The sequence below is a fragment of the Rhinopithecus roxellana genome, chromosome 8 (assembly GCF_007565055.1).
Source record: "Rhinopithecus roxellana isolate Shanxi Qingling chromosome 8, ASM756505v1, whole genome shotgun sequence".
Classification (NCBI taxonomy): Eukaryota; Metazoa; Chordata; class Mammalia; order Primates; family Cercopithecidae; genus Rhinopithecus; species Rhinopithecus roxellana.
The window spans coordinates 1712270-1775663 of NC_044556.1; the positions used below are offsets into that span (position 1 = coordinate 1712270).

A 63394-nucleotide genomic window follows, 5' to 3' on the forward strand; every position below is an offset into this window, starting at 1 on the left:
ATCCCTGTTTCCAACACAGGATCTTCTATTTCCTCTTCTGTTCTCACTAAATGCCCTCACCACCTATGTCTCTCTCTCTCTCTCTCTCTCTCTCTCTCTCTCTCTCACACACACACACACACACACACACACACAAATCCAAGTCATCATGATGACACATTGTAAACTCCATGCTCTCAATCATACAACCAAACGTGAACATCTGCCTTCCACATTCCCATATTTTGACTGAATTTCTTTTGTCCTCTCCAAAGGTAAGACTTTCACCCACACTGTGGATTCCATCATCAAGCCATGTCAGTCATCCCTCTTTCCTGCTTCTGTCATTAAATTTCCATCCTGTCTTTTTTTTTTTTCTTTTTTTTTTTTTTTTAGACAGAGTCTCACTCGCTCTGTCACCCAGGCTGGAGTACAGTGGCACCATCTGGGCTCACTGCAAACTCTGTCTCCTGGGTTCAAGCGATTCTCTTGCCTCAGCCTCCCAAGTAGCTAGGATTACAGGTGCCCGCCACTACACCCGGCTAATTTTGTATTTTTAGTAGAGACAGGGTTTCACCATGTTGGCCAGGCTTGTCTTGGACTCCTGGCCTCAAGCCATCTGCCTGCCTTGGCCTCCCAAAGTGCTGGGATTACAGATGTGAGCCACTGCGTCCCGCCCATCCCTGTCTTTGACTCTCCTACATCCTTCATACTTATAAAGACCTCAGTAATTACATTGGGTTCACCAAAACAATCCAGGACAATTTTCCTGTCTCAAGATCCTTTTCATAACCATATCTGCAAAGTCTTCTCCATGTCAGGTGGCATTTACAGGTTCTGGGGATTAGGGATGTGAACCTCTTTGGGAGGTCATTATTCTATCTATCATACCCATATAGTTTGGGTTTACCTATTGCAGAATCATCAAAATCTGCCTCATAATGTAGATATTTGCATAAGTATTTATCACCCTTTCACCCCACACAGCCACTGGAAATGATATACACATTGAAGGAAAGAAACGTACTTTTGTGTAGGGAATTAGAGTTAGGTCATCAGATAGCCAAAAAAGGCTATATAGTTTCTATGCACATGTGATAATTTGCTACACTCATATAAGCAAATCAGGGTAACTGGGATGTCTATCACCTTAAATATTTATCTTTTCTTCATACCAATAACATTCAAATTATTCTCTTCCAGCTATTTTGAAATGTATGGTAGATTAATGTTAACTATAATCACCCTACTTCAGATACATCTTTTTTTTTTTTTTTTTTTGAGAGGGAGTTTCACTGTGTCACCCAGGCTTGAGTGCAGTGGTGCCATCTCGGCTCACTGCAACCCCCGCCTCCCAGGTTCAAGCGATTCTCCTGCCTCAGCCTCCTGAGTAGCTGGGACTACAGGCGCCTGCCACCAAGCCCGGCTAATTTATTATTATTATTATTATTATTATTATTAATATTGTATTTTAGTAGAGACAGGGTTTCACCATGTTGGCCAGACTGGTCTCGAATTCCTGACCTCAAGTGATCTGCCCACCTCGGCCTTCCAGAGTGCTGGGATTACAGGCGTGAGTCACCGCACCTGGCCCAGATAGATATTTTACTGCAGCACGTTACTTCCTCTTAACTTTGGTAACTTGGGGTTTAGGAGGCATACAAAGATGGAGCTTCTAAGAACAGGACGGAGCAAAATGAAAGCTGATATGGCCTCTTGATGTTGCCCTGACAAATATATATGGTAAGAAAACCTTATGATTAACGACTTATGGCCAGGCATGGTGGCTCACGCCTAGAATTCCAGCATTTTGGGGAGGTTGAGATGGGAGGATCACTTGAGCCCAGAAGTTCAACACCAACCTGGGCAATACAGTGAGTCCCTATCTCTACAAAAAATTAAAATAAAAAATGAGCCGGGCATGGTGGCACATGCCTGTAGTTGCAGCTACTCCGGAGGCTGAGGCAGGAGGATCATTTGAACCTGGGAGGTGGAGGTTGCAGTGAGCAGAGATGGTGCCACTGCACTCCAGCCTGGGTGACAGAGCAAGGCCCTGTCTCTAAAAAAAAAAAAAAAAAAAAAAAAAAAAGACTTCTTAAATTTCTTTTTTTAAATAAATTTTATTGCGTATATTTGAGGTTTAACCCATGAAGTTATGGCATATATATAGACAATAAAATGGTTATCTATATGTGAAGCAAATTAACATATCTATCATCTCACATACTTATTTTTGTGGCACAAGCAGCTATAATCTACTTATTTAACTAATTTCCTATTTCCTTTTTTAAATGGAAGTTATAGGTTTTCTTTCTGTAGTCTTATAGATATTTCTAAAAAATAAATATTTCAGGCCGGGCTGAAATATATTGCAGTGGCTCACACCTGTAATCCCAGCACTTTGGGAGGCTGAGGCAGGCGGGTCACCTGAGGTCAGGAGTTCGAGACCAGCCTGGCCAACAAGGTGAAACTTTGTCTCTACTAAAAATACAAAATTAGCCGGGCGTGGTGGTGCATGCCTGTAATCCCGGGTACTCGGGAGGCTGAGGCAGGAGAATCACTTGAACCCAGGAAGCGGAGGTTGCAGTGAATCGAGGCCAAGCTATTGCACTCCAGCCCAGGCGACAAGAGTGAAACTGTCTCAACAACAAAATATATACATATATATATATATATATATATATATATATATATATATATATATATATATATTTCAGGTTAACTAGAAAAATCTTCTGAATAAGATCTTCCCTCTTTGCCCGTGGAAAATCTGAACAATATTTCAGCCATCTAGAGGGGAAGGATCTTCCCTCTTTGCCCGTGGAAAATCTGAACAATATTTCAGCCATCTAGAGGGGAAGGATCTTCCCTCTTTGCCCGTGGAAAATCTGAACAATATTTCAGCCATCTAGAGGGGAAGGATCTTCCCTCTTTGCCCGTGGAAAATCTGAACAATATTTCAGCCATCTAGAGGGGAAGGAAAAGACTTTGTTCTATGTGTTTCAAGAAATTCACCATGTCAGCAATATGAAGGATGTTATGGAAGGCATGCTTGGCATTCAATTCCTGCAGAAACCGGAATTCTTCCATGCCCTACAATGTGCCCAGCAAACTCTCAGCATACGGATGGCCAGCTGTGGCCCACATCTTGGTCACTCTGAAGCACAATATTTATGAAGGTATAGAAGGTTCTCCCACAGCCTCTCCTTCCTACAAAGACTCCTCCAGATCTTAAATGAAGCGGGAAAACGAGCCTAAGAGGACTTTCACAGCAACAATATCCGAAAGGGCTAGAATGTTCACACCACAATCTGGATTTCTTAATTTTTTCCTTGTTGTTGTTCTCTAGTTCTATGGGTTTGATTATTTAGTCACGTGAAAAATATTGATTATTCACACATAGATCAAGAGAGACACGGCTTCTGCCTTCATGGAGCTTTTAGGGGAAAATGAAGTGGCTCTTGCAGCTAGAGTTGACTCAGAAGCTGAAATTCCCAGAAATCAAGTTTCTACTGCTAGGCAATTGAAGTATAAACTGTTTTATAAACACGTCTTCTTTCATCTTCACACCGACATGCAGAACAATTTCTAAAGTTTCTCAGATCAGGAATGTGCAACAAATTCCATTTCTAAGGAATGACCTGCAAAACTCCTAAATGTGCCAAGCAAATGCCCTTTCCCCATCTATTATCTGCTTTCCTTGAATAGAGATTCTACATGACCATAAAACTTCGAAGATGGGTATGGGTGACCACAAAACTTCGAAGATGGGTATGGCACAGTTCATGCCCTGTAATCCTAGCACTTTGGAAGGGTGACAGAGGAGGATGGCTCGAGCCCAGGAGTTTGAGCCCAGCGTGGGCAACAGAGTGAGACCTATCTCTACCCAAAAAAAAAAAAATTAAAAATTAGCCAAGCATGGTGGTGATATAGGAGTTAAGGAGAAGTCATTTAGGTAAGTAGCAAGGTTAGGAAGTCCTCAGTAAGATTTTCTGTTTAATGAAAAGCAGTCCCCAAATCATTTTCTTTTCTAACAAAGAGCAGCCTGTAAAATCGAGCTGCAGACATAGATAAGCAAGCTGGAAGCTTGCACGGGTGAATGCTAGCAGCTGTGCCAATAGGAAAAAGCTACCTAGACTAGGCATGTCCAAAATGGCAGCTCCAAGTTCCCTTCTCTTTGCCAGCCATGTGTACAGTAAAAAGCAGACAACATAGCATCAGCCAAGTGGAAAGCTCATTTGCATAATAAGATTAGGGTGGGGTGGCCAGCTTACATAGGGGTAGGCCCTAGGTAAATCAGACACAGCCTTTTCAAGCCTGTCTACAAAATCTGGTGCACTATGACGAGGGTCAGAATTCCCATTCATTCGCCCCTCTCCCACACAAGAGAGAGAACTGTTCTCCTTTCTCTTCCTTTTGCCTATTAAACCTCTGCTCCTGGCCAGGCGCAGTGGCTCACTCCTGTAATCCCAGCACTTTGGGAGGCTGAGGTGGGTGGATCACCTGAGGTCAGGAGTTCAAGATCAGCCTGGTCAACATGGTGAAACCTTGTCTCTACTAAAAATACAAAAATTAGCCAGGTGTGGTGGCACACATCTGTAATCCCAGCTACTCAGGAGGCTGAGGCAGGAGAATTACTTGAACCCAGGAGGCGGAGGTTGCAGTGAGCCGAGATCATGCCACTGCACTCCAGCCTGGGCAACAGGGCAAGACTCTGTCTAAAAAAGAAAAAAAAAAAAACCCTCCCCTCCTAAACTCACTCCTTGTGTGTGTCCATGTCCTTAATTTTCTTGGCATGAGACAATGAACCTTGGGTATTATCCCAGACAATGACGCCACTTCAGTGGCACACGGGGGCACAGCCAGATGTGGTCCCAGGCATGGGAGGATGAGGTGGGAGGGTCACTTAAACCCAGGATTTCAAGGTTACAGAGAGCTATGATCACACCACCTCACTCAAGCCTGGGTAACGAAGTGAGACCCTGTCCCCAAAAAATTAAAATTTAAAAAAAGTTTTGAAGTTGCACAGATAAAGGTTGATGAACTGAAAGTCTAAAAATAAACAGTAAAGTTATTAACATAATAAATGGAAATATATGTAATTCCAGGAACTATAACCTCCAGCTACAGAAACGCTTCTTAATCAAGAACCAAAAAGCAAAAGCAATAAAATAAAAATCTGAAATGTTTTATTTTAACAGATCTTAAAGCTTCTAAATAACAACATCATAAACAAAGTTTGATGTCAATTAAAATATTTACATTACATTACAAAAGATTAATGTTAAGAGTATAAAATAGGCCGGGTGCGGTAGTTCATGCCTGTAATTCCAACACTTTGGGAGGCCAAGGCAGACGGATCACTTGAGTCCAGTGGTTCGAGACCAGCCTGGGCAATATGGTGAAATCCTGTCTGTACAGACAAAATACCAAAAATTAGCAGGGTGTGGTGGTATGTACCTGTAGTCTCAGCTACTTGGGATGCTGAGGCAGGAGAATCACTTGAACCTGGGAGGTGGAGGCTACAGTGAGCCGAGATCTCATCACTGCACTCCAGCCTGGGTGACAGAGTAGGACTCTGTCTCAGAAAAAAAGAGCATAAAATTAACTTAGAAAGAACCCTTTCAAACCATTTATTTAAAAAAGTAAACAAGAAACTAGAAAAAATATATATATACAAATGTATGAATAAAGAAACCATATGGGCCAGGCACAATGACTTGTGCCTGTAATCTCAACACTCTGAGGGCTAAGTTGGCCAGATCGTTTGAGGCCAGAAGTTTGAGACAAGCCTGGGCAACATAGCAAGACCTTGTCTCTACCAAAAAAAAGAAAGAGTGGGCTGTGGTGGCATGCACCCATAGTCCCAGCTACTCAGGGGGCTGAGGCAGGAGGATCACTTGAGTGCAGGAGTTTAAGGCTGCAGTGAGCTATGATCACACCACTGCACTCCAGCTTGGGTGACAGAGGAAGACCCCATCTCTTTAAAAAATAACTACAATAAATAAATTATAGGAAAGGAAAGACAAATGGCTAATAATTACATAGGATGTTTATCCTCATTAGTAATCAGGGAAAGTATAATAATAATACAAGAACAAAATTCTATCAAATTATCAAAAACTGAACAGTTGGACAATATTCAGGGCTGGTTTAGTTGTAGGAAATGGGCATCCCTGTATAGTGTTAGGATATTAACACAGCCACTTACCACAGCAATTTGAAAGTGCAGTTGATTGTCTTTATTTGCAGTAATTATAACTCTATAAAGTCACTGTGAACACTGAATTAGCAAATGCCTAACTGATTTGTTTTCTAAGACCACCAGAGCGGGCACAAAAGGACCAGCGAGTAGGCAAGGGTAGGAGCAAAACTGCAAATTTATTTTTGGTCACCTAGCTTCAGGGAAGAAGGTGGGTAGGGAGAGGTCTGTCGGCCTCCGGCAAAGGAGGCCAAGAGAGTCGCCCAGTGGAGCTCTCGGGCGGAGTTCCTGCAGTCCCGACAGGAGTGGGGGCTGGGAAGTCTGCGCCTGGCGTCCATCGGGAGCAGCTTTTCTAGGAGTGGGAGGGCAAGAGGCGGGACACGGGCATGTCGGGGGCGTTCCGTAGGTGCGACCAGGTAAATCTTGGTCTCTTCAGATTGACGTCACCTGGCGCATGCCTGGTTGGTCTGCACCTTCCCCGGTGCCGGCTGCCTTTTCGCGCGCCTGGGAAAAGTTGGTGATGAAGAACCCGGAAGTGCGCCATCTTACCTCCATTCGTCCAAACACTAACCATAGCTCCTAGGGGAAATATGTATGTACATATAAAATCTCACATAGATTATAATGTTAAGTTCCAAAAGCAACTCAACCTGGTAGATTCTAATTTCTTTTTGAGGCAGGGTCTTGCTTTGTCACCCATGCTGGAGTACAGTGGTACAAACACTGCTCACTGCAGCCTCGACCTCCCAAGGCCCAAGCAGTCCCCCTGCCTCAGCCCCCCAAGTAGCTGAAACTACAGGTGCGTGCCACCACACCTAGCTAATTTTTGTATTTTTTGTAGAGACATGGGTCTCACTATGCTGCCCAGGCTCAGGTCCCAATCTCCTGAGCTCAGGCGATCCACAGGCCTCAGCCCCTCTAAGTGCTGGGATTATAGGCATGAGCCACTGCACCTGGCCTCTATTTGTTTTACAAAGAGAAATTGAGATCCTGAGTGTTAAGTGACTTGACTGAGGCCATCCCACTAACATGAGCCAGGGTTAGGATTCAAACCCCATCCAACTGGTCCCAGAGCTGGAGCTTCTTACAGTGCCCTACACTACCTACCATCTCCATCCTCTGGGCACCTTTGTATAAGAACCAAAACAGTAGAGCATTGCTTTGTCAACTCAGCTGGGAACATTTCCCAGTGCAACTCACGTTTTTCACTGCTCTGTGCCTGTCTGTATAAACTCAATGAGTATTGATTTAGGGGCTTTGGAGAACTTTGAATGCTACCCCCCAAGTAACCATTGTTGGCAACCTGGTATCTCTACTTTTAGCCATTTCTCCTTCTCTATAGATACTGCAGAAGTGACCCACTTGGTACAAGCATCCTTGCCAAGCCTCCAGTAGGTCGGTGTAAGAATTAAAGAAAGAGGCCAGGCACAGTGGCTCAAGCCTGTAATCCCAGCACTTTGGGATGCCAAGACGGACAGATCACGAGGTCAGGAGATCGAGACCATCCTGGCTAACATGGTGAAACCCCGTCTCTACTAAAAAATACAAAAAACTAGCCAGGTGAGGTGGCGGGTGCCTGTAGTCCCAGCTACTCGGGAGGCTGAGGCAGGAGAATGGCATAAACCCAGGAGGCGGAGCTTGCAGTGAGCTGAGATCTGGCCACTGCACCCCAGCCTGGGCGACAGAGCGAGACTGTCTCAAAAAAAAAAAAAAAAAAGAATTAAAGAAAGAGGAAAGAAATATGAAAGGTGGCTTGATGGTTAAGACAGGTTTATTTTAGAGAAAACACACTTGAGAGGGGCTGCTGGCCGAGTTAGGTTAGAGTCACACTTTTTTACAGACTAAGAGTTTTTAAGGATTTAGGGTGGGAGAGTTTATTAGAGGCTTGGACTGCTTCTGTTTTTTTTTTGTTGTTGTGATTATATGGGAGGGAGAGCAATGTGTTTGTTTTTATACATTTTTCTGCAGCTGCAGGGATACCCCCCAAGTCTGCTTTTAGCTTCCCTATTTTAGTGCACCTGTAGGGAAAGGAATGTGCTTATTAAGGCCCACTGTTTTACTGGGGCCCATTGTATGAAGGTGAAGTTTGGCAGTTACCCAAGAGACTTTTCCCCCACCTTCCTCTGTGCCCAAGCTGTTTTAACTATGTTTTACTGTCTGCTGTTTTTGGCTGCTTATAGTTTTTAAAAAAGTAATTTCCTTAAATCAAGAAGTCTAAAAAGGAAGCTGAAACTTAAAGTGGCAGTGTTTGTCCAAAATAACGGGGCTCCTGCTCTGTCAGTCAGTACCCTCAAGTCACTCCTGATCCTCAACCTCCATGCCTAAGCCTGGTTCAAGAGACCATATAACATCTGCCTTTTATTACACACATGATGGGTGCACAGGATTCTGCATGCCCTTTGCATGAAAGAGACCGCTGAGGTGAGATGGGGAATGTCAGAGTCAGCTTCTGCTTGAGGAAGCAGAACACACAGCTGGAGGCTTGGAACACATGGGTCCCTATGAGTGCAGAGCCCATATCCCCATGGAGTCTACCTAGGGCAGGGGTCACCAAATGTTTTCTTTTTTTTCTTTTTTTTTTTTTTTGAGACGGAGTCTCGCGCTGTCGCCCAGGCTGGAGTGCAGTGGCCAGATCTCAGCTCACTGCAAGCTCCGCCTCCCGGGTTTACGCTATTCTCCTGCCTCAGCCTCCCGAGTAGCTGGGACTACAGGCACCCGCCACCTCGCCTGGCTAGTTTTTTTGTATTTTTTTAGTAGAGACGGGGTTTCACTATGTTAGCCAGGATGGTCTCGATCTCCTGACCTCGTGATCCGCCCGTCTCAGCCTCCCAAAGTGCTGGGATTACAGGCTTGAGCCACCGCACCCGGCCGCCAAATGTTTTCTTAAAGAGCCTGATAGTGTATATGTTAGGCTTTGTGGGACAGATATTTACAGCAACTCAACTCTACCACTGTGGTATGAAAACAGCTATAGACAATCATAAATGAATGATCATGGCTATGTTTTAATAAAACTTTATGGACACTGAACTTGAACTTCATGTATCAGTCATGTGACACAAAATATCATTCTTCTTTTTACTTGTTTTCACCCATTTGAAAAATGTAGGCCTAAGCCATGGTCACAGCCACACAGATAAGAAAGCCTACACAGCTGACTTGCACAGACATGCCCGCAATGGAAAATTCTGTCCCCTGGCACGTGCGCAGTAAGAACAAAGCAATATGGAGTAACTCAAGGCTGGAGTACTTTGGTGTGATCTTGACTCACGGCAACCTCCGCCTCCCAGGTTCAAGCGATTCTCCTGCCTCAGCCTCCCGAGTAGCTGGGATTACAGGTAAGACCTAGAAGTCTCATTTCTTTTGTCAAATAAAGCCCAATCAAGAATCTCAACGTGAAGCAAAGCACATACTTAATCTTGACTTCTGAGATACACACTGTGGACTTCAGCACAAAGATGGTAGAAGATGCATCCAGAGGGGACAGAGCATTACTCAGATGTTATAGGCTGCTTTTCCTGCAGAATGTTGCCACCCTTGATCAAGTATCTCATTAGAAGAGCATCAAAGAGTCCAGAGAAACTTCTGAAGGATACTTTTTCTCCAGTGAATGCAAACATTGTACAAGAGGATTTTCCAAGAAAAGAATAATTCATTGCTTATCTATGACACTGAACAGTTACAAAAAAATTTATCTTATTTTTTCCTCAGAAAAATTTTCTGAAGTTGTAATAATTATAGATCTATTTTATATAGGAAGATACTGAAGGCCATACAAAGTATATAATTTTTTATGAATTCACATGACCAGAAAGTAGCAGAACCAATGCTCTAATTCAGATGTTATGGTTACAAATCATGCTTTTTTATATTCCTTCATGCTACCATCACACATATCAATTTACCAGATAAGCAAGATCAAAATTGAATGTTACTGTGTTGTTCTTGTTAAAATGAATGTTTCCTATCTCATATATGCTAAGATTAATTTGACAAATGTGTTCCCTTACCTCATAAATAATTTTGTTTTTTATTGTACATACTACATTGTTCAAACTTGATTCAGGTGGCTGAGTTTTTGTTTTTGTTTTTAACTTTCTGGAAAGAACAATCTGGAATTTCTAGTGAATCTTTTTGTTAGAGAACAATTAAAGATAATATAAACTATTTTAATGAGAAAACATAGCAAGTTATGTGGACAATGGAGAAGTAGCCCAGGCTTAATGTAAGGAAATGAGAAAACTATATTTATAAATAAAATTGTCCTTGATAAATACCAAAAAAAAAAAAAAAGAAAAATGTAAAAACTATTCTTAGCTGTACAGAAACAGATGGTGGGCCAGATTTTAGTTTCCAGACCATGATGTTCAGATTCACAGAAGCACTTCACTCTACACTAATTTATTCATCCATTCATCACATATTTGATGAGCATATATAGGCACACTTCAGAGATATTGCAACTTCTATTCCAGATCACCACAATAATGTGAATATTGCAATAAAGCAAGTCACACACATTTTTTGGTTTCTCAGTGTAAATAAAAGTATGCTTACTCTATACCATAATGTGTGCAATAGCATTCTATGTTTTTTAAATGTACATACTTAAAATTAATTTCTAAAAAATGTTCATGCAGGGACACTGAGTGAGCTCATGCTGTTGGGAAAATGGTACCAACAGACTTGCTCGACACAGGGCTGCCATAAACATTCAATGTGTAAAAAATGCAATAGCTGTGAAGGGCAATGAAATGAGGTATTCCTATACTCTTGTGAAAGGCGTAATGCTAAATTGAGAGAAACTAAAACATATAAGAGAGACATGATCCTATATCCAGGAATATTGATTATTTGTAAGATGGAAAACGAGGAGAAAGGAAAGGTGCACTGCAATGAACTCTGTGGTCTAGGGGACACATAGCCCCTCTAAGGACACAGCAGAAGTGAAACACAGACAAGGTTGGGGAAGGTAGGTCAGAGGAAACTCTAGGGTCAGCTGACGGCAGCATCCATTTGCCCCCATATCTTCACCTTTTAAAATTTATTAAGTCCATTCTCTTTATTTATAATGGAAATAATCTTAACTTGCTCATGGGTTGTGTTTGAATATTAAGTAAGAAAATAAACATTAAGCTCTGGTATTTAATAAGAAACCCAAAGACAAACAATAGTTAAGGGGCAAGCAGGCAGCAGAGTTTCCCACCTCATTTCTCCAGAATTATATCATCCAGTTAGAAACATTAAATATGGTTCTAAGGTAGAGTTTGGCTTCTCAGCTGGATTTGAAGTACAAGACCACGCCCACCAAAGACAGAAGACAAGGGAGCTAGGGTACAAGTTTGAAGGGTACACGTTTGAAGAACCCTCTCCCTCCAGCTTTCCACCTTGGGGGTCCACTGTAAGCAGTTTCCCTGGCTGTTTTCCCCTTTCTGCATCTAACAGTCATTGTGCAACTGGGGAAAAAAAACCCATCCAGGCCTTAGTCTCCTTGTAGGAAACCTACAATTCGGAAACCAAAAGTATGTGACAAAGCTCCCGGAAGCCGGAAGTTAAGGAGACCGGATGTCACGGGACCGGAAGTTTGAAAGTCCAGGGCCACTGACCTGCAAGTTTCAGCATCTGCAGATTTGGAGTCTTCAAGCTCCAGTAGTGATACTTTGATATCCAGAGGTTGAGTTCTAGTGATCTGAACATAAAAGAGAGTACTGGATATGGAAATTCTTCCGAATTAGTTGGGTGGCTGAAATGGGAATTATAAGGAGGAATAATGAGAGAAAAAGAAGAGAAATTGAATGAATAAAGGGGCCAATGGTGGGGGGGAGGGGGCGGGAGGGATGCTGCTTGAGACCAGGGCAGCATGTGAGGGACTGCCTATGAATGTCCTAAATATCTACATTTAGGGCATTCTGGGATGAGAGTTTGAAAGACTGATGGTGGTGTGTTTTGCAACAACATGGATGCAGCTGGAACCATCATCCTAAGTGAATTAACTTAGAAATAAAAACCAAATCCCACGTGTTCTCACCTATAAGAGAGAGCTAAATATTGGGTATGCGTGAATATAAAGATGGGAACATTAGACAATGGGAACTACTAGATAGAGGAGGGAGGGAGGAGGACAAGGGTTGAAAAACTACCTGTCAGGTACTGTGCTCACTAACTGGATTCATTTGTACCCTAAACCTCAGCATCATGCAATATACCCTTGTAACAAACCTAAACGTGTACCCTCAGAATCTAAAATAAAAGTTGAAATTTCTAAAAATCACTGGTGATAGACATTTGGGTTGTTCCCAGTTTGGGCTATTACAAACTGCTTTGCTAGCTTTAACTTTTTTTGAATAATAAACTCTGAAATTTACAGTGCAAGAAATACACACAGAGAGAAAGAAAGACAAAGAAAAAAAAGGAGATAGAGAAAGGAAAAGCAAAGAAAGAAGAAAAAAGAAAACAATGAAAGAAAGAGAGGAAGGGAGGAAGGGAGGGAGGAAGGGAAGAAAGAAAAAAGGAAGGAAAGATGGAAGAAGGAAGGAAGGAGGGGAGGGGAGGAGAGGGAAGGGAAGGCAAGGGAAGGGAAGGGAAGGGAAGGGAAAGGAAAGGAAGAAGAAAGACTGATGGTGGGATAAGAGGGAAGGGGCTGGGAAGAACTAAGTGGAACATTCTGAAAATGAAGATGGTGGCCGGGCGCGGTGGCTCACGCCTGTAATCCCAGCGCTCTGGGAGACCGAGGCAGGCAGGTCACCTGAGGTCAGGAGTTCAAGAACAGCCTGGCCAACATGGTGAAACCCCATCTCTACTAAAAATACAAAAATTAACTGGGCATGGTGGCGTGTGCCTGTAATCCCAGCTACTCAGGAGGCTGAGGCAGGAGAATGGCTTGAATCTGGGAGGCGGAGGTTGCAGTGAACCAAGATCACACCATTGCACTCCAGCCTGGGTAACAAGAGTGAAACTCGGTCTCACAAAAGAAAAAGAAAAAAGAAAATGAAGATGGGAAGATTGGGGATGTTGTGAGGAGGCCTGAGAGGTGTTGGGTGTCATTGGAAGAGACTGATACTGAGAGGAGGCACTGGGTGTTGTGGAGAACCTGGGGAGAAAGTTGGAGCAACAGGGAGTTGGGGAGCAACTGCATCAGGTATAAGTTGGAGTTATCAAATGAGGAGACCAAGTTGAATAGGGCACGAATGGGAGAGACTAGGAAGGAAAGAGGATACAGGGAGGCTGGTGCGGCAATGAAGGGTGGACTTGAAGAGCTTGTAGGGATTTCGTATGGTGGGCCGAATATGAATAGGTATGAAGTGAAGCAGGAACAAGAGGGGAGGGAGTGAGAACTGGGCAGGTGTGGAGGCCTGAGGGAAATGAGGAGAGCAGGGTGGACTGTAAAAACTCAAAGTACACTGGAGAGTATGGACTCAGCCATCTGGTATGGAAGAAGGTTCTCAGGTAGCTAGAACCATGAGTACAAAGTGGGGGGCAGGGAGAACTGTGAGAAATTGGAATGTGTTGTTGTGAAAGAGGGCAATGGAGTATGAGGGTTGGGGAAACATAAGAAGGAGTGAGGATGTAAGGAGGAATGGCAGTAACTTTAATGTCAATGGAGAATGAGTGTGGAGTGTTGGGGGAAGACAGGGGAAGGCCTCATAGGGCTGAATATCTGGAAGGGCCCAGAGTTAGAAAGAACCCAAATATGCATTGATGGATGAAAGAATAAATTAAATGTGGTCCATCCATACAATGGAACATTACTCAGCCTTAAAAGAAAGGAAGTTTTGTCACATACTATAACAGGGAAAACCTTGAAGATATTATGCTAACTGAAATAAACTTGTCACAAAAAGACAAATACCGTGTAATTTCACTTCTATGAGGTATCTAAAGTAGTCAATTTCATAGAAAAAGAAAGAAGAATGGTGGTTACCAAAGGCTGGAGCCAGAGGGAAATAGAAGTTGTTGTTTAATGGATATAGACTGCAGGGTGTCCAGTTTTTTGGCTTGCCTGGGCCACATGAGAATGATAATAATTGTCTGGGCCACACGTAAAATACACTAACACTAACGATAGTTGATGAGCTAAAAAATAAAAAATAAAATAAAATAAAATAAAAATCTCTTAATATTTTAAGTTTACAAATTTGTGTTGGGTCACATTCAAAGCCATCCTGGGCCACACACAGGTTGGAAAAGCTTAGTACAGAGTTTCAGTTTTCAAGAAGAAAACTTTGGGAGACCACAACAATGTAAATAAACTTAACACTACTGACGATTACACTTAAAAATGGTTAAGATGGTAAATTTCATTGTATGTGTTTTTTTTTTTTTAACTACAATTAAAAATAAGTTTTTAAAAAGTCAAAAAGAAATCTTTGCCTACTAATTTCAATATTTGGATCATATTTGAAAAAGCAGTAGCTTAAAATTCAAGTGATGGATATAGTCACTCTTGATTGCCTCTATTAATGGATATGCAGGAAATCTTCAAGTTTTCTTTTTTTTTTTTCTGAGATGGAGTCTTGCTCTGTCGCCCAGGCTGGAGTGCAGTGGCGCGATCTCGGCTCACTGCATGCTCCACCTCCCAGGTTCATGCCATTCTCCTTCTTCAGTCTCCCGAGTAGCTGAGACTACAGGCGCCCGCCACCACATCCGGCTAATTTTTTGTATTTTTAGTAGAGATGGGATTTCACTGTGTTAGCCAGGATGGTCTCGAACTCTTACCTCGTGATCCACCCGCCTCGGCCTCCCAAAGTGCTGGGATTACAGGCGTGAGCCACCGCGCCTGGCCAAAATCTTCAAGATTTTTTTAACTGTAGAGTACATCTATTCAAGAAAAGCAGAAATGTACCACGGAAAGGGCATATGATTAGAAGGCCTAGAAATTCTGAATGCCATTCCTTTGAGATGGAACTTGGCACACATTCCTGTTTGGGGTTTCAAAATCTGTCTCTATATCAGCATGAAGGAAAAAGAATATGGCATATTGTGGAGTATATTTTATAAATTCTACAGTAGGAATATAACTGTAACGTTGATTTCCAGGGTTCCTTGGGCCTCTGTGCTAACTCTAGCTGGAAGAAATATTGTATTTGTCTCATAAGCTCCACAAAGAGTTATTCTGATCTTTGCTTTAGACATAGTGAGTAAACATATTTTTAAGAAGTGGGTAAGTAAACCCATAGAAATAGAGAACAAAGAAATTAAGAAACTCAGACCATAGTGTGAACATCCCAGTCTTTTTGGATGTTGTTGCTATGAAAGTCTTTTGAGGCTTGTTGTTCTCCTTATAGATTTCCAGCATCCAGAAGAGTCTTTGCAGGAAGGAGAAGCTGTAGGAAAGATGTTAAACCTAGGTGACCAAGAACTTGGACCAAGAGTTTGCTGTAACGCACAGAAAAATTCCAGATTCTGCAAGAATTGAACATCACATATGTCTTCAATGACTTTCTTCAAATTTCTGATGTGATGAATTTTTGTAACACACAACAAACATGAAGAAGAGTCTTATTTCTCCTCTTCATGGCTCAAAGAACGTTAGTTCAGATTTTCCTATGAAACAAATCGGAATCTTTCTAATTCTTCTGGTAGAAAAATCAATTTTAAATGATATATAAAATTGCAGAAAGATAGCTTACAAGTCCCTTCTAAGAAAGGAAATAAGAAAACAAGATTTAAAAAAGAAAGCAGGACTTTCCGTTTCTTCCTTAAAAGCTCTTGTTATTGAAATCATCTTGCTAGCTGGATTTGCCTGTCATTTGCAACAACATGGATGGAACTGGGGGTCATTATGCTAAGTGAAATAAGCCATGTACAGAAAGACAAAATGTCACATGTTCTCACTTATTTATGAGATCTAAAAATCAAGACAAATGACCTAATGGACATAGAAAGTAGAAGGATGGATACTAGAGGCTGGAAAGGGTAGTGAGGGGCTGCGGGGAGGTGGGGATGGTTAACAGGTACAAGAAATAGAAAGAATGAATAAGATCTACTAATTGATCGCACAATAAGGTGACTATTGTCAATAAATTAATTGTACATTTAAACATAATATAAAGGGTGTAGTTGGATTGTTTGTAACTCAAAGGATAAATGCTTGAGGGGATGGATACCCCATTCCCCATTATGTGCTTAATTCACATTGCGTGCCTGCATCAAAACATCTAATGTACCCCATAAATATATACACCTACTATGCACCCACAAAAAATAAAAATCACAAAGGAAAAAATAAAATCAAATTAAAAGTCTCAATTCAGATGACATGTTTCACTAAATTGGTTTTTCTCAGAACTCTCACTTACCTACGTTTACTTAACTCCCAAGCTAAAGACGATAAGGACACTTAAGTGTGTCACAGAGCTTATCTCTCTGTTGTAAAATGTACATCCTGTTTCCTCTGCTTCAAGGTTTGTGAAACACTGCTTTACAGAATTGTAAATAACCATAAAACAGAGTTACTGGGCAGGGCGCGGTGGCTCACGCCTATAATCCCAACACTTTAGGAGACCGAGGCGAGTGGATCACCTGGGGTCGGGAGTTTGAGACCAGCCTGACCAACATAGAGAAACCCCATCTCTACTAAAAATACAAAAAAAAAATTGGCCGGCATGGTAGTACATGCCTATAATCCCAGCTGCTCAGGAGGCTGAGGCAGGAGAGTCGCTTGAACCTGGTGGGCGGAGGTTGCGGTGAGCCAAGATCGCGTGAGCCAAGATCGCACTGCAGCCTGGGCAACAGAGCGAGACACTGTATCAAATAAATAAATAAATAAATAAATAAATAAATAAATAAACAAACAAAATAGTTACTAAGAAATTACTGGGCCAGGCGCGGTGGCTCACGCCTGTAATCCCAGCACTTTGGGAGGCCGAGGCGGGTGGATCACGAGATCGGGAGATCAAGACCATCCTGGCTAACACGGTGAAACCCCGTCTCTACTAAAAAAAATACAAAAATTTAGCCGGGCATGGTGGCAGGCGCCTGTAGTCCCAGCTACTCGGGAGGCTGAGGCAGGAGAATGGCGTGAACCCGGGAGCCAGAGCTCGCAGTGAGCCGAGATCGCGCCACTGCACTCCAGCCTGGGCGGCAGAGCGAGATTGCGTCTCAAAAAAAAAAAAAAAGAAAAAAGAAAATTACTGACAGTTTTTTTTTTTCTTTTTTTTTAGGTGTTTAAGACAATGGTTCTCAACTGGGAGCAATTTAACCCCTATGGGACTTTTGACTATGTCTGGGGATTTCATTGTTGTTGTTAGGACTGTTAGAATAGGCAGACAGCTAGACATGAGCAGGAGGGGGAGCGCCTGAGGAAGGGGAGATGTGGAAAGTCTCACACCCCAGGGACCACCCAAAACTTGCATGCTAGGTATAAGCAGAGAGGCGCAGAAATACCTAAGCGGAACGGATTTCCCCTTAAGATGCCCAGTAATCACTCACTCTGCAGTTACCCTGTCAGAATCTAGCTACATGTTGAAAAGGAGGGCAAAGGACAAATTCTTTTAACCGCTATATGACAGATGTTACTGCTATATGACCTTCCTGGGGTGGCAGTAATGAGCAATGCAGCCATTAGGTAGGATTCCTATCTAGCACCGGGCCACACGTGTGCACCGACTCCATCTCAAAAAATAAAAAATAAAAATAATTCTCTGCTCTCTATTTTCCTTCGATAAATTCTCTTTTTGACTAAAGTAGTCATTTTGGCCAAAATCTTTCTCTCAAGACAACAAAGAACAGAGGATTTCTGCCCTTCCCAGTACACAACTAGAGGGGATCCCACTGGCATTTTTCTTTGGACAGATAAAATTGTATTTTGTGTATTTATGTATTATGTACTTATCAAGTACAACATGATGTTTAAGGGATGTATACATTGGGGAATAACTAGATCTAGCAAATTAATATATGCCTCATCTCATACAGTTATTATTTTGTGATGAGAACACTTTACATCCACTCTCTTAGCATTTTTTAAGAATATAATTTATGGCCAGGCACGGTGGCTCACGCCTGTAATCCCAGCACTTTGGGAGGCTGAGGCGGGCAGATCACGAGGTCAGGAGATTGAGACCATCCTGGCGAACACGGTGAAACCCCGTCTCTACTAAAAATACAAAAACAATTAGCCAGGCGTGGTGGCAGGCGCCTGTGGTCCCAGCTACTTGGGAGGCTGAGGCAGGAGAATGGCGTGAACCCGGGAGGCAGAGCTTGCAGTGAGCTGAGATTGCACCACTGCACTCCCTGGATGACAGAACGAGACTCTGTCTCAAAAAAAAAAAAAAAAAAAAATATATATATATATATATATAATTTATTATTAACTATAGTCACCATGCTCTACAGTTGATCTCCTGAAGTTCTTCCTCCTGTCTAACTGAAATTTGTATCCTGCCGGGCACAGTGGCTCACGCCATAATCCCAACACTTTGGGAGGCTGGGGTGGGCAGATCACTTCAGCCCAGGAGTTCAAGACCAGCCTGGGCAAAATGGAGAAACCCTGACTATACAAAAAATATTAGCCAGGCATGGTGGTGCATGCCTGTGGTCCCAGTTACTCTGGAGGCTGAGGAGGAAGGATCACTCAAGCCCAGTAGTTTGAGGCTGCAGTGAGCTGTGACCACACCACTGCACTCCAGCCTGAGTGACAGTTAGACCCTGTCTCAAAAAAAAAAAAAAGTATCGTTTGACCAACGTCTCCCCAACCCAAGCTACTGGCATTTAGTTGATAGAGTCCAGGGATGCTGCTAAATAGTCTTCAGTGCACAGGGCAGTTCCCAGAGCAAAAAATTATCTGGCCAATAAGGTCAAGGTTGAGAAACCCTGACTGTAGGATGCAATGAATCTCTCAGCTTCTCTTCAAAGGTTCAGTCTGTTAACATCCTTGTCTCTATGCCTCCCTGCCCCAAGTTACTGTAGACAGCCTTCCCATCAGCGCTAATCAATAACTCATATCTGTTCCCTTGGTTACGCACCCTGCACCCATTCCACCCCTCGAAACCACACTTACACACTTCGAAACTGCATGTCCCACCATTGTGACTCATGTCCCCTTCCCCCTTCCTTATTTAGGAGAAATATTCACAAGTAGTCAATTGGGTAAGCTTACATTGTGCAGTCTGACCCCAGCCCATGGGGGAGGGACGCAGAGGCAGGTATTGCGTTAAGGATATAAAACCCCCCTGGCCTCCTTTGTTCTCTGTGCTCTTGCGATCTTGATTGACGTGAGTGGCACCCTTCTGCAGAAGCAAATTGCCTTGCTGAGAGAACTTTGGCCTTGGTGCTGGTTTCACTTGGCAGCACCCAGCATTTATTCCTAGAGCATTTTTATATCCAACATGACCTAAGGTGTAAAGCGATTCACATGGAAGTTTCTGTCATTTTCTTCATCCTTTCCATTGTTATCATAGGTCACTCATTCCCAGGTCTAAAGAAAGTTCGATACAGTAACTGTTGTTTGAGATGAGTGGCTTCACCTACTCATCTCTCTATTGAATACGTTTATAAGCAATGTGCTTCAAGAAATTCTTCAAAGCTAAACGTAAGACAAAAGTTTTTACATATTCTAGCAAGAAAACATGACCATTTTAAAACTGATATGAAGCTACAGAAAAGGCTTCAGGGATGAGAGGATTAGACCACCCCCACAACTTCAGCCAGACCTCAGAGAAACAGACTGTCATCACACCCTCGTATAAGAAGAGACACAAAGCAGTGAGTTTTGTCTTCAGCCTGTAGATAGCAAAAATATTCGAAGAATTATCTCATGCCTTTACCGAGTCTCATCTCAAATTTTGCAGCTTGAGTATTCTGAAAATGTTTTTAAATAGTGGAAATTTTTATAAACTCTGAATTCCAACATAAGATAGCTCAGTTTACTTTATAAATGTGTGCCTGCATGCATGTATACGTAAGCCATTGATTTTCCACCATTGTGGGGAAGAGGGTATAGGGTGAGACTTAACATTAAACGGGATTAAAGGAAATGATTACGATACTGGGACTCTTAAGTTTGTAAATCACTGCCTCAGATATTTGGTTATATTTAACTAATAGGTACATGATATAGTTTGGATGTTTGTCCCCTCCAAAATTCACACTGAAATGTAATCCCCAGTGCTGAAGGTGGGGCCTGGTGGTAGGTGTTGGATCATGGAAGCAAATCACTCATGAATGGTTTAGTAGTCCCCTTGGTGTAAGTCAGTTCTTGCTCTGGTAGTTCACACCAGACCAGGTTGTTTAAAAGAGTATGGAACCTCCCTGCTTTCTCTCTTGCTCCTGGTCTCAGTATGTGACATGCCTGCTCCCACTTTGCCTTCTGCCATGATTGCAAGCTTCCTGAGGCCCTCACGAGAAGCCGAGCAGATGTTGGTGCCACGTTTGTGCAGCCTGCAAAACAGTGAGCCAATTAAACCTCTTTTCTTAGGCCGCGCGTGGTGGCTCATGCCAGTAATCCCAGTACTTTGGGAGGCTGAGGCGGGCAGATCACGAGGTCAGGAGATCGAGACCATCCTGGCTAGCACAGTGAAACTCTGTCTCTACTAAAAATACAAAAAATTAGCCAGGCGTGGTGGCGAGCGCCTGTAGTCCCAGCTGCTCAGGAGGCTGAGGTGAGAAAATGGCGTGAACCCGGTAGGCGGAGCTTGCAGTGAGCCGAGATCGTGCCACTGCACTCTAGCCCGGGCAACAGAGTAAAACTCTGTCTCAAAAAAAAAAAAAAAAAAAAAAAAAACCCTGTTTTCTTTACTAATTACCCAGCCTCAGGTATTCCTTTATAGCAATCCAAGAACAGGCTAATACAGAAAATTTCTGAAAATGTGAAAGCAGCTTTGGAACGGTGTAACAGGCAGAAGTTGGAAGAGTTTGGAGGGCTCAGAAGGAGGAAGGAATGTGAGAGAAAGTTTGGAACTTCTTAGAGCCTGGTTAAAGTGTTGTGACCAAAATACTGATAGAGATATGGACAGTGAAGGTTAGGCTGAGGAGGTCTCAGATGAGGAATTTATTGGGAACTGGAGCAAAGGTCAGCCTTGTTATTCCCCGGTAAAGAACCTGGAAGCATTGTGTCTTTGTCCTAAGGCTTTCTGGAAGTTTGAACTTAATAGTAACGACTTAGAGAGTGTCTGGTGGGAGAAATTTCTAAGCAGCAAAGTGTTCAAGGAAAGGCATGGCTGCTTCTAACAGCTTGCAGTCAGATGTGGGAGCAAAGGAATTGAAATTGAACATTACATTTAAAAAGGGAAGCGGAGCATAAAAACTTGGAAAATTCTCAACCTGGCCATGTAGTGAAGAAGGAAAGAGCATTTCCAGAAGAAGAATTTAAGAGGGCTGCAGAGCAACCACTTGCTAAAGAGACTAACGTGACTAAAAGGGAGCCAAGTGCTAAGATACAAGACAAAAGGAAAAAGGCTTTGAAAGCATTTCAGAGATCTTCTAGGCCACCTCTCCCATCATAAATCCAGAAGCCTAGGAGGAAAGAATGATTTAGGGGGCCAGTTCCAGGATCCCGCTGCCCTGTGCAGCCTTTGGACATTGCTCTCCACGTTCCAGCCACTCAGGCTCCAGCCTTGGCTCAAAGGGGCCCAGGTATAGCTTGGCAGCTGTACAGGTTGCAAGCTGTAAGCCTTGGTGGTTCCAGGTAGTATTAAGCCTGCAGATGCTCAGATTGCAAGCATGAAGGAGGCTTAGTGGCTTCCACCTAGATTTCAAAGGATGTATGGAAAAGCCAGCGTGCCCAGGAAGAGGCCTGCCATTGGAGCATAGCTCCCACAGAGGAACTCTACTAGGATTGGATTCCCCCCTGCCCCCACAAGAGTCCCTACCAGGGCACTGCCTAGTGGAGCTGGAGGCCACCTCCCTCCAGACCCCAGAATGGTAGATTCACTGGCAACTTGTGCCCTCTGCCTGAAAGCTGCAGGCACTCAACTCTAACCCATAAGAGCAGTCATGGGGGCTGCACCTTGCAAAGCCACAGGGCTGGAGCTGCCCAAGGCCTTGAGATCCCATATCTTGCACCAGTGTGTCTTGGATGCAGGACATGGAGTCAAAGGAGATTTTGGAGCTTTAAGATTTAATGACTGTTCCTCTGGGTTTACAACTTGCATGAGGCCAGTTGCCTTTTTCTTTTGGCCTATGTCTCCCTTTTGGAATGAGACTGTTTAACCACTGCCTATACCATGATTGTCTCTTGGAAGTAAATAACGTGTCTTTGATTTCACAGGCTCATGGGGAAGGAATTCATCTTCAGATGAGACTTTTGACTTGGGACTTGAGACTTTTGATTGAGTTGATGTTGGAACAACTTATGACTTTGGGGAGGTATTTAGAAGGGATGATTGTATTTTGCAATGTGAGAAGGTATTGAGATTTAAGGCGCGGGGCAGAATAATATAGTTTAGATGCTTGTCTCCTCCAAATATCTTGGTGAAATGTAATCCAGTATTGGAGATGGGGACTGGTGGGAGGTATTTGGATCACGGGGGCAAATCCCTCATGAATGGCTTAGCCTTATCCCCATGGTGCTATCAGGTCTCACTCTAGTAGTTCATGCGAGATCTAGTTGCTTAAAAGAGCATGCAACCTCCCCTGCCAGGTCACTTCCATTCTCATCATGCGATGTGCCTGCTCCTGCTTCACTTTCTGCCATGACTGTAAGCTTCCTGAGGCCCTTGCCAGAAGCTGAACAGAGGCCGGTGCCATGCTTGTACAGCCTGCAGAACCATGAGCCCGTTTAACCTCTTTTCTTTATAAATTACCCAGTCTCAGGTATTCCTTTTCAGTAACGCAAAAACAGACTAACACAGTACATGTCTCCCTAAAAGTGCTTGGTATTTGCCTACATGTATGAAGAACATAGCATTAAATTCAGCACCAAATAGGTGCTCAATATTTTCAAGGAAAGAATTAATGCACATGTGTAAGAATCAGGCAGCACAGTCACCTAATGAGGAATAGCTAATTTTTTTAACAAACTTTTTTTTTTTTAAGACAAAGTTTCATTCATTGCTCAGGCTGGAGTGCAATGGCACAATCTCAGCTCACTGCAACCTCCACCTCCTGGGTTCAAGAGACTCTCCTGCCTCAGCCTCCAGAGTAGCTGGGATTACAGGCTCCTGCCACCATGCTCAACTAATTTTTGTATTTTTAGTGGAGATGGGGTTTCACCATGTTGGCCAGGCTGGTCTTGAACCCCTGACCTCAGGTGATCCACCTGCCTCAGCCTCCCAAAGTGCTGGGATTACAGGTATGAGCCACTGTGCCCAGCTTAAACAAACTTTTTTTTTTTTTTTTTTGAGACGGAGTCTCGCTCTGTCGCCCAGGCTGGAGTGCAGTGGCGCGATCTCGGCTCACTGCAGGCTCCGCCTCCCAGGTTCGAGCTGTTCTCCTGCCTCAGCCTCCCCGAGTAGCTGGGACTACAGGCGCCCGCCACCACGCCCAGCTAATTTTTTTGTATTTTAGTAGAGACGGGGTTTCACCGTGTTAGCCAGGATGGTCTCAATCTCCTGACCTCGTGATCCGCCCGTCTCGGCCTCCCAAAGTGCTGGGATTACAGGCGTGAGCCACCGCGCCTGGCCAAACAAACTTTTTAATGGAGAAAATGTCATCCAATAAACCAAGTGTGAGCCATCCTCATGTGAGCCAACCTAGAACATCACCCACTGTGGACCAGGTTACTAGTGTTATAAGCATGTGCTCCCCAAGTGAATCAATAAGAGAACTTATGTGGGGAAGAGCAATGTATGATCTTACTGTGCTAGGTTTGAAGGCATCAGACACAGCCCTTCTAGAGAGTGTGTATTTCTCAGACCCAGCTCTTCTCATCCTGATCTTTTTGAACCATTTCTTGTTTTGTCCCCAGACCTGCTAGAGACAAAGCATCTTCTGGGTCAGCTCATTAAGAAAGGCAAGGACAAGAAGAGTCTTGGGCGGGACCTAGACAGTGGCACCTGTTTACTGAAAAGGCAGTACACCAGGCAGATGAAGACACCTGCAGGGTGTTGATGATGGTGAAGAGATAGGCAACAGCAGCTGGGCCCACCTGCAGAATGCCCAAACACCAGGTGCAGCCCAAGATGAACAGCTGATCTGTCACCTTGAATGTCAGCATCCTGGATTGGATGAGAAAAGAGGCCCATAATACACCCATAATAACAAAGGCTATTTCATCTCCATCCCATGGATATCTCTGCCCTCTCCTGCTGGTGATTTTTCAGACTGAGTTTTGATCAACCTAGATCTTTACTGTTGATAATTCCCCACAAAAGAAATGCCATTTGGATCCAGGAAAGCATTTTAACTTGGACCAAGGAGAGTAGTGACACTTCATAATATGGGTTTCAAAAGAAGTGTGATCAACAACAACAAAAATCAGTTGCATTTCCATGCACGAACAATGAACAACCCAAAAACGAAATTGAGAAAACAAATCCATTTACAATAGCATCAAAAACAATAAAATACTTTGGAATTAACTTAACCAACGAGATGAAGAACCCGTACACTGAAAGCTAAAAATCATTGCTGAAAGAACTTAAAAGAGACACAAACAAATAGACATACTATGTTCATGGGCTGAATGACTTAATATTTTTGCAGAAACAGAAAAATATCCATCCTAAAACTCATATGAAATCTCAAGAATACCAAACCAAGAAGTCAAAACCAACTTGAAAAAGAACAGAGTTGGAGGTCTCACACCACACTTGCTTATTTCAAAATTTATTGTAAAACTACAGGAATCAACACAACACGGTAATGGCATAAAGACAGATATATAGACCAATGGAATCGAGTAGGGAGCCCAGAAATAAAACCTCATATATACAGCCAAATGAATTTTGATAAGGGCGCCAACATCATTCAATGGGGAAAGGGCAGTCTTCAATAAATGGTGCTGGGAAAACTGGATATGCACATGCAAAAGAATGAAGTTGGACTCTTTTCTTATACCATATATAAACATTAACTCAGCCTGGTGCGGTGGCTCACACCGGTAATTCCAGCACTTTGGGAGGCTGAGGCGGGCAGATCATGAGGTCAGGAGATCAAGACCATCCTGGCTAACACGGTGAAATCCCGTCTCTACTAAAAAATACAAAAAATTAGCCAGGTGTGGTGGCACACGCTTGTAGTCCCAGCTACTCAGGAGGCTGAGACAGGAGAATCGCTTGAACCAGGGAGGCGGAGGTTGCGGTGAGCCAAGATTGCACCATTGCACTCCAGCCTGGGCAACACAGCAAGACTCCGTCTCAAAAAAACAAAAACAAACAAACAAAAATTAACTCATAATACATCAAAGACCTAAATGCAAGAGCTGAAACAATAAGACTCTTAGAAGAAAACATAGGGGGAAAGCCTCACGACATTAGATTTAGCAATGATTTTTTGGATATGACATCCAAAGAAAACAAAAAATATCTATAAGTTGGACTACATCAAAATTTTAAACTTCTGCATATCAAAAGATACAATTAATAGAGTAAAAAGGTAACCCCTAGAATGGGAGAAAATATTTGCAAATCATATATCTGATAAGGGGTTAATATTCAGAATATATAAAGAACTTCTACAACTCAACAACAAAAAAAAACTTATTTAAAAATGGGCAAAGGACTTAGACATTTTTCCACAGATGACATACAAATGGTCACAACTAAGAAGGAAAATCCCAATGTGTGTTCTTCCAGCCTCTGCTTCTGTCATGTTTGTCAATGTTCCATTGGCCAAGGAAAGTCACATGACCAAGCTCATCTTCAAGGTGTGGAGAAATAAACTCCACCTCTTGATAGGAGGAGCTGCAAAGTCACATGGAAAAGAGATATACATAGAGGGACAGAAGAAGTCATTGTGGCAACCATCTACCACTGTATCATTACTCATCAAGAATATGCAAATTAAACCTAAGAAACTGCTGCATACACACTAATGTAGCTCAAATTAATTTGAGTGACAGTACCATGTGTTGCCAAGGATGTGAAGCAATAAAACTTTCATTCATTGATGTAGGTTTAGGTATAAATGGTTTCAACTACATTGAAAAACTGTCTGGCAAGATCTACTAAAGCTAAAGATAGGTTTCCTCCAAAATCCAGCAATTCCATTCCTACATTTATACTCGAGAAATGAATACCTATGTACACTTAACAAGAACATTCACAGCAGCTTTATTCATAAAAATAAAACCTGCAGGATTATTCACAATAGCCAAAATATGGAATCAACCTAACTGCCCATCAGTGGATGAATGGATAAAGAAAATGTGGTATATCTACACAATGGAATACTATTCAGCCTTAATGAGGAAGAAAATTCTGTCATTTGTGATAACATGGATGAACCTGGAGGACAGAACTCAAATGTTCATAAACAGAATAGAATCTTTAAATTGTGGTATATTCAGACTATAGACTATCACACGGCAATTAAAAAGCATAAACTACTGATAATACAACATAGATAAATCTCAGTGACACTATATTAAGTGAAAAAAACAGACACAAGAAGGCTGTTTATGGTTCCATTTACATGAACAGGAAAAACAAATCTATGGTGATAGAAGTCAGAATAGTGGTAACCTTTGAGGATGAGGTGGGGCCCAAGGGAAATTTCTGGGATGATAAACTATTTTGAAGGGGCCTGTGGTGGGTATAGACATATGCAAAATTCACCAAGGTGTACCCTAAGATTTATTAACGTTTATGTAAGTTATACCTAACAGAACTTTAAAACCAAAAAAAAAAAGAACAAGTAAAAATGGAGACTAGTCCCCTGGCTCTGCCACTGTAGAGAGAGTCAGGCCTGTCACATGCCCCCCAGACAACCCTGATAGCCCACCTTAATTTGCCGGGCCTCAGCTTCCTCATCTGTGAATTGGGGATGATAACAGCACATACCTCGAAGTGTCAGTATGAGGACTAAATTAAAAGATGCGAAGCTTCAGGCAGTGGCTACTATCTATTAATAGTAAACTCTAAATAAGTATTTACTATCATTATGATGAATGGTTGAATGTTCAGTAATAGGGAAAAGGATGACCACTTTATAAGAATAAAAGTAACAATTTGTTGGAAATGTAAAAAATGTATCTATATTTAATTTCATTGCTTCAAAACATATATATGTATGTATATACATAAATTTAAAAAGTGACAGAATGGACAAAGAGTGTTCAGCAATACATAATCACGGTGGAAAGTTTAACATACCTCTCTTAATAAATGCTAGATCACAGATCAGTATTTATAAACGTGTAGATGGCTTTTAAACACATATGCTTGATCTAGCAGACATTTGCAGAATACAATACATTGATTTCAACCATCCATGAAGCATACATAAAAACTGACATATACTAAGTGCATCAGTTAGGAATTATATTCAGCTGAAATAAACCTCCCACCAAAAACAAAAACAAAAAAAACAAAACAAACAAACAAACAAAACCATCTTCTACCAGTAAGAAGTGCCTATTTTTCATGTATGGGACATCCAGAAACAAATAGTCCAGGGCTGCTGCAATCACATAAATATGCCAATTCTATTAAATATATCCTAAATATTTTTTAGATTACAGAAGCAAGATGGATGTGACTTCCAGCCACACTCTTAGCCTGTGGCTTTTACCCTTATGGTCACAGGAGGGCTCCTCTAGCTCTAGACATCATGTCTCCTTGTCCAAAAGGCAAGAAGTGGAGAGATGTGGCTGCATGAAACTATCCCTGAACACAACATCTTCCCCAGAGTCACATCCAGTGACTTCTCACATTCATCCTAGCCAGGACCAGAAGAAATGGCCTGCCCTTGCTTGCAAGAAGGGCTGGGAGATGGAAGCTTTTTTTTAATTATTTTTTTGAGGCAGAGTCTCACTCTGTTGCCCAGACTGGAGTGCAGTAGTGTAATCTTGGCTCACTGCAACTTCTGCCTCCTGGGTTCAAGCAATTCTCCTGCCTCAACCTCCCAAGTAGCTGGGATTACAGATGCATGCCACCAAACCCAGCTAATTTTTGTATTTTTAGTAGAGAGGGGGTTTCACCATGTTGGCCAGGCTGGTCTCGAACTCCTGACCTCAGGTGATCCCCCTGCCTCAGCCTGGGATTACAGGCATGAGCCACTGTGTCCGGCCAGGCGATGGAAGCTTTTAAATAGTGCATGCCACCAATCTGAACAGAAAACCCAGGTTCTTTTCTAAGGAGGAAGGGGCAATTTTGGCTGGCAGCTAGAAGAGTAAGCCACACCAGACCTAACAGCAAATCTCAGCAAATACCTATGACTCAATAACAAAGAGGCCACATACTCTTCTCACCATGTAATTAAATTAGAAACCACCAACAACAAGGCAACTAAGAAATAGCCATATAAGATGCAGGAACCTTCCAGAAAGATAGAAATATTCTGTATCTGGAATGGAGTATTGGTTACATGCATGTATGCATCTGTCAAATTCATCCAACTGTATACTTCAGATGTATGCATTTCACTGTAAGTCATTATACCTCTATGAAAATATATCCACGTATTAGTTTTGAAAAATCTAATTCCAAATAATAGATGGGTCAAAGAATAAATGATAATGGAGGTTAAGACAACACTTACAATCAAACCAAAATGAAAATATTATACATTGAAACATGAGATGCAGCTAAAGGAGTATTATGAGGGAAAGTCATAGCCCCATGTGTTTATATTTTTACAAAATGGAAGTTAATTAGCAAGGGGCCCACAGTATGGATGAGACATGGCTAAAGGCAGGCTACCATTCCTAATGTTCTCTCTTCCCATGTGGGTTCTTTTGTGTACAGTGAGTGAGGAGCTGTGCCTGAAGGCTTTCTCACACTGATTACATTGATAGGGTCTCCCAGCACTGTGTGTTCTCACATGTACAATAAGATGTGAAGACTGACCAAAGGCTCGCCCACATTCCTGGCATGCATAGGGCTTCTTGCCACTGTGAGTCCTTGCATGTTTCCTGAGGGATGAGGGCTCACTGAAGGCTCGCCCACATTCCTGGCACACATAGGGCTTCTCTCCAGTGTGAGTTCGCATGTGACTCTTTAGGGTTGAAAGACGACTCAAGACCTGACCGCAAGTCCCGCACTCATACAGTTTCTCCCCTGTGTGTATCCTCTTGTGCACGTTCAGATGAGTGCTCGTCCGGAAGGGCTTGCCACACTGGTTGCATTCGTATGGTTTCTCTCTGGTATGGGTTCGCAGATGTGTCTTCAGTGAAGAGTGTTCCCTGAAGGCTTTCCCACACTGGCTGCATTCAAAGGGCTTCTCTCCAGTGTGAGTTCTCACGTGGCTCCTAAGGGATGATGGCTGATTGAAGGCTTTCCCACAATCTTTACACTCATAGGGCTTCTCTCCTGTGTGGTTTCTCTGGTGCAAAATCAGGTTAAAGTTCCTTGTGAAGGTTTTCCCACACTGACTACATTCAAATGGCTTCTCTCCAGTATGGGTTCTCATGTGTCGCCGGAGATTCGAGGAATATTTGAAGGCTTGCCCACATTCTTGACAGTCAAAGCACTTCTCTGCAGTATGAGTCTTCTCATGCCTGATAAGGTCAGAGCTGTATCTGAAGGATTTTTCACATTTGTTACATGCATAGGTTTTATCCCCACTACGGATTTTCTCAGGCACGATTAGATGGGTGCTCTGGAAGAAGGAATTTCTACTCTCTTGACATTCATAGGACACCTCTCCAGCATGAATTTTCTGGTACTGGAAAAGTGGTTCGATGCTATTAAAAGGTTTCTCAAGTTCATTATATTTATAGAGTTTTTCTCCAGGCTGAGGTTGCTCCTGTCGATGAAGGAAAATGTGAAGACCAAAGGCCTTATTAGATTCACAGACATTCTCCCCTATGTGAAATGAATGTAAGAAAAAGACAGTTCTACATCTAATACTTTTACTGTTTACGGAGTCCATACCATTTCTACCCAGAGTTCCCTCAAGTGAATAGGGTGGATACTCTGTTGCAAAGAGTTATCTTTTCTTTATTTTCATGGGGTTTCTTAGATGCAGAATTTTTCCAATTTGTGCAAGGCTAAAGTAAGTCTTAAACACTTAGTATCTGTGTCATATCTGTGAAAATGCTTACTTGTAAGAACATGATCTACGTTTAGTTTTCCACCAATCCATGACATTCACGGACTCTCTCCCAAGAAACTGCTTCCTCCTGGGTAAGCACTTCCTGCCTTGAATCTCTCTTGGCTCTTGGGCTGCTTTTCTAACTTACAGTAACCCCAGACTCATCCTACTATAGAGAACCACAAATAATCCCTGGTGAGCCTTACCCCTTTCACATCAATGGACAGAATCTCCATAAAAGGATCTTGGCTAGGAATTGCCTCTTGGGGTTGAAGTTGAGGCTCTGAAATAAATTAGGGAAGAAAAAGTTAAACACAGAGAGAAAGAAACTGTGGGATTAAGGTGACCTAAAAGTAAGCAATGCACATGTGGACTTTTTTTTTTTCAAATACTCATCCTAAATACGGGAAGAAATTGCAATGAGAAGGAACACATCTAAGAGTTAAGGAAAATTTTAAGGTGTTTGGCTAGGTGAGAAGTTATGTAATCAGACGAACATGGGAAGGAAATATATGAAGATTATGACTAATGTTGAGGAAAAATATTAGCAAGAATGTACAGTGGGGAGGAAATGGATAAACACATGGAAATATTAACTATGAAGAGAAAGTAGGACAAATCTTTCTAGGAGATTAATGTAAAGTTTTAGAGATTAAAAAGGAAAGGGAAAAAGGAAAGAAGGTGGCATTTAATAAGGGAGCTCAACCAAACAGGCTTCTCGGTCAAGCGTATGAATAAATTGCCCTGATTGACAGTTTCCAAACTGGACACTCCCTTACTGACCAGAGCTGATGCTCACCTGATCTGCCTGGGCTCACCTGCACAAGTGTCTGAGAGGATGCCCCTGTCAGTGGTCCACTGCTCTCCTCTTTGTTCCAAATAAGACAAGGCAGTGGGTTTGCACAGTTGATCAGCTGCTCATGAGAGAAACAACGCATGTTGTGGGAGGACTGTGCCATGCCCTGACACCAGGGCTGATATTCTCAAGTCTCTAAGGGCTCTAGAGATGGGAGGGGCAAAATGCACGTGTCTAAATTCTGATGGACACAGCCAAACTTTTTCACTGAGGAACTAAATACAAGTTCTCTCACTGGGTCCCAGAGGGCACTGAGGCTCTCTGGTCTACAAAACCAAGGGAATACATTTGAGAAGCCCAAAAGCTTTTAATCACGGAGAGAGAGAGCAGTAAAAAGATCTTCATTCCACAGAAAGGGCAGTAGACTGGAAGCTCATGAAGGTGGGAATTATCTGTTTTTCCACCTCTAGGTTTCCGAGACTTGCACAATTTCTGGAGCTTATGGTTGCTGCATAAGCATGTGATGAAAAGACAAAGCCTTGGCTGGGTGCAGGGGCTCATATCTGTAATCCCAGCACTTTGGGAGGCTGAAGCAGGTGGATCGCTTGAGCCCAGAAGTTCGAGACCAGTCTGGGCAACATGGCAAAACCCCATCTCTACAAAAAAAGTACAAAAGTTAGCCAGATGTGATGACACACGCCTGTGGTCCCAACTACTCAGGAGGCTGGGGTGTGAGGATCATCTGAGCCCAGGAAGTAGAGGTTGCAGTGAGCCAAAGGTTACAGTGAGCCAAGGTCACGCCATCACACTCCAGCCTGGGCAACAGAGCAAGACACTGTCTCAGGAAAAAAAAGAAAAAAAGGAAAGAAAAGATGAAGTCGCCTTACCCACAGAGGCCAGGTTCCTATAGTTCTCCAGCATCACATCTCTATACAGGCTCCTCTGAGTAGAGTCCAGAAACACCCATTCTTCTGGGGTGAACACCACAGCCACATCTGCAAAGGTGACTGGTTCCTAAAACATACATCCATCCCAGCTCAGCCAGGGACCACCCCCACCAGTATGCCAGAGGATGCTGGAGGCGGGCAGGCCTGGGGAAGGGAAACCCCACGCAGAGGACTTTCAGACAGGGTTCTGAGATCCCCCAGAATCTGCCCGTGGGCTCAGGACTCTGAACTACAACTCCTCTCTCTACACTCCACTCCTTAAGTAAGAACAGCAAGAGGCAATAACTAATGTTGCGAGTCCTGGACCTCAGGACAGGACTTATCTATTGACAAGGAGCAGGAAGCTCTTGCAGATTTGTCCCCCTTCTAGCCCCAGGGTCCAGCAGACCTGAGCATGGTACAGGCAAGAGGGAACTACCTGCAAAATGACTCAACTCATTGTTCAGTGAGACCATGAAGACCACAAAATGAGGGCGGCTCACATCCTTGCTTTGTTTTCCCTCCTGGTGCTCAGCAGCCTGGGGAGGGTCTGAACGAGGTGGTGGGATCATGGCCCATGCTCCCCTGCTGCCACCCACTGCAAGAGGCCCAGTCCCTGAAGCACAGAGACCAACCCCATGAAATGATCCAGGCAGGTCACAGGAAGAGGGCGAGTCCAGTCTTTGAGCACAGCAGTGTTCTTTTAGAACAAGAAGTTCTTACCTACCTGTGAACGTGCGGTTGGCAGCCCAGGAGCCATAGCTTCTTCCTCTACTCTGTCCTCCTGAAGCCAGGCAGGGTCCCGTGCAGGCACAGCTAGGGGAGAAGGGAGGAGGTGTGAGGGTTGGTGCCTGGCCTACTGGGCACACTCACAGGCCCCAAGGCTGTCCACCCTGGCTGTGAGTGATCACATCTGCACACACACACATGCCCACACTCACAGGGACACACGCATGTAGACACATATCTGCAAGCTCCTGCACATGTATGCAATCACATACACACACATACACACAGACATGCACACATATACATGCAGTTACATACCACATGCACCTGTGCATATATATAACATATACACACAGACCAGCATACACACAAAGACACTTATAGACATGCACGCAGACACACGCGCACACACACACACACATCCCTTCATTCCATATCCCAAGAGCTATAGACTCAATAATTCACCGGGAGACTCCAAAGTTCCTGCAGCACCCGCCACTGTCCCCTGACTCAGCCTTGGGACAGCTCTTCCTCCCCAGCTGCCTGGCCCCTTCCTCTGCCCCCCTACACTGCAGGGCTAGTGGTGCTCCAGGACTTACCACAAGTAGAGGGCAGATAAACCACAACCAACCTGCAGGTCTGCCTTAAAAGGAAACTTCCTTCCCACCTGCCGTCAAATCAACACCACTCCTCCCTCTGCACCAGGCATCCTCCTTCTGGCCTATGACAGACAAGCAAGCAACTCCCAGATCATCCCTCGTCCCCTGCATCCTCACCTCTCCCTCCCGATGGGACCTTTCCCTTCACTTTTTAAACCTGACCCACACCCAATCCCTGACCCCATATGTTTTCTGCAGCTGCCATAACAAAGTATCAAACTGAGTGGCTTAAAACCACAGAAATGCATCCTCTCACAGTTTTAGAGACCAGGAGTCCAAAACTAAGCTCAGCGGGGCCACGCCTCCTCTGACACTCTGAGCCTCCTCTGACACTCTGAGAAGAGTCCTTCCTTGCCTCTCCCTGGCTTCTGGTGGTGGCCATCGATGCTTGGGGCTCCTTGGCTTGTGAATGCATCACTCCAGTGTCTGCCTCCCCCGTCACACGGTCCCCTCCCTGTGTCTGTCTTCACACAGCGTCTTCCTCATGTTCTCGTAAGGACACAGTCATGATGCATTGGGGGCCACCCTTGTGACCTTCTAACTTGGTTACAGCTGCGAAGACCCTATTTCCAATAAGGCCACATTCACAGGGTTAGGACTTCAGCCTGTCTTTTTGGAGGGGTACAAGTCAAGCCATAACACCCCACTTTTCCCCTGGGCTACCTCTATCTCTTCATTTCCTATCGTGGGCTATCTACCCTCCGTGCCCACTTCCTCCCCTCCTACTTGCTTCTCATTGCCACCGTTCCAAGGGCTGGCACCACCCTGGAATCACCGGTGACCTCCATCCGTGCTGGGAAATCCCACTGATGTGTGTTCATCATCCAATCTCTCCTGGGTTTGCTGTTGTTGTTGTTGTTGCTCCTGTTGTTGTTTTGAACCAGAGTCTTGCTCTGTCACCCAGGCTGGAGTGCAGTGGCACAATCATAGCTCACTGCAGCCTCAAACTCCTGGACCCAAGTGATCCTCCCACTTCAGCCTCCCAAGTAGCTAAGACTACACGTGTGTGCCACCACACCCAGTTAATTTTTTAAAAATTTTTTTAGAGATGGGGGTCTCACTATGTTGCCCAGGCTAGCCTTGAATTCCTGGCCTCAAGCGATCCTCCCACCTCAGCCTCCTGAGTAGCCAGGATTATAGCTGCAAGCCACTGCACCTAGCCAATCCCTCCTTCTTACAGTCCACCCAGCCTGTGATCGGTGATCACAACCCCAGCCTCCTCTTTCTTGTAAGAGCTTCTCCTCCAACATGTTGCCGGCACCCACAGGTTACAGGCCCTCCTCTTCGTGTCTCTCTCAACTCTCTCTGCCTTGCCGTGCAGCCTCACCCATTCTCTGGGTGTCAGTTCCCACACCTTCATGATGAAGCCCAGATCTCTAGGCTGACTCTCACATCTGAACACCAGATCATGCATCCAACCATTGGCTCAAATCTTTCTGCCCATCTAAGGGAACAGGAATAGAATGTACCCAAAATGAGGTCCAGAGGTCAGAGCTTCCAACCACAGAGGATTTGCTGCAGGCCTGGAAACCTCCTAGCATTTGCCCTGATGGGTTTTAAACTTGCTCAGGACCCATGACCCCTTTTTCCCTTCCAGTTTCTCCTTTTGAAATGGGAATGTCTATCCTATGCTTGCCCCATCACTGGATCTTGGAAGCGGATCCCTTGCTTTCTGATTTCTCACAGGTTCGCAGATGGAGAGGAATTTGGCCCCACAATGGACCACGCTCTGAGTCTCCCTCATACCTGCTGTAGATGACTGACATCATGAGTTGTGGGATTCTCATCAGATGAGATGAGATTTTGAGTTGATGGTGCTTAGATGAGATTTTGCACTTATAGTTGATGCTGGAATGGATTAAAACTTTGGGAATGTCGGGATCACGTGAGTGTATTTTGCATGTGGGAAGGACATGAATTTGGGGGGACTAGAGAACAGACTGCTATGGCTTGAATTGTGTCCCCCCAAAAAATGGGAAGCCCTAACCCCTAGTATTTCAAAATGTGACCTTATTTGGAAATAGGATTGTTACAGATGTAATGAGTTGAGATGATACGAGAGTAGGGCAGGCCCTTAATCCAATACGATGGTTCTCCTAAGAGAAGAGACAGAAACAGAGACACAGAGGGGAGACGGCCATGAGGCAACACAGGCAAAGATGGGAGGGCTGCGTCCACAAGCCAAGGAGCACCAAGGGCTGCAGGCCACCGTTAGAAGACAGGAGGCAGGATCCTCCCCCAGAGCCATTACAGGAAGCACACCCATGTCGAAACCTTAATTTCAGACTTCTGGTATCCTAAACTATGAAAGAGAAATTTCTGTTATTAAAAAAAAAAAAAAAAAAAAAACTAGGTCAGGTGCAGTGGCTCACACCTGTAATCCCAGCATTTTGGGAGGCTGAGGCCAGTGTATCACTCGAGGTCAGGAGACTAGCCTGGCCAATATGGCGAAACCCCATCTCTACTAGAAATATAAAAATTATCTGGGTGTGGTGGCACACATCTGTAGTCCCAGCCACTCAGGAGGCTGAGGCACAAGAATCACTTGAACCCAGGAGGCGGAGGTTGCAGTGAGCCAAGATTGCACCACTGCACTCCAGCCTGGTCAACGGAGCAAGACTATGTCTTAAAAAATAAATAAATAAAACTCATCACCGTCCTCCACCATGTCCTCGATCTCAGGAAGTGCTGTCCCTGTCTTTGATCAGAAATCTCACCCCTCTCTGACACTCTACAGATCCCAGCAACTAATCAGAATACATAGTGATGACATCTCCACATGGCAGGACTCACCCCCAAGCCCCTCTCCCACCCACCCCGCTACAGCTAACACCTACGTCGAGGCTTTTCTTTTTGGATCCACTGAAATGTCCCCCCTCAGAGTGCCCCATCCTGAGGTCTCCTCCTCTGTAGAAAGAGCCCCTTCTCTCCTTTTCTCCAATACGACCCTTTCCCTTTCTTCGCAGCCCTTTCCCAGCTGTAACCAGCTATGTATTGCAGCCATGGGTGTTTATTTTCTGTCATCCTCACTGGATTGGAAGCTTTGTAAGAATAAGCCTGGGTGCTTTTACCACCCTGTTCCCGATACCCTACTTGGCACAAAAGTGCTCCATGTCATTGGTAAATGAATATATGAACCACCAAATTAACTCAACCTCCTCAATATAAATGTTTTATATGCATTATTACTATACATTTTTTGAGACAGGGTCTTGCTCTGTCACCCAGGCTGGACTAGCTCACTGCAGCCTTGAATTCCTGGGCTCAAGTGATTCTCCCTCCTCGGCCTCCTGAGCAGCGAGACCACAGGTGCACACAACCATGCCTGGCTAATGTTCTTATTTTGTAGAGATGGGGGTCTTGCTCTGTTGCCCAGGCTGGTCTCGAACTCCTGGCCTCAAGAAGTCCTCCCTCCCACCTCAGCCTCCCAAAGTGCTGGGATTACAGGCATGAGCAACCACGCCTGGCCTCTATGTGTTTTAAATCATTCCTCACTTCCCTACTGTGCAGAAAGGAGTTAACCCACCAGGCCTGGATGGACTCCTTAGTGAGATGTGTTTACAAGGTTAGCCCTTGGGTGGAGTCTGAGAACTTGGATTTCAGGAAGGTTCCCACCCCCCTAACTGACAAGAGAAACTCCTCCACTTAAACCACTTGTACAAACAATGAGGTTTATGTTGAACACCTACTTTCCTTCTGAAAGTCTGGAATTCAGGGACTGTTTCCTCCAAAACTCACACTGAAATGTTAATCCCCAGTGTCGGAGGCGGGATTTGGGGGCAGACCCCTCAAGAATTGATTAATGCTCCCCCATGGAGAGAATGAGTACGCTTCTGTTACTTCCCAAGGGAGCTGGTTGTTAAAAAGAGCCTGGCACCTTCCCCCTTCCCTACCCTCCCCACCACCCCTGCTCCTGCTTCCTCCCTCACCATGTGATCTCGACACATTGGCTCCCCTTCCCCTTCTGCCATAAGTGGAAGCAGCCTGAGGCCCTCTCCAGGAGCAGATGTGGGTGCCATGCTTCTGGTACAGCCTGCAGAACCGTGAGTCAAATATACTTCTTTTTTTTTCAAACAGGGTCTCACTCTGTCACCCAGGCTGGGGTGCAGTGGTGCAATCTCAGCTCACTGCAACCTCTGCCTCCCAGGCTCAAGTGATCCTCCCACCCCAGCCTCCCAAGTAGCTGGGATTATAGGCACACGCCACCATGCCTGGCTAATTTTTGTATTTTTAGTAGGGACATGGTTTCACCATGTTGGCCAGGCTCCTGACCTCAAGTGATCGGCCCACCTTGGCCTCCCAAAGTGCTGGGATTCCAAGCATGAGCCACTGCGCCTATCCTTCTTTTCTTTATAAATCACCCAGACTCTGGTATTCCCTTACAGCAACACGCACCAACTAAGACAGGCACATTCTGAGCTGTACCTCAAGTCAGCCTACTTGGCCAGTGAAAACGGTGTGCGCTCAGTCTCTAATAAGCTTTGCTAGTAGACAACATCGCACGTGATGCTGGCACAACTTGGCGATAGAGGAATTAAGTCTATCCTGTGCGACTGTGCTCGGAGAGGACTCTGGAAGCCTGGGTCTGGTTTCCTCTGGGCTTCCTTTTGCTTCTTCTTTTTCTTTTTCTTTTTTTTTTTTTTTTTTTGAGACAGAGTCTTACTGCAACCTCCTCCTCTCCGGTTCAAGCGATTCTCCTGCCTCACCACCATGCTCGGCTAATTTTTGTATTTTTGGTAGAGATGGGGTTTTGCCATGTTGGCCAGGCCAGTCTCCAACCCCTGGCCTCAAGCGATCCGCCCACCTCGGCCTCCCAAAGTGCTGGGATTAGGCGTGAGCCACCGTGCCCGGCACCCCCTTTGTTGATTCTGCTTAATATTCACTTGCGGTAATAAATCATAGCCATGAGTACGACATCTCCTGTGAGTCCTCCTAGTGGATCACCGAGCCTGGAGTGGTCTTGGGGGAACCCAGCACACCTCCTCCACACTCAACCCCAAGTCTAGACCAGCACCACTTTACTCCTAACAGCCTCCACCTACCACTGCTTTCCTCGCTGAGCCCACACTCCTCACAGGTGCTGGGGGGTGGGGTTCTGTTAAAATCACAGTTGCAAGGCCGGGCGCGGTAGCTCTCGCCTGTAATCCCAGCACTTGGGGAGGCCGAGGCAGGCGGATCACGAGATCAGGAGATCAAGAACATCCTGGCTAACACGGTGAAACCCCGTCTCTACTAAAAATACAAAAAATTAGCCGGGCATGGTGGTGGGCGCCTGTAGTCCCAGCTACTCGGGAGGCTGAGGCAGGAGAACGGCGTGAACCCCGGAGGCAGAGCTTGCAGTGAGCCGAGATTGCACCACTGCACTCCAGCCTGGGTGACAGAGTGAGACTCCATCTCAAAAAAAAAGAAAAAGAAAAAAAAAAAATCACAGGTGCATTGCACCACTCACCTAAACACATCACTGGCTCCCAGTGGGCTTAGAACATGGGTCAAGGTTCTTGTCCTGCACTTCCAAGCCCTGAACAATCTGGAACCTGCTTCTTCTTCAATCAGCTCACACCACTCTCTCTCCACTTCTCCCTCTTCCCTTCACAGCATCTTCCATGGGCCCTGGATGCAACCGGTTCTTTGCTCCATGGGGAATTTTATCAATGTTACTCCTAAGCCTGTTATCCTCTCTCCGAACCTCCCAATAGCCCAACACCTGACCAAGCTAAATGTTATAGTATTTATCATGGTCTAGGTCAGGGTTGGTCCCCCAGGGTACATTTGGTGTCGAGCTGTCATTCCAAAATACGATGCACTAGGTGACTTAACAGAAATTTGCTGCTAACAGTTCTGGATGCTGGAAGTTTGAGATCAAGATGCCAGCATGGTTGGTTTCTGGTGAGGGCTCTCTTCCTGGCTTGCAGACAGCTGCCTTCTGGCTGTGTCTTCACATGGGCGAGAGCGAGCTCTGGTGTCTCTTCCTCTTTTTGTAAGGGCATGAGTTCTGTTGGTTCAGGGTTTCACCCTTATGACCTTATTTAACCTTTATCACCTCCTTAGAGGCTCCATCTCCCATGGCACCTTCAGGGGAGACACTAGGGCTTCAACACAAACTTTGGGGAGGGGAAGCACAATTCAGTCTGTAGCATCTAGAGACATTTTAGCTTTTCATGACTAGGGGGTATGTGGATGTTATAAGCTGAAGTGTATTACCCCAAAAATTCACATCTTGAAGTCTTAATCCCTGGTATCTTATCTCACCCCTGGTAACCATATTTGAACATAGAGTCTTTAGAGATAATTAAATTAAAATGGTGTCAGTAGGCCGGGCGCGGTGGCTCAAGCCTGTAATCCCAGCACTTTGGGAGGCCGAGACGGGTGGATCACGAGGTCAGGAGATCGAGACCATCCTGGCTAACACGGTGAAACACCGTCTCTACTAAAAAAATACAAAAAAAAATCTAGCCGGGTGAGGTGGCGGGCGCCTGTAGTCCCAGCTACTGCGGAGGCTGAGGCAGGAGAATGGCGTAAACCCGGGAGGCGGAGCTTGCAGTGAGCTGAGATCTGGCCACTGCACTCCAGCCCGGGTGACAGAGCGAGACTCCGTCTCAAAAAAAAAAAAAACAAAATGGTGTCAGTAGGGCGGGCCCTAGTCCAATATGACTGGTGTACTTAAAAGATGTATTAGTCCACTTTTGCACTGCTATAAAGAACTACCTGAGACTGGGAAATTTATAAAGAAAAGAGGTTTAATTTGGCTCCTAGTTCCACAGGTTGTATAGGAAGCATGGCTGGGCAGGACTCAGGAAACTTACAATCGTGGCAGAAGGCAAAGGGGAAGCAGGCACGTGCTACATGGCTGGAGCAGGAGGAAGAGAGTGAAGCGGGAGGTGCTACACACTTTTAAACAACCGGATCTCATGAGAACTCACTCACTATCAAGAGAAAACAGCAAGGGGAAGTCCACCCCCATGATCCAGTCACCTCCCACCAAGCCCTTCCTCCAACATTGGAGATTACAATTTGACATGAGATTTAGGCGGAGACACAAATCCAAACCCCATCACAAGAAGATGACATTTGGACAAAGGCATGTACAGAGGGAAGAGGATGTGAAGACACAGAGACAAGATGGCCATCTACACACCAAGGAGAGGCTTCCAAAGGAACCAACCCTGCCAACACCTTCATCTCAAGCTTATGGCCTCCAGAGCAGTGAGACAACATATTTCTGCTGTTTAATCCACCCAGCTGGTGGAACTTTGATACGGCAGCCCTGGCAAACTCATAGAGGAAAAGCACTCCTAGCATCTAGTGAGTTGAGGCCAGGGATGCTGCTCAACATCCTACAATGCACAGGACGGCCCACAACTGAGAGTGAACAGGCCCCAGTATCAGCAGTGTTGCAGTTGAGAAACCCTGGCCTAAGCTTAAATATCCATCCTTTCCCAGAACTCTCCCCTGTGCCCTGAGATGGAGTCCTTGTACAACACGCTTCCACTGGACTCTGTTATTCATTTCAAACTCTGACCACCCAGCGGACTGTGAGCTTCACGGAAGAGGGGTCAGTGTTTTCTTTGTGACTGTTTCCTGGTCCCCATCTCACCACCAGACGACAATGGTAGTGTTACCCACTTCAAGAAGCAATAGGCCGGGCACGGTGGCTCACACCTCTGGTCCCAGCACTTTGGGAGGCCGAGGTAGGCAGATCATTTGAGGTCAAGAGTTTGAGACCAGCCTGGCCAACATGGCAAAACCTTGTCTCTACTAAAAATACAAAAATTAGCCGGGCATGGTAGCACACACCTGTAATCCCAGCTACTCGGGAGGCTGAGGCAGGAGAATCGCTTGAACCCGGGAGGCGGAGGTTGCAGTGAGCCGAGATCGCACCACTGTACTCCAGCCTGGGTGACAAAGCGAGATGCTGTCTCAATTGAAAAAAAAGAAGAAGAAGAAGAAGTAACAAAATAGAGCCTAGCCCAGAAGGCTTACCAAAAATATACTGAAGAGAAACACATGACCTAGATCTAATAATTGTTCCCTGTCAAGAAGATAACAGAGATTCCAGACACAAGAGTGGATGGCACTTTTAAGAAACAAAGTTTATTATTCTTACTAGAAGGCAAACTGGAAGAAAACAAACACCTTACCATTAAAGCTAAAATGTTATTTGTCTTCTGGAATTAAATTCTTCCCCACTTCTCAGGAGAAGTGGCTTTTAACCTCTTTTTTTAGAGACAGGGACTCATTCTGTCACCCAGGCTGCAAAGTACAGTAAAGCAATTGTAGTTCACATCAGCCTTGACCTCCTGGGCTCAAGCGATCCTCCTGCCTCAGTCTCTCAAGTAGCTGGGACTTAGGAGGCACCACCCATGGCTAATTTTTTTTTTTTTTTTTTTTTTTTTTTTTTTTTTTTTTTTTAGAAATAGGGGTCTCACTATGTTACCCAGGCTGATCTCGAACTCCTGGCCTCAAGCAATCCTCCTGCCCACGCCTTGCAAAGCACTGGGATTAAAGGCATGAGCCACTGCAACCAGCCTGAACCTCATTTTTAAAAACCCAGTTAAAACACAGGCCATTTCTAGTAAATTCAATCATAATTTTCAAAAATCAATATTATCGTGTAGTCAAGAATTTCATGTTGCCAAAGAGAGGTCTGGCCTTTTCCTGCGGTTGAGTGAACCCTCTCTTTCTTAACAGAAAACTCTGTCACTGGAAGTGCCCTCCTGCTTAAACACACAAATAACGAGAGAAGCTTTCTGCATCCTCTCCCTACGGTGCCAGGGCAGTGCCTGCAGTCAGAGGAAATGTAGGCAGGATGGGATACAAGTTCCTGGACAGAACACAAGGATAGCAGGGCCCTCTGGCCACGTGTTCCATGCGGCACTCACTCACCAGAATCCTCGGCCACCCACGGGTCGGGGTGGCCCAGTGTAGGCACTGGTATCAACACCCTCTGAATCTGCACAGCGGCCTTTAGTCCCTGCACAGAGTGACAGGGGTCACAGATTAGAGTCAAGAGGCTGAGGGGGTCCACTCACACCTGCTCACCCCGATGAATGTGCATGTTTGATCCTGCTTTGGGGAACATATTAATAAAAGAACAGATAGACCCACTTACCTTGTCAGGATTTACCCAATCCTTAAATACAAAGCTAATCACTGTGATCCAAAATGGCCTGGAGAGAGGGTGCCCAGGCAGGGGCTGGGGAAGGTGGCACCCTCCAAGGAGGCTCCAGAAGTCAGGGAAAAGCTGGGAAAAAAGTGGGGTGTAGATGGCCAGGAGGTTGAGGGGTAGAGGGAGGATGGAGCTTGGAGGTGGACCTGCGTGAATGAGGAGCAGGCAGTCAGTGAGTTTTTCTGGGAGGAAGACCTCTCCTTGGAGTAGGATGTGAACTCTTCTCTGCTGGCAGCTGCTTGCTAAGGAAACACGTCTGACCTGACTTGCACTTCTAATGGATCGCTCTGGCTTCTGTGTCCAGGGTGGGGCCCAGGCGCCTGTCAGGAGCCGACCTAGAGTCCAGGAGAGCTAACAGTGGCTCTGGGCAGGGGGGACAGCAGCGGGGACGGGAGGGGCAGCTGGAGGTGGGTTACATTTTGGAGATAACGCTGGCAGGACTTGGTGGTGGATGGGGGTTGGGGGTTACATGCAGCAGGTCCCTTGGGTGAGGGAACAGGGCAGGGACAAGTGGGAGGAGGCCTTTTCTCCTCGTGCAGGGCTCAGGATGTGCCTTACAGCAGTAGTCACCAACCTTTTTGGCACCAGGGACCAGTTTCATGGAAGACAATTTTTCCACAAACCAGGGTGGGGGTATGGTTTTGGCATGAAACTGTTCCACCTCAATTATCAGGTATTAGATTCTCATAAGGAGCCTGCAGCCTAGATCCCTCACATGGGCAGTTCACAATAGGATTCGCGCTTCCCCGAGAATCCAGTGCTGCTGCTGATCCGACAGGAGGCGGAGATCAGGCATGGATGCTAGCCCGCCGCTCACCTCCTGCTCTGCAGCCTGGTTCCTAACAGGCTAGGGGCTAGCACTGGTCCACGGCCTGGGGGTTAGCAACCCTTGCCTTACAGCGTCTCTCTCTCCCATTCTCTCTCTGCCTTGGTAAGGACACACAGGACCCTGAGCCAAGAGGTCCTCGCTTCCCTGAGCCTGCTCAGGTCACAGGACCTGCCAGTTCCCATCCGTTTCAAGGTCATGGAAGCAGTGGGACTGGGGTGGAAGGACAGGAAGAAAAAAGGCTGGACCAGGAAAGGCAGGGCCCACAGTCCAACAACCAGACCCTCCCCCAGGACCCACCCTGGAGCCCGCCATCACCCTGGGGACAAGTATATTCAACACAGAAACAGACTGCAACACCCCAAGCCCACAGCCTGGGCCTCCTACAGGCCCCAGACGCCCTCCTTTCCCTCCCCTACCCCAATTTACAGACACCCCACACCCCAGGCCTTCCTGACTGCGCCTGGTGCCATCACAGTGAACCTCTCCCAGGCTTACCGTGCATCCCGGAGACCAAGGTGGCTCCTGGAGAGCTGGCCGGTCCTCTTGAGTCAACGGTGTCTCCTTCGCTTCTATAGAGGGCACCAGCTGCATCCTCAGGAACAGCCCCGGCCCCTGAAAAGACAGGAGGATGCTGAGCAGGACAGAGGTAGCACTGCAGCTGTTCTCGGCCCAAAAGACCTTTGGTTTGGGGCTTAGGGCTGCCAGATGTCAAGGCAAATGGGGCTGGGTGCGGTGGCTCATGCCAATAATCCCAGCACTTTGGGAGGCTGAGGTGGAAGAATTGCTTGAGGCCAGGAGTTCAAGACCAGCCTGGCCAACATGGCGAAGCCCCATTGATATGGTTTGGCTCTGCCCCCACCAAAATTTCATCTTGAATTCCCACGTGTTGTGAGAGGGACCCAGTGGGAGGTAATTGAATCATGGGGGCAGGCCTTTCCCATGATTGTTCTCATGATAATAACTAAGTCTCATGAAATCTGATGGTTATTATAAGGGGAGTTTTCCTGTGCAAGGTCTCTTTAGTTCCTGTCATCCATGTAAGACGTGACTTGCTCCTCCTTGCCTTCTGCCATGATTGTGAGGCGAGGCTTCCCCAGCCACGTGGAACTATAAGTCTAACAAAATCTCTCTCTTTTGTAAATTGCCCAGTCTCGTTGGGTATGTCTTTATCAGTAGCATGAAAACAGATTGATACACCCATCTCTACTAAAAATACAAAAATTAGCCAAGTGCGGTGGTGCACGCCTATAGTCCCAGCTGCTCGGGAGGCTGAAGCACGAGAATCACTTGAACCTGGGAGGCAGAAGTTGCAGTGAGCTGAGATTGCATTACTACACTCCAGCCTAGGTGACAGAGCGAGACTGTGTCTTTAAAAAAAAAACAAAAAAGGCAAGGTACACGGGTCTGGCATCTGGTAGCCTCAGACCTAGTAACTACTCCCAACCTACTGCAGGCACCAGCTGCCACCGAGGGTCTTCAGGATTTAACACACTGCAGATGCAGAGACAGACCTGAGGTTAGGACAGAGCCCCTGGAGAGTCTATGAGATGTTTCACTACAGAACATTAGGGTGTGGCACAGAGGGGTGGCTGTGTGAAGAGGCAGCAGGAGGGTGGCCACCCGCAAGCCAAGGAGAGAGGCCTCGGGAGAACCCAGCCCTGCTGCCACCTTGATCTTGGGCTTCTGGCCTCCAGAAGGGTAAGAAAATAAATTTCCGCTGTTTAAGTCACCCAAAAAACAAAAAAGAAAGAAAGGTCAGGAGATACCGGTTCTGAATAGGAATGCTGTCCTTGTCCACAGGGCATCCATCATTCCCAGGGTCAAACTGCCAGCCAACTTTGTCTCCAACTCCCCTGTGACCCACAGCCCACACACCATACCAGTTCTTATTGCACCGGCTCCTTATCTCAGTCAATATTTCCCCTGCCCTAAAACAGCCAGGGACAGCACCTACCCACCAAGGTCCACTAAAATTATTCAAACTGACCGATCCTGGGCGGTTTACCCTGCCCAGCCTCACCTTTCCTGTGGAAACCCCAAGAAAGGCTCTGGCCTGGGCTATCCCCTTGCTCCTTTCTGCCTCCAGGCTGGCCTTGGTGCTTCCCTGTGTGGACCTGTGTCCGCCCAAGAAATACAAGTAATCAAAATTTTCCAATGACACTGGCCTTTCTGAGTCATAAATTAAAATCGCACAGGTACGTTTTAAGACAAATGTTTGCATCAGAATCATTTAGACACAGGTCACTCTACTTAAACTGTTTTAAGGTGTTCTGCCGATTTGTCGAACAAATATGTACCGGGCTGATATGGTTTGGCTGTGTCCCCACCCCAATCTCATCTTGAATTGTAGTTCCCATCATCCCCATATGTCATGGGAGGGACCTGGTGGGAGATAATTGAATCATGGGAGCGGTTACCCCCACGCTGCTGTTCTCATGATAGTGAGTGAGTTCTCACAAGATCTGACGGTTTTATAAGGGGCTTTTCCCCCTTTTGTCTGTACTTCTCCTTCCTGCCCACCATGTGAAGGACGTGTTTCCTTCCCCTGCTACCATGTTGTAAGTTTCCTGAGGGCTCCCCAGCCATGCTGAACTGTGAGTCCATTAAACCTCTATCCTTTACAGATGACCCAGTCTTGGATATGTCTTTATTAGCAGGGTGAGAACGGACTGAGACATGGGCACTGCTGGTGCAGGCCCGGGGACCCAGCAGAGGACGAGAGCAGCAACACTGCAGCCTCAAAGAGCTGGGTGTCTACAGAAGAGGCAGCTGTGGGGTGGCCCTGGGACAGAAGAAGGGCTGTTCCTCAGCCTCCCTTGGGGTTTTTTATTTTTCTTTGAGACAGAATCCTGCTCCATCACCCAGGCTGGAGAGCAGTGGTGCAAACACATGGCCCACTGCAGCCTTGAATTCCTGGGTTCAAGCAATTTTCTCGCCTCAGCCTCCCAAGTAGCTGAACTACAGGTACCCACCACCACACCTGGCTATGGCTAATTTTTGTGTGTTTTGCAGAGACGGGTTCTTGCTATGTTGCCCAGGCTGGTTTCAAACTCCTGAGCTCTAGTGGTCCTCCCACCTTGGCCTCCTGAGTTGCTGGGATTCTGGGGTGAGCCCCCACGCCTGACTTCCTTGGGGCTCTTCTAAGAGCAGTTTCCCACCCTCCTCTTCACTGGTCCCTCCGCTGGACCAGCCGACAAAAGAGAGGGAGGCCATGGGGACTCACTCTGTCCCTGGCCATCAGCACTTTTTCCCATGTGACAGGGAGGTCTCAGAGCCACCGTGCAGGGTCTCAATGATTGTGACAAGGCGCAATGATGCCTGGCATGGCCTGGAAGGGCTACCTGAAGGGTCAGCACCATCACCCCAGGGGCAGGTTGTATGATTGTCAGGCAGCAGAACCTGGCAGCTGAGACTGTGGTCTCTGGGGTTAGGTCTGGGTTCAACTCCTAGCTCTAAACCCACCTCTACTACTCACGGGCTGGATGTCTTCAGTGATGAACTCCTCAGCTTCTCTAAATATGTGTCCATAGGTGGACCTCTTCTGCCCACTCAGAATAGTCTGTGACTGCCTGTTTCCTGGGACTCTGATGTAACAAGAGCCCCATGCCTGCCACTCTCAGCACCCATTACAGAGGGGCTTGCTGGGCTGTGTGTGGAGTTCTGTAGAGGGCGCTGGAGCCCTGTACTGAAAGGAGAGAGCCCACAGAAACGAAGAGGGCACCGGGCCCTCGTGGCTCATTCTCTCTCGCTCTCTCCTTTCTTCACATGGGGTCCACCTGCTGAGCAAGAGAGACATGGGGGTGGAGGATGGGACCTGGAGACGCCTTCTGCAACACCTTATCCATTCATCCCTTCATTCAACAAGCATTGGGGGCTACGTGACACACAGAATGCCCTGCAGTGCCAGCCCGCACAACACAGTGAGACTTCTCTCCAAAACAATTTTTTAAAATTAGCTAGACATGGTGGTGCACGCCTGTAGTCCCAGCTACTCGGGAGGAGACTGAGGCAGGAAGAGTGCTTGAGCTAAGAAGCTCGAAGCTACAGGGAGCTACGATCATGCTGGTGCACTCCTGCCTAGGCGAGAGAACAAGACCCCATATCTATTTAAAAAGATAAGAAAGGAAAAAGGATGTTCTGTAATGAGGCTGATCACAACCACCACATCGGATGAGGAACCTGCGATCCAGCAGCCCTGATAAGACATTCTCAGAACTCAAGGTCTCAAAACCCAAGCACCTGTTCCCAAGGAGCTACTGGAGGGTGTTCTCCACGAAAACAAGAGTGTAAACCAAGAATGAGCAGGGCCTGGGGAGTGAGGAGGGCTGTCAGCTGCCCAGGGGTCTGTTGCACCCAGGCAGGTTGTGAGTTTTGGCTGATCTGCAGCCCACCCCAGGCTGCACAGGTTGAGGCTTCTCGGTGTTCCAGAAGCTTCCCTGGCAAAGAAGTGGAGTGTGGGTCTCTAAAACGTAGGCCACTGCACCCTATCCACTGGGTGGGGCATCTCTGATGCTGACACCCATCCATGACACAGGGGAAGGGGCACTGACTGAGGGATCCCGGGGTTCTCACTGACCCTGGGACTAACAGACCCCACCTGGGGAGTGAAGCTGAGCTCTGTGCCTCCTTCTATCCAAACCCTAACCCTAACTTTCACCAACACTCAGGAATGGGAACCCAAACTTTGGAAGGTCCTGTCGTTTGAGGGGGAGGGAATTCAGGGCCAAAGAGGGGATGGTGGGGACTCAGTGTATATTTTCTCCTGTACTGTTAATGTACAAGCTCATATGGAAGGCTTTTTCCACACTGAAAAGGGCTTCCTTCCAGTGTGGAATCTAGACGGGTCTCCTAAGAAGAGAAATGTCCAACAACCTTCCCACATTCCTTCCAATCAAAGCGGCCTCTGTCTGGCCAGTTCTCTCATCCAAATCCAGGTTACAGCTCCTCCAGAAACATTCCCTGCCTCCTTTCAACTCCTCAGGAGCCTCTTCTCCAGGTGGAACTTGCTCCTGACAAAGGGTGAGTAATGGCTGGGCCCACTGGCTCACACCTGTAGTCCCAGCTACTTGGGTGGCTGAGGTGGGAGGATCATATGAGGCCAGGAGTTCAAGATCATCCTGGGCAACACAGCAAGATCCCATCTCTAAGAAAAAAAAAAAGAAAGAAAAAGAAAAAAAATAGCTGGACATGGTGACTCAGGCCTGTGGTCCCGGGTACTCGGGAGGCTGAGGTAGAAGGATCACTTCAGCCCAGAATTTGAGGCTGCAGTGAGTCATGAACATGCTACTGCATTCCAGCCTGCGTGGCAGAGCAAGACCCTGTCTGTTAAAAAACAGAAAAAGAGGTGAGTGATGGTGGGAAGCTCGCCAATATCTGTGTCAGTGCCCAGGGGTCCTCCCCACCAGGAGCATATTCTCAAGATTTTCAAGCCATGCCTTGTTTAGACAGCTGGGGTTCGTCAAGTTGAGTGTGTTGCCAGCTCTACCACAGGGCTCCCTCTTACTCACAATGGGGCTTCTCTACCAGGAGGGGTTTTTCTGACAGTTGCTAAGGAGGAAGTCATATTTCACACACTCAATGTCTGACTCACATTTATTAAAATGTTTCCTTCAGGAAACCTTCTAGAAAAAAAGAATCTTGAGGCAGGCAGATCGCTTGAGGCCAGGAGTTTGAGACCAGCCTGGCCAACACAGTGAAACACTGTCTCTACCAAAAAATACCAAAATTAGCCAGGCGTAGTGGTGCATGCCTGCAGTTCCAACTACTCGGGAGGCAGAAGCAGAAGAATCACTTGATCCCGGGAGGTGGAGGCTGAAATTAGCCAACATCATGCCACTGCACTCCAGCCTGGGTGACAGAGCGAGACTCTGTCTCAAAAAAAAAAAAAAAAAAAAAAAAATCTTGAGCAACAGTCAGAGTTTGCCCAAATTCAGAAGTCACAGGAACTCAGACACTGTTCCCCTTCCAAGAGATACCCATGCTGCTAACATCTCCCTGGCTCTGGTCCTGTATTTCCACCTCACGTGTTCCTCAACTTCTCCCGTGCTGGGAGCCAGGGAAAAACCACGTGCATCTTACCATTTGCATGTCCCTGGAGGATGCTTCTTCCAAAAGAGCCTGCATAGAAGGCAACTCTTTGGGTTTAAGCTGAGATTCCCAGGCTGAAATGAACGGGGGAAAAAAATGAACTCCTTTCAGAAAGAAATAGTGACATTAAATTGAAAATATATATTCACATACATATACACACTATACACACATAGCCCTTTTCTTTTAATATTGAATATAAGTATTCAAATTTTAATACCAAATACATATATTCAAGTTGAGATTTCCAGTCTGAAATGAATTGGGAAAAAATGAACTCCTTTCAAAAAGAAATAGTGGCATAAAATTGAAAATACATATGTAAATATATATATATGTATTTGTGTGTGTGTGTGTACACACATACACCTTTGTTTTGTTTTGAGACAAAGTGTTGCTCTTTGACCCAGGTTGGAGTGCAATGGCACGATCTTGGCTCACTGCAACCTCCACCTCCCAAGTTCAAGCAATTCTCTGCCTCAGCCTCCCAAGTAGCTGGGATTACAGGCACCCACCACCACATCTGGCTAATTTGTTTTTTTATTTTCAGTAGAGACGGGATTTCACCATCTTGGCCAGGCTGGTCTTCAACTCCTGACCTTGTGATCCACCCGCCTCAGCCTCCCAAAGTGCTGGGATTACAGGCATGAGTCACATGTTTTCTTTACTTTTTATTTTATTTTTGAGACAGGGTCTCACTCTGTCACCCAGGCTGGAGTGTAGTGGTGCGATCTTGGCTCACTGCAACCTCCACCTCCCAGCTCCCAAGCAGCTGGGATTACAGGCATGCACCACCTAATTTTTTTTTTATGCCCAGCTAATTTTTTTTTTTTTTTGAGATGGAGTCTCACTCTGTCGCCCAGGCTGGAGTACAGTGGCGTGATCCTGGCTCACTGCAACCTCCGCCTCCCAGGTTCAAGCGATTCTAATGTCTCAACCTCCTGAGTAGCTGGGATTACCACCATGCCAGGCTAATTTTTGTATTTTTAGTAGAGACAGGGTTTCGCCATGTTGGGCCAGGCTGGTCTCGAACTCCAGACCTGAAGTGATCGGCCCAAAGTGCTGGGACTGCAGGCATGAGCCACCACACCCAACCCAGCTTTTACTATCGACCCTAGACTTGGGAAGAGCCTGAAAGGGAAGACAGCATCTGTGTGTGGGGCTATGTGTGGACTCTGGCAGTCATAGGAATGAGGGGGAAATGAGAGGCAATTTCCTAGCTAAGAATTCTATGAGGACTGAGACTATTTCCAGAAAGCAGATGTTATTAGAAAAAAGAGCAAGAAAGAACTAGACAAAGAACATACATAGAAAGGTTAAATTTTTCTTTTTTTTTTTTGAGACAGAGTCTCGTTCTGTCGCCCAGGCTGGAGGGCAGTGGCTGGATCTCAGCTCACTGCAAGCTCCGCCTCCCGGGTTTACGCCATTCTCCTGCCTCAGCCTCCCGAGTAGCTGGGACTACAGGCGCCCGCCACCTCGCCCGGCTAGTGTTTTGTATTTTTTTTAGTAGAGACGGGGTTTCACCATGTTAGCCAGGATGGTTTCGATCTCCTGACCTCGTGATCCGCCCTCTCGGCCTCCCAAAGTGCTGGGATTACAGGCTTGAGCCACCGTGCCCGGCCAGAAAGGTTAAATTTAAAAAGGAAGTAGATGACAAGTATGAGTGAGAATGTGGAGAAAGTCAGAACTCTCATCACCACTGGTGGGAATGTAAAATGGTGCACCTGTTTTGCGAAGTGGTATGACAGTTGCTCAAGAAGTTAAGCATAGCATTACCATATGAGCCAGCAATTCCACTCCTCAGTGTATATCTAAGAGAATTAAATACATGTCTACATAAATCTGGTATACAAGGCCAGGCGCAGTGGCGCACGCCTGTAATCCCGCTACTCTGGGAGGCCGAGGTGGGAGGATCACCCCAGCCCAGGAGTTCAAGACCAGCCTGGGCAACATAGGAAGAATGGTCTCTAGAAAAAAAATTAAAACTAGCCAGGCATGAGGACATGCATCTGTGGTCCCAGCTACTCAAGAGGCTGAGGTGGGAGAATCACTTGAGCCCAAAAGGCTGAGGCTGCAGTGACCTATGATTGTACCACTGCACTCCAGCCTGGGCGACAGAACAAGACACTATAAAAAAAAATAAAAAAGAAAAGGAAAGAAAAAGGAAATATTGTACACAAATATTCACAGCAAAATTATTCACAATAGCTAAAAAGTAGAAACAATCCAACTGTCTATCAACTGATGATAATCAAAATGTAGCTTATCCATACAATGTATATTATTCAGCCTTAAAAAGGAATTAAGTTCTGATTCACGCTACAACATGGATGGATCTGGGAAACATGAGGCTAAGTGAAAGAAGGCAGATACTGCTGTAGTTTAAGTGTGTCCTCCACAGTTCATGGGTTGGAAGCAATTCTCATACAATAGTATTGAGAGCTGCAACCTTTAAAAGGTGATTAGGTGGCTGGGCACAATGGCTCACACCTGTAATCTCAGTACTTTGTGAGGCCGAGGTAGACCACAAGGTCAGGAGTTCGAGACCAGCCTGGCCAACATGGTGAAACCCCATCTCTACTAAAAACACAAAAATTAGCCGGTGTGGTGGTGGGCGCCTGTAATCCCAGCTACTCAGGAGGCTGAGGCAGGAGAATCGCTTGAACCCGGGAGACAGAGGTTGCAGTGAGCCAAGATCGCACCACTGCACTTACTCCAACCTGGGCAACAAGAGCGAAACTCCATCTAAAAAAAAAAAAAAAAAAAAAAGGTGATTAGGTCATGAGGAATCTGCCCTCATGGATGGATTAAAGTGGTTACTTCAGAAGGGGGTTAGTTATCTCTAGAGTGGCCTTGTTGTAAAAACAAATCTGGGCCTCTCTTGTTCTCTTGCAACATGACGTCTTCCACCATGTTATGATGCTGCAAGAAGGCCCTTACCAGATGCAGCCCCTCAACCTTAGACTTCCCAGTCTCCAGAACTAGGAGTCAAATAAACTTCTATTGTTTATAAACTACCCAGTCTATAACTTACCTGCAACACAAAATTATTATACTAAGCCAGATACCAAAGGCTACTTATGATATGATTTCCATTATACAAATGTCTATACAGGACAACCCATAGACACAGAAAGCAGATTAGTGGCTGCCAGGGTCTGAGGGAGGGGTAATGGGGAGTAACTGCCCATGGGGGCAGAGTTTCTACTTGGGGTGATGAAAACGTTCTGGAATTAGGTAGTGGTGATGGTTACACAAGGTCGTGAACCACTGAACTGCACACTTTAAAGGGGTGAATTTCATGATGTGTGACTTATAGCTCTAATTTTTGTTTTGTTTTCTTGGAGATAGAGTCTCGCTCTATCCCCCAGGCTGGAGTGCAATGATGCAGTCTTGGCTCACTGCAACTTCCACCTCCCAGGTTCAAGAAATTCTCAGGCCTCAGCCTCCCGAGTAGCTGGGATTACAGGTGCACACCATCACATCTGGCTAATTTTTGGTAGAGATGGGGTTTTGCCATGTTGGCCAGGCTGGTCTCGAACTCCTGACCTCGGGTGATCCACCAGCCTCGGCCTCCCAAAGTGCTGGGATTACAGGCATGAGCCACCACACCTGGCCCTCTAATTTTTTAAGAGAAATTAGAACAAATCTTTTTCTGAAACCAAAGGAAAGTAGGAGAGGAGGGCTAGAAAGTGAAAATAGAAGAGAAGCTAAAGGAACTTGAGAAACCGCACTCCAAATAGCCTTCGCTGTCCCCTCAGAACAAAGGGCGTTTGAAAATGCTCTTAGCCTGACACTTCCCAGGGCACACCACCCAGCCAGGCAGGTCAGGGAATCCACAGCCTGCCTGGTACTCACCTACACCCGTGGCATGGAGAATCCCTCGTTCTGTTGCCCTTGGCTCTGCTCTTGGCCCCAGCTGGGAGACGCGACTGGGTTTGCATGGTGGAGTTCCTGCACATGAAGAAAGACGCAGGCGCTGAGGCAGAGAGGGCTTGCAGGGGAAAACAAGCTCTGGTTTTTCAACTCAGACCCTCCTTCAGCTTCAACATGGGCTTCAGATTCTTTGGGCTGAGCAAGTGTGATGGGTAGCAAAGGGATCTTGTCCAATAGCTAATGAACTCAGGACCCAACCCACAAACACCCTCCCCTCTGCCCCAAGGGGCTGAGGCTCTCTCACCTCGGAAGCCTGGGACCAAATTCAAGGAGACCAAAACAGGGCCTTACTAAAGAGAGAAAGAAGGCAATGCAACAGATGAAGCTTTGTCATCCTGTGGACGATAAGTGCCACAAAGCCTAAGCCACGTCTGTCTTGTTCACATGGCAGGCGCTTAAGAAGCATTTAGTGTCTGCGTACAGGAAGGAGCCAGGTGACGCCAGCCTTACCCCTGGAAGTCAGGGTCCTGCACTGGTCCAGCATCCCGTATCTGCACAGGCTCCTCCGCGCACTACCCAGCAATGCCCACTCCTGGATGAACTCCACGGCCACATCCTCCAAGGTGACTGATTCCTAAAAGAGCACACACGTTCTGGCTCGGCAAAGACCACCCCCACCACTGAGCAGAATGGCTGGTTATCACTGGAGAAGAGAAAATGTTCAGACACAGCAGGCATGGAAAATCCAGCCCAACGCCTATTTTTGTAAATTATGTTTTCTTGGCACACAGACACGTGCATTTATTCACAATGCATCAATGGCTGTTTTGAGGCCACAATGGTGGAACTGAGTAGTTGTGACAGAGATCACATGGGCCACCAAGCGAAATGTTCACTTTCTTTCAACATTTGGACAAATCCTAGAGGGTAAGTTTTGGCTCTCTGGGTAACTCCACTGACTTGTGATGCCGGAGCCTGTCCTTCCCGGCTTAGAGAGTTTTTCCTAAACTCCTTAGCACAAATTGGCACAGCATCACAAATCTGGGCTTGACCGCTTAATTTCTGTGAAGTCCCTGGGATTCCCCAAGACTTACGTCCTTAATAATCTTTTATACTTGTGAAAGTAGGACTTCCATTGTATCTGAGAGTCTTTTTTTTTTTTTTTTTTTTTTTTGAGACAGAGTCTTGCTAGAGTGCAGTGACGCAATCTCGGTTCACTGCAACCTTCACCTCCTGGGTTCAGGTGATTCTCCTGCCTCAGCCTCCCAAGTAGCGCGCGCCACACGCCCAGCTGATTTTTTGTATTCTCAGTAGACAGAGCTTCACCACGTTGGCCAGGCTGGTCTTGAACTCCCAGCCTCAAGTGATCTGCCCGCCTCGGCCTCCCAAAGTGCTGGGATTACAGGCATGAGCCACTATGCCCAGCCTCATCTGAGAATCTGTATGGCCTTTTAATTGCAGAATTCTTCAGAGCAGTGCTGTCCAACAGACATCACTCTCTGTTGATGGGAATGTTCCATGCCTGCGCTTTCCAGAAAGGGGCTACCAGCTACAGGTGGCTGTTGAGCACTTGGGCAATGTGACTGGGGCAACTGAGAAACTGAGCACTTAAAACTTTTTAATTTTTTTTTTTTTTTTTTTTAAGAGACAGGGTTTTACTCTGTAGCTTAGGCTGGAGTACAAGCTCACAATCCTAGCTCAACGCAGCCTCAATCTCCTGGGCTCAAGCTATCGTCCTACCTCAGCCTCCCAAGTAGCTACGATTCCAGACACACACAACCATGCCCGGCTAAATGTATTGAACCTTAATTAATTTAAGCTGAATTTCTATTTCTATGGCCACATGTGTTTTCAATAGGTCTAACCAGGGATGGCAAGGCTGGCCCTGGAGGAGCTCCGCTCAGAGCCCCAGGGTCTGCTGTGGGACTCTTCTTCCATGCCAGTTTCCCTCTAGACATCAGGCACAGAAGGATGTCCCCAGGTCCCCTAGGGCAGGGATGAGGATGCTCCTCACTGCCCTCCCCTTTCTTCCTCAGTTGGGGAGGGAAGTGGGGAGAGAGAAGACAGGGCTCAGAGGACATAGTTATCCTACGTATCCACCCCTTCAACCACAGGAGCCCCCAACTTCCTCACCATGACACTGGAGCCAGGGTTTGAGGTCTCAGTTGGTGTCCTCCCTGCAATAAAAGAGACACTGAGGTAAAAGAAGGGGTGAGGACGGAAGCAGAGCATTTTGGGGGGTCTCCAGCAGAGTGACCACAATAAAAACCCTTACAACAGGACATTTACCTCCATAAGTAACATGTTTGGCCCCAAGCCCCCTTTCAAACAATAGCCCCTAGTGACTTCTACTGACTCTTCCCACGTCATCAAAGGATCATTTTAACTCCTAGCTGCCCTCAAAATACCTCTAAGAACATCTACTTTCCCTCCACTGCCTATATGAAGGTGTGATTTGATATTTATTTCTTAAATGATTATTGCCTGTCTCTCTCCAACTATGACGTAAACTTTTTTTTTTTTTTTTTGAGTCTCACTCTGTTGCTCAGGCTGTAGTGCAGGGGCGTGATCTCGGCTCACTGCAACCTCTGTCTCCCAGGTTCAAGTGATTCTCCTGACTCAGGCTCCCAAGTAGCTGGGATTACAGGCATGCACCACCACCTCTGGCTAAGTTTTGTACTTTTAGTAGAGATGGGGTTTCACCCTTTTGGCCAGGCTGGTCTTGAACTCCTGACCTCAGGTGATCCACTTGCCTAGGCCTGCCGAAGTGCTGGGATTACAGACGTGAGCCATCACAACCAGCCTGATGTGAACTTTTTAAGTATAGACCTGTATCCACTTTTTTCACAACTCCACATCCAGTCACTAGCACAGTGCTTAATGAATACTAAGGGCTTTACATATTAGGGGTTGGTAAACTTTTTCTGCAAAGGGCTAAGTAATTAATGTCTTAGGATTTGTGAGCCATATGGTCTCTGATGAAACCACTTAATTATATGGTCACAAGGCAAAAATGGCCACATGAACAAATGTGTTCCAATAAAACTTTATTTATATAAGCCAGCATCAGACCAGATTTGGCCCACTGGCCACAGTTTGCAGACCCTGCTTATGTGCTAAAGAGAATGTATCCATCATCGAATTCTCTCAATTCTACCTCCTGCAGGCATCTCAAACATTCCAACTTTTCCAGTTCCACAATCATCAAGCCCCAGCTACCATCATCCAAGCCCTGAACTTCTCCACCCTCCCATATAGACTCTGCGTTCATCCTTGTCCATCCTAAACTCCATGCTCAATCGAGGAGCTAGTGTTTTCTTTACATCACAAACATAATAATGTCACTCCCCTACTTAAAACTTCAGTGGCTTCCCCATGGCCTTAGAATGAGGTCCAGGTGGCCAGGCGCAGTGGCTCACACCTGTAATCCCAACACTTTGGGAGGCCGAAGTGGGTGGATCACTTGAGGTCAGCAGTTCAAACCAGCCTGACCAATATGGTAAAATCTCATCTCTACTAAAAATACAAAAATTAGCCAGGTATGGTGGCATACACCTGTAACCCCAGCTACTCGGGAGGCTGAGGCAGGAGAATTGCTTGAACCCAGGAGGCGGAGGTTACAGTGAACTGAGATCACGCCACTGCACTGCAGCCTGGGCAACGGAGCGAGATTCCACATCAAAAAAAAAAATAAAAAAGAAAAAGAAAAAAGAGCAAGGTCCAGGTCAAGCACAGTGACTCACACCTGTAATCCCAGCACTCTGGAAGGCTGAGGCAGGCAGATCACTTGAGGCCAGGAGTTCAAGACCAGCCTGGTCAACATGGTGAAACCCCATCTCTACGAAAAATACAAAAATTAGCTGGGCATGATGGCACATGCCTGTAATCCCAGCTACTCAGGAAGCTGAGGCAAGAAAACCGCTGGAACCCGGGAGGTGGAGGCTGCAGTGAGCCCAGATTCCACACTCCAGCCTGGGTAATAGAGCAAGACTCTGGAAAAAAAAAGAAAAAAGAAAGAAAAAAAAGAAGATCCGATGCTCACTATGATCTTCAGGGACCTGCCTCCCTCTCTCACGTGGTTCATCTACTCAGTCCTTTATTTTCTCCACTTTAGCTTTCTCTACCTGTTCTCAGCTCCTGGAACACAGAAGGCTTTGTACCGCCTGAAGGACTGTACATCTGGAATGTTCTCTCAAGTTTCCTCCATTACCCCACTCCATAGCTAGACTCCTTGTTTAGCTACGTACAACTCATCCTGAAGGTTCAAACATTTGTTCCTTTTCAGATGTGTTTCCTGATCCCCTCCTCAAATTCTCCTGTTCCACATGCTCATATTGCCTTTGGCACTATTTACCAATACTATTAGCTATGATAAAGCCTCCATGGGGCAAGCACTGTAACTATTTCAGTCACACTGTTTCGCCATGTACAGCGTCCAATTCATTGAGGGCACCCCAGTGAAAATATGCCAAATAATCAACACTCCTCAAGAATGACTCAGTATAGCTAGTCTAAGAAGGAAAATGCCCACGCACACACAAAAGACAGTATGAGACCAGGTGTGGTGGCTCACGCCTGTAATCTCAGCACTTTGGGAGGCCGAGGCGGGTGGATCACCTGAGGTCAGGAGTTCGAGACCAGCCTGGCCAACATAGTAAAACCCCAGCTCTACTAAAAATACAAAAATTAGCTAGGTATGGTGGTGGGCACCTGTAATCCCAGCTACTCCAGAGGCTGAGGCAGGAGAATCGCTTGATCCCAGGAGGAGGAGGCTGCAGTGAGCACTGGAGTGCCACTGCACTCCAGCCTGGCTGACGGAGTGAGACTCTGCCTCAAAAAAGACTCTGTCTCAAAATAAAAAAAAGACAACATGATCCAAAAAAACCAAATATAATAACAACTTAAAATGCCTGTCTTTCATAAGACACAATCACACAAGTTTCAGGTATCTTTAAGAAGCAATATTAATTCTTTTTGGCAGGGCGCGGTGGCTCACGCCTGTAATCCCAGCACTTTGGGAGGCCGAGGTGGGCAGATCACGAGGTCAGGAGATCGAGACCATCCCGGCTCACACAGTGAAACCCCGTATCTACTAAAAATACAAAAAAAAATTAGCCGGGCGTCAGGAGGCTGAGGCAGGAGAATGGCGTGAACCCGGGAGGTGGAGCTTGCAGTGAGCAGATATTGCGCCACTGTACTCCAGCCTGGGTGACAGAGCGAGACTCCGTCTCAAAAAATAAAAATAAAAATAAAAATAAATTTAAAAAAATGTATATTAATTCTTTTTAAAAAGGCAAGGCAAGCGCATATATTCTTTTTGGAAACAAACACTTCACTCATAAAACTGAAGCCTGATGCATGATTTTCCTCCGAAGTTAATTTTTTCCTCATTTCTCAGTAGACATGAGCTTTAACCCCATTATTAAAAAAGACATCCCAATTCAAAATGGCCACCTCAATTTGAATTTCCACTACTTGCAAAGTTTATGTCGTCTTTTCCCTGAAGTCCCATTAGTTTTGAAGCTCCGTGATTCACATGCTTAGGTGAAGGACTGGAGCCAACTTGAAAAGATTTGAATAACAGTATTTTCCTTGATAACAATATTTGTGAAATAACTGAGAAACAACTTTTCTTAAGATACCCTCACCTCACAGTGAAAAACTTGATGCTCAGAGCAGAAGTAAAAGTCGTCTCAAATACAGAAAATAAAGAAAAAAAAGTTAAAACTCCTCCTTTTGTTGTTGTTTTTGTTTTTGAGATGAAGTCTTGCTCTGTCACTCAGGCTGGAGTGCAGTGGCATGATCTCGGCTCACTGCAACCTCTGCCTCTGGGGTTCAAGCGATTCTCCTGCCTCAGCCTCCCAAGTAGTTGAGATTGCAGGCGCCCGCCACTACGCTCCGCTAATTTTTGTATTTTTAGTAAAGACAGGGTTTCACCATGTTGGCCAGGCTGGTCTCGCACTCCTGACCTCAGGTGATCTGCCCGCCTCGGCCTCCCAAAGTGCTGGGATTACAGGAGTGAGCCACCAAGCCTGGCCAAAAGCTTTCTTATGGGAAAGAAAAAGTTAAAGAAAGGAAGAGATGCAAAGCCAGGCTAACAGATATTAAGCTAAAATACTTCAAATTGTCAGTCACCAAAAGAAATCTCTCGTCATCTAATTCATTCCTTAATGGGAAGATGCATTCAATTTTTTAAGTAAATTTGGCCAATCAATTAAACCAGTTTACACATGTAGACCCAGACCTCACTTTCCAGTTGCAAAGCTAGATTATAGTAAGTGTCGTATCAAATAAAACGTGAATTACTAATTTGCAGTTATCTTGCATACTATAGACAAGGCAGACCCCTCTTTATGCACTTCCCCTAAAAATTGGAAAGGACAGGTGAGGGCTGGGGCCGGTGTCACCACATTCCTGAGCCGTGGGACCTGGACTGTTTGGGATTTCCCTTTTGATAGGATGACAGCCCTGTCTGCCCGGACGGGGGGTACCTGAGAGCGAGAGACCGGGCGGTGGGCGCCCAGATGCGAGGCCCCGGCTGTGCGGGCCTCACGCCGGCCCGGGGATGATCGCAGGGAGGAAGCACCTCAGGACAGGCGGAGCTATTCTAGGCCCTCCAGCCCCTCCCCGCGCCGGCCGAGCCCTCCCCGCCCTCCCGAGGGGCCGGGCCACACCTGCAGACCAGCCGGAGACACTCCCACCGCGCCGCGCCGCGCGGCGCAGCGCAGCACAGCTCAGCCGCCGTCTGCCGCCACCGCGCTCACTTCCGCTTCCGGTCTCGGGGCCGCCGGGAACGGAAGTGGCTGTGGGTCCGGCTGTTGTGGCCGGAGTAGCCTTAGGCGGCGGCAGTAAAACTAACATCTTCTTAGCCTCCAAGGCGAAATTCTAGTATTCTTACCCGGGGGATGAAGTTAGGCTCTGGACTGGGGTCCCACAGAGCATGGAGGGTGGTGCTGGGGGCGGAGCCTATGTCCGAGGGACGAGGATAGGGGTGGGGTTTAGGTCCCAGGGTCAAAAGTGGGGCAGGGCCTGTGCTCGGGGGCGGGTTGGGGTGTGGCTTGCCCTCCGAAGGCGGATGGGGGGCTTGCACCCCAATGGCGGAGTTGGCTGGGCCTTGGTTTGGAGGGTGGTAGTAGGGGCGGGTCGTGTGCCCAGGGGGCAAAAATGGGCGGGCTTGTGCTTGGGGTGGGAATGGGAGCGGAGCTTGCACTCGGAGGGCGGGATGACGGGACCTGAGCTTGGAGGGTTGACGGGACACCCCACCCTCCCCCAGGGTTCTTTAGGGATGCTCAATATTTAACTTACCCTTTTCTCCTTCCTTTTTCTCCAACCCCTTCCACCTTTATCCATGGGCTTAATCCAGTCCCCTTCAAAAATATATCCATACTTAAGATTGTTTTTGTATTTTTACATATGGCTGACCCGTAGGCAACGGGAGTTGGGGCATCACCCTGTGCAGTGGAAAATTCACTTCTTTTGACTCCCCAAAAACTTACCTACTAATCTGTTAACCAGAAGCCTTGCCAATAACAAAGTTAACACATATTTTGTATATTATATGTATTGTATGCCATATTCTTAAACTAAGCTCAGAGAAAGGAAAGAGTTATTAAGAAACTCATGAAGCAGATAAAATATATTTACTCTTCGTTACATGGAAGTGATCATAAAGATCATAAAGGTCTTCAACCTCAGCTTCACCTTGAGTAGGCTGAGGAAAGGGAGGGTTTGGTCTTGCTGTGCCAAGGAGGACAGGGGTAGAAAAAAAATCTGACTATAAGGGGATAGCCATAGTTCAAACCCTTGTTGTTCACGGGTCAACTGTCTTTATTCCAAAAATAAGATGATGTATTTTTGTTTCTTCTACAGCTTGCCTTTCTCACTAAAAATAAGATATGTGAATCTAAGACATAGATTTTCTTTATATAGCCTGCTATTGGTGGGCATTTAAGTTAGTTCCATGTCTTTGCTATTGTGAGTAATGCTGCAGTGAGCTTACACATGCATGTGTCTTTATGATAGAATGATTTATACTTCTTTGGGTATATATCCAGTAACGAGATTGCTGGGCCAAATGGTATTTCTGTTTTTAGGTCTTTGCGGAATCGCCACACAGTTTTCCATTGTTAACCCTATTTTAAATGTGAGAAAGTAAAGACTGAGTAAAATGAATCAACCTGACATAAAATCACCGAGCACAGAGACACATATCTTAAACATTTGTCGAATGGATGGATAGATTTGCAAATGCATGAATGAATAAATATCACGATCAGGCTTCCTAACTCTCATTCTCATGCACTTGTCACTAAATTTAGCTTATTGACTTAATGAGTATCTTTGGGCCTGAATGTCCCAGAATAATAAAGATACAATAATAGATTTAAGGTGATGTAAAAAAGAACAAGTTAATGTCTCTGTAGGATTTGCCTCAACTCCTCATACCCGGAAGATTTAGACCTTCATCCATACTTCAACCCAGCTTCTTAAAGCTCAGCATTTGAAGCTACTTTGGATTTCTTTTTCTTCAATCTTACCAGAAGATGGCACTATAATGTAAAGACAGTCCTCTGAGCTGGGCGCGGTGGCTCACACCTGTAATCCCAGTGCTTTGGAAGGCCAAGGCAGGAGGATCACTTGAGGCCAGAAGTTCAAGACCAGCCTGGGCAATATAGCGAGACTCTTATCTCAATTTAAAAAAGAAATTAAGCACTCTGGAATAGGACTCAATCATCATTATCATCATCAATAAAGTAATATTGATAATAGGGAATCTTATTTGTGTCTTGCCGTAAACCAAGCATCATATTTTTAAATCTCATCTCAGGATAAAACCAGAAAGTGTTAGGAAACTTGAATTATTTCTTCTTTTGTTTTGATGACATAACCAAACAAGGGAGGGATTTGGTTAGATCACAATCCCTGGGAGGAGGGTGGGTCCTCATGATTTGCGGGGTGCTCTTGGGAGAGAGGGAGTAAGGAAAGCAGGGTAGGAAGGGAAGGAAGGAGGTGAACAAAGATGTGGGCTCAGCTGGAGTCAAATTTCAGCCTAATCCCATAGGAAGTTCTGGAATATGAGACACAGAGTTGGTCCCATTCCATTTTGAGGAAAGGAGCTGCCTTTTGTACCCCCATCTTAGCCATTGGCTGCAAGATGCTTCCTGAGTGTGGGGGATCAGAACCTCCCAAAGCAGCTCCTGTTCAGCTGAGGCAGCAATTCTCTTTCAGGAGGTATAAAATTAGTCATTCAAAAGGTAAGCTATTGGGGCTGGACATAGTTGGCTGATGCCTGCAATATCAACATTTTGGGAGGCCCAGATGGGAGGATCACTTGAGGCCAGGAGTTTGAGGCCAACCTGGGTCATGTACCAAGATCCCTGTCTCTACAAAAAAAAAAAAAAATTAGGCATAGTGGCATGTGCCTGTTGTCCCAGCTACTCAGGAGGCTAAGGTGGGAGAATCTATTGAGTCCAGGGGTTCAAGGCTGCAGTGAGCCATGATCACACCACTGCACTCCAGCGTGGGTGACAGTGAGAATCCATCTCTAAATAAAAAGAAAATTAAGCTATTGGAACTCAATTAAATTATTTAGGGCCCTAAAGGAATGTGAATTACAGGACCTGAGTCACGGGACAGGCAGCTCAAACCTAGGAAGCCACAGCTTTTGTTTCTCTGAGTACAGATTAAACCTTTTCCTTTACTGGCACTGTTTTGTAAAATGTTACAGGTGGTTGAAGAGCCAGGGAAGACCCTTCCTTCTCTGCTGTTGACTTTCATTATAAATTAACTTCCCTCTCTTCCTTTTCTCACATAAGGACTTCATGGCTGTTACATTGCCTTTAGAGGGAATGTTAAATACACGCTTTTAAACTGGAAAGAAAATGAAAACCAGCTACAACAAAAAGAAAATCACACAGAAAAAAAAAACACACAACTAATTAATTTGTTATAACTCATATACGAGCCTTGTATAGAAAATGTAATCCTGTTAAATTTCTTTGTCTTCCTATACAAGCAAGAACTTAGCTTTTAACTTCAGAGCATTGACTCCATTTCTCTAGAGTCTGTGCATC

General features: G+C 45.7%; 1 protein-coding gene and 1 pseudogene across 4 annotated transcripts; one reads left to right on the top strand and one right to left on the bottom strand.

Annotated features, from left to right (window-relative positions):
* Positions 1-7661, top strand: part of LOC115899251 — a 14463-nt pseudogene extending 6802 nt beyond the window's left edge.
* Positions 7662-27231: 19570 nt separating this feature from the next.
* On the bottom strand, positions 27232-60095 carry ZNF333 (zinc finger protein 333). Of its 4 annotated transcripts, XM_030936941.1 has the most exons (13): positions 59996-60057; positions 55455-55498; positions 53832-53955; positions 53304-53399; positions 49437-49519; positions 46821-47137; positions 43854-43970; positions 42247-42334; positions 32703-32791; positions 31937-32063; positions 31072-31167; positions 30460-30536; positions 27249-29965 (listed from the first exon to the last, which is right to left on the bottom strand). In XM_030936941.1, the coding sequence occupies exons 7-13, from the start codon at positions 43947-43949 to the stop codon at positions 28868-28870; spliced, it is 1671 nt and encodes a 556-aa protein (XP_030792801.1). In that variant the 5' UTR covers positions 43950-43970; positions 46821-47137; positions 49437-49519; positions 53304-53399; positions 53832-53955; positions 55455-55498; positions 59996-60057; the 3' UTR covers positions 27249-28867. The 4 variants fall into 4 exon arrangements, with proteins under 4 accessions (XP_010359858.2, XP_030792801.1, XP_030792799.1 ...); XM_010361556.2 differs by lacking the exon at positions 46821-47137 and having other exon boundaries at positions 27232-29965; positions 59996-60095; XM_030936939.1 differs by lacking the exons at positions 46821-47137; positions 59996-60057 and adding an exon at positions 59813-59951.
* Between the last annotated feature and the right edge of the window lie 3299 nt (positions 60096-63394).

Excerpts from the sequence above, each read along its gene's own strand:
- ZNF333 (XM_010361556.2), bottom strand. Across the intron at positions 53,400-53,831 it reads CAGGACCCTGACTTCCAGGG|GAACTCCACCATGCAAACCC; the intron begins GTAAGGCTGGCG and ends CTTCATGTGCAG. Across the intron at positions 30,537-31,071 it reads CCTCTCAGACACTTGTGCAG|AGCCTCAACTTCAACCCCAA; the intron begins GTGAGCCCAGGC and ends AATTTATTTCAG.